At 44.1% G+C, this 71,918-nt stretch overlaps 3 protein-coding genes across 4 annotated transcripts; 1 reads left to right on the forward strand and 2 right to left on the reverse strand.

Moving 5' to 3' along the window:
• Positions 1-31,748: 31,748 nt before the first annotated feature.
• LOC103643652 (uncharacterized protein PFB0765w) lies at positions 31,749-36,089 on the forward strand. 2 transcript variants are annotated; one of them, XM_008666818.4, is made up of 3 exons: positions 31,749-33,524; positions 34,564-34,733; positions 35,013-36,089. In XM_008666818.4, exons 1-3 carry the CDS (start codon positions 31,976-31,978, stop codon positions 35,724-35,726), a joined length of 2,433 nt encoding a protein of 810 aa, XP_008665040.1. In that variant the 5' UTR covers positions 31,749-31,975; the 3' UTR covers positions 35,727-36,089. The 2 variants fall into 2 exon arrangements, with proteins under 2 accessions (XP_008665040.1, XP_020402391.1); XM_020546802.3 differs by lacking the exon at positions 34,564-34,733 and having other exon boundaries at positions 35,013-36,000.
• A 537-nt stretch (positions 36,090-36,626) lies between these two features.
• On the reverse strand, positions 36,627-40,311 carry LOC110008575 (uncharacterized). Its single transcript, NM_001350091.1, has 3 exons — positions 38,750-40,311; positions 37,767-37,942; positions 36,627-37,522 (listed from the first exon to the last, which is right to left on the reverse strand). The coding sequence occupies exons 1-3, from the start codon at positions 39,981-39,983 to the stop codon at positions 36,956-36,958; spliced, it is 1,977 nt and encodes a 658-aa protein (NP_001337020.1). The 5' UTR covers positions 39,984-40,311; the 3' UTR covers positions 36,627-36,955.
• Positions 40,312-40,390: 79 nt separating this feature from the next.
• Positions 40,391-46,058, reverse strand: LOC100275579 (uncharacterized). The gene is made up of 8 exons (NM_001349681.1): positions 45,656-46,058; positions 43,803-43,941; positions 43,545-43,718; positions 43,235-43,449; positions 42,386-42,650; positions 41,843-42,022; positions 41,560-41,771; positions 40,391-40,834 (listed from the first exon to the last, which is right to left on the reverse strand). Exons 1-8 carry the CDS (start codon positions 45,920-45,922, stop codon positions 40,508-40,510), a joined length of 1,779 nt encoding a protein of 592 aa, NP_001336610.1. The 5' UTR covers positions 45,923-46,058; the 3' UTR covers positions 40,391-40,507.
• Between the last annotated feature and the right edge of the window lie 25,860 nt (positions 46,059-71,918).

Raw genomic sequence — 71,918 nt, forward strand, 5'->3', positions numbered from 1 at the left:
TGTGCATGAACGGGTTATGTGGAAGCATTTCTTAAATAGGATTAATAGATAAATAAATAGACAAATAAAATATTTATGCATCTCATGCTGGAATTTTTGCCTCTGCATTTCATTTTAAAGTTTAAACTTGGAATTGAACTTGATTTTGTAAATGCAAAGGAAAATAAAAAGGGAAACAAAACCGCTCTGGGCCGTTTCCTTCCCTCGCCGGCCCATTCACTTTCCCCCACTTCACACGCACGGCCCATTGCTCCTGGTGGCCACACACCCTACAGCCTCGCTGACGCGTGGACCCGACGGTCAGTGTCTCTTCTGCGCGCAGGGCAGCCGCTCCGTCGCTACCCTGTGGGGCCTGGCGGTCAGCTCCTTCTTCTCCCCTTTTCTCGTAACCAAAGCGCGGACTCCGACATCGCAGGCTCGTATCTCTCCCCCTTTTTCTCAGGCCGTTTCTGTTGGACCCGGAGCCTATATAATTTGGTCTCCATCCCCGGGATCCCTTGGAACTGGTGCTGCCCGCCGTGTGCAAGAAGATGTCGTTTCAAAGCACCATGGGGAGATGTATGTCCGCTCGCATGGGCATCTCGTCAGGAGCTTTACTCTGGGCTTGGTTGATGTTCGAGGAGAGTCTCCAGAGCACACCGAACACGTTCGCGACCTCACATGGCGGTATTGAGGGCTTGTGGAGCATGGGGATTGCTCGCCGACGTCGTGTAGTCCGGGGCATTCCGCCGTGCGCCGTGGTTAGGGCACCAGTGCGCATAATCCAAGGTAAGACTACCTCGATACTAACCGCTACCATGCTCTCTCCGTTTTGCGCATAACTTCGCTAGGTTTAGTGCTCGCCGGCGCTCGCTCGGGTCCTCCGTTCATGGCGCCGCCGCGAGGAGTGAACAGGTCGTCTCGCGGGCTCGTTCCGCGCCGCCGTGGGGAAGATGCGCTTCGGCCGTAGATTGTTCTCTGGACGATTGAGATTAGACAGTGGGATACCCCTTCGCGACTTCTGATCCGGGTCGTTGGATGGGATCGGGCGGTCCAGAACCCTCCTTACCTCTTTAAAACCTCTGCCGTCGATCTGTGATCCCACGGACACTGTCCTGTACCCCTTCGGATCTAATCTGGGCCGTCAGCACTTGATCGGACGTCCGTCCGCGCACCGTACCCCTTCACCTGAGCAAACATTCAAAAGAGTCCCCGTGAAACGGAGAAATCAACCCGCCGTCCATTTGTACTATGCACTGAGTCTAGGATAACTTGCACCGGGCCCCCTGTGCTTTCATGGAAATGAGGTGCAGTCCAGAGATAGAAAATCCAGGGAAAATGAAATAGAAATCCATTTTTAATATAAAAATAATTTCTAGAATTTGTTAAACCCATAGAAAATTCATAGGAAGTCCAATTTAACCCATTCCAGATCCTATAATTTTATAATATTATTGTTTATCATCTAGTACCACTGTGTCGACATGTCTGTCACATTAAAATTTATATCACATTTAATCTTGTACAAAACACATAGAATATTCAGAAAATCATAACTCCTCCGTTTTAACTCCGATTTAATCCGTTCAAGTTCTGCTAGTCTCGTAGCAACGCGTAGATCATTATTACGCAAGTTGTTCTTATGTTTGATGTGATGTTAATTTTGCCTATACCATGTATGTTTGTATTGCTACGACTAGCAGTGAGGTCACGTGTCACCTGAAGATCATCCTGGCACCTGGAATCTCAAGACCCAGGCAAGTTGTGCCCTTGATCACTTCTTTTACCCACTCATGTTCTAATTAATCATAATGATCTGCATAGGTTAATTTGATGGGACCTAATAGGTTACCCTAGTTTGTCTATCTTTATGCCTTGTTTACCACTAAACTTTCTGGGTAGTACTTGCTAGTGCTATATGTGGATTTGGGCATTGAGATACATATTATTCATACTTTTGTTATCAGTTGCTATTTACTGTTCATGATGAGATCATTATGTTAATTGGAACATGGAGAACCACCCGGGAAAACAGTGCTACCACAAGGGTTTAATGGGACGCCCTTGGCCGATTAATTAGGAAAGCTAGTGGAAGACTACCTTACCCGAAAGGGGCAAGGGCAGTAGGGGAGTGGTCAGTGTAGGGAGGCCCTCGGGAGGATTTTGCTGTGATGGCGGTCCTGCAAGGGATTCCTGGGAAGGCCCTCGGGAGGATTTTGCTGTGATGGCGGTCCTGCAAGGGATTCCTGGGGAGGCCCTCGGGAGGATTTTGCTGTGATGGCGGTCCTGCAAGGGATTCCTGCATTGGAGCTTCCTATAAACTGTAGCGGGTTTTCTGAAGCTAGTGGAACTTTGTAAAGGCCTCGTAGTGTTACCCTGCCTCGCCTCCTCGGTAGAGGTGTATGGGAAGTCGCGATCCCTTGGCAGATGGGTAACATGACTTGTGGGTAAAGATGCGCAACCTCTGCAGAGTGTAAAACTGGTATACTAGCCGTGCTCACGGTCATGAGCAGCTCGGACACTCACATGATTAAATTATGGAACTTAAATTCAATTTGTCATATGCATTGCATCGCAGGTGATGTTGTTACTTCTATTCTACTATTTAATTGGGTTGGTATTTACTTATACTTAGTAATTGCTAATAAAATTTTGACCAACTTTAAAAGCAATGCTCAGCTTCAGCCATCCTCTTTGGTAAGCCTTACACTTCACATGAGCTCCCACCTTTGGCGAGTTCATACACATTATTCCCCACAACTTGCTGAGCGATGAACGTATGTGAGCTCACTCTTGCTGTCTCACATACACCACAGGTCAAGGACAGGTACCGCAGGATGAGGCGCATGGAGGATGCTGTGATGAGTTCGTGAGTGGTCTAGGCCGTCGTCTCCCAGTCAACTTTGGGTTGCTGGACCGTTGTCTCCTTATAATGTAATTATTTATTTTGTATAGAACTCCTGTTATATATAAAGATGTGACATTCGATCCTGTGCCACTTTACATCATATGTGTGAGACTTGGTCCCAGCATACCTGGTGTTTATGTTAGCGCCCGGGTTTTGGACCCCTAAAATCCGGGTGTTACAATCTACGACTTAGCATAGGAATACACTTGAAAACACATTAGTCATAGACATAAAAGAGACATAATCAAAGGTATATAAATGAGCTATGTGTGCAAAGTGTCAATCAAAGTTTTGAGAGTCAAGTATATTTAGCTCATTCCTAAGTTTGGTAAAGGTTTTCTCATCTAATGGTTTGGTAAAGATATCGGCTAATTGATCTTTGGTGCTAACATAAGCAATCTCGATATCCCCCTTTGTTGGTGATCCCTTAAAAAGTGATACCGAATGGCTATGTGCTTAGTGCGGCTGTGTTCAACGGGATTATCCGCCATGCGGATTGCACTCTCATTATCACATAGGAGAGGGACTTTGCTAAATTTGTAGCCATAGTCCCTGAGGGTTTGCCTCATCCAAAGCAATTGCGCACAACAATGACCTACGACAATATACTCGGCTTCGACGGTAGAAAGAGCTACTGAGTTTTGTTTCTTTGAAGCCCAAGACACCAGGGATCTTCCCAAAAACTGACAAGTCCCTGATGTGCTCTTCCTATCAATTTTACACCCTGCCTAATCAGCATCAGAATAACCTATTAAATCAAAAGTGGATCCCTTGGGGTACCAAAGACCAAACTTAGGTGTATAAACTAAATATCTCAAGATTCTTTTCACGGCCCTAAGGTGAACTTCCTTAGGATCGACTTGGAACCTTGCACACATGCATACAGAAAGCATAATATCCGGTCGAGATGCACATAAATAGAGTAAAGATCCTATCAACGACCGGTATACCTTTTGATCTACGGATTTACCTCCCGTATCGAGGTCGAGATGCCCATTAGTTCCCATGGGTGTCTTGATAGGATTGGCATCCTTCATCCCAAACTTGGTAAGTATATCTTGAATGTACTTGGTTTGGCTGAAGAAGGTGCCCTCTTGGAGTTGCTTGACTTGAAATCCTAGGAAATACTTCAACTCCCCCATCATCGACATCTCGAATTTTTGAATCATGATCCTACTAAACTCTTCACATGTAGATTTGTTAGTAGACCCAAATATGATATCATCAACATAAATTTGGCATACAAACAAATCTTAGTTTTAGTAAAGATAGTAGGATCGGCTTTTCCGACTTTGAAGCCATTAGTGATAAGGAAATCTCGCAGGCATTCATACCATGCTCTTGGGGCTTGCTTGAGCCCATAAAGCGCCTTTGAGAGTTTATACACATGGTTAGGGTACTCACTATCTTCAAAGCCGGGAGGTTGCTCAACATAGACCTCTTCCTTGATTGGTCCATTGAGTAAGGCACTTTTCACGTCCATTTGATAAAGCTTAAAGCCATGGTAAATAGCATAGGCAAGTAATATACGAATTGATTCAAGCCTAGCTACGGGTACATAGGTTTCACCGAAATCCAAACCTTCGACTTGTGAATATCCCTTGGCCACAAGTCGGGCTTTGTTCCTTGTCACCACACCATGCTCGTCTTGCTTGTTGCGGAATACCCATTTGGTTCCTACAACATTTTGGTTAGGACATGGAACTAAATGCCATACCTCATTCCTCGTGAAGTTGTTGAGTTCCTCTTGCATTGCCAACACCCAATCCGAGTCTCTTAGTGCATCCTCTACCCTATATAGCTCAATAGAGGAAACAAAAGAGTAATGTTCACAAAAATGAGCAACTCGAGATCGAGTTGTTACCCCTTATGAATATCGCCGAGGATGGAGTTCATGGGGTGATCTCTTTGAATCGCCTGGTGGACTCTTGGGTGTGGCGGTCTTTGACCCTGTTCATCTTCCTTGTCTTGATCATTGTCACCTCCCCTTTGATCAATGTCCTCCTCTTGAGGTGGCTCATTTTCTTGATCCTCAATTTCATTATCTCGAGCTTGATCCTCATCTTGGTTTAGTGGAGATGTTTGTATGGAAGATGGTGGTTGATCTTGTGCTTGTGGAGGCTCTTCGGATTCCTTAGGACACACATCCCCAATGGACATGTTCCTTAGAGCGACACACAGAGCCTCTTCATCATCTAATTCATCAAGATCAACTTGCTCTACTTGAGAGCCATTAGTCTCATCAAACACAATGTCACAAGAAACCTCAACTAATCCAGTGGATTGGTTGAAGACTCTATATGCTCTTGTGTTTGAATCATAACCAAGTAAAAAGCCTTCTACAGCCTTAGGAGCAAATTTAGATTTTCTACCTCTTTTAACAAGAATAAAACATTTGCTACCAAAGACTCTAAAATATGAAACATTGGGCTTTTTACCAGTGAGGAGTTCGTATGATGTCTTCTTGAGGATTCGGTGTAGGTAGAGCCGGTTGATGGAGTAGCAGGCGGTGTTAATCGCCTCGGCCCAAAACCGGTCTGATTTCTTGTACTCATCAAGCATGGTCCTCGCCATGTCAAGTAGAGTCATATTCTTCCTCTTCACTACACCATTTTGTTGTGGTGTGTAGGGAGAAGAGAACTCATGCTTGATGCCCTCCTCCTCAAGGAAGCTTTCGATTTGTGAGTTCTTGAACTCCGCCCCGTTGTCGCTTCTTATTTTCTTGATCCTCAATCCGAACTCATTTTGAGCCTGTCTCAAGAATCCCTTTAAGGTCTCTTGGGTTTGAGATTTATCCTACAAAAGAACACCCAAGTGAAGCGAGAATAGTCATCCACAATAACTAGACAATACTTACTCCCGCCGATGCTTATATAAGCTATCGGGCCGAATAGATCCATGTGGAGTAGCTCGAGCGGCCTGTCGGTCGTCATGATGTTCTTGTGTGGATGATGGGCATCAACTTGCTTTCCTGCTTGGCATGCGCTACAAACCCTTTCTTTCTCAAAATGAACATTTGTTAGTCCTAAATGTGCTCTCCCTTTAGAAGCTTGTGAAGATTCTTCATCCCAACATGGGCTAGTCGGCGATGCCAGAGCCATCCCATATTAGTCTTAGCAATTAAGCAGGTGTCGAGTTCAGCTCTATTGAAATCAACTAAGTATAGCTGACCCTCTAACACTCCCTTAAATGATGTTGAATCATCACTTCTTCTAAAGACAGTAACACCTATATCCGTAAAAAGACAGTTGTAGCCCATTTTGCATAATTGAGATATAGAAAGCAAATTGTAACCTAAAGAATCTACAAGAAAAACATTGGAAATATAATGGTCAGGAGATATAGAAATTTTACCAAGTCCTTTGACCAAACCTTGATTTCCATCCCCAAATGTGATAGCTCTTTGGGGATCTTGGTTTTTCTCATAGGAGGAGAACATACTTTTCTCCCCTGTTATGTGGTTTGTGCACCCGCTATCAATAATGCAACTTGAGCCACCGGATGCATAAACCTACAAAACAAATTTAGGCCTTGTTCTTAGGTACCCAAACGGTCTTGGGTCCTTTCATATTAGAAACAAGCACCTTGGGTACCCAAACACAAGTCTTTGAGCCCTTGTGTTTGGCCCCAACATATTTGGCAACTACTTTGCCTGATTTGTTTGTTAGCACATATGAAGCATCAAAAGTCTTAAATGAAATATTAGGCTCATTTGATGCAGCAGGAGTTTTATTTTTAGGCATTTTAACATGGGTAGAATGCCTACAGCTAGATGTCTCATTCTTGTACATAAAAGCATGATGAGAGCCAGAATGAGACTTCCTAGAATGAATTCTCCTAATCTTATGCTCAGGATAACTAGCAGGATATAAAATATAGCCCTCGTTATCCTGAGTCATGGGAGCCTTACCCTTAACAAAATTAGACAATTTCTTGGGGGCATTAAGCTTGACATTATCTCCCTGTTGGAAGCCAATGCCATCCTTAATGCCAGGGCGTCTCCCATTATAAAGCATGCTACAAGCAAATTTAAATTTTTCATTCTCTAGTTTAGCATCTAGTTTAGCTATATGATCATTTTGTTGTTTAATCATAGCAATGTGATCATGGGTAGCATCAACATTAATATCTCTACATCTCATGCAAATAGAAACATGATCAATAGTGGATGTAGATGGTTTGCAAGATCTTAATTCCTCTATCTTAGCATATAAAGAAGCATTCTCATTTTTAAGACAGGAAATAGAATCATTGCAATCATTTAAATCCTTAGCCTTAGCAATTAATTTATCATTCTCAATATTAAGGCTAGAAATAGATTTATTCAATTTATCAATCTTAGCAATTAAACAGTCATTTTCATTTCTAAGACTGACAATTGAATCATTACAATCATTTAATTTCTCAACCTTAGCATTAAAACTAGCATTCTCAGTTCTAAGGTTGGAGATAGTGTCGTGACAAATGCTAAGCTCCCTAGTCAAATTTTCATTTTTCTCTACCTCCTGAGCATAAGCATTTTTTACTTTAACATGCTTTTTGTTTTCCTTCATAAGGAATTCCTCTTGGATATCCAAGAGTTCATCCTTCTCATGAATGGCACCTATTAATTCATTTAATTTGTCTTTTTGTTGCATGTTAAGGTTAGCAAAGAGACTAAGCAAGTTGTCCTCATCATCACTAGAACTACCCTCATCACTAGATGTAGTATACTTGGGGGTGGTTCTAGTCTGTACCTTCTTTTTCTTGCCGTCCTTTGCCATGAGGCACTTGTGGCCGACGTTTGGGAAGAGGAGGCCCTTGTTGACGGCTGAAAGGGAAATAGGGTCAAACCTTTTCCTAAATGATTTTGGTGGTTGAATTGCCCAATACAAATAATTGGACTAACTAGTTTGCTCTAGATTACATGTTCTACAGGTGCCAAGGGTTCAACACAAACCAATAAAAAGTTAAAGTTAGGGTTCAAAAAGAAAGGAGCAAAACCAACTGAAGGCTGCCCTGGTCTGGCGCACCGGACTGTCCGGTGTGCCACCGACAGTGTCCGGTGCACCAAGGAGATCAACTCTGAACTCCTCAGCTTCGGGTTTTTGGAGAGCCACTCCGCTATAATTCACCGGACTGTCCGGTGTAGCACCGGACTGTCCGGTGTAGCACCGGACTGTCCGGTGTGCCATGCGGAGCAACGGCTATTGCGCCAACGGTCGACTGCAAAAGTGAACAGTTGAGAGCACCTAGAGGGGGGGTGAATAGGTGATCCTGTAAAAACTTAACTTATAGCCACAAAAACTTGTTAGAGGTTAGCACAATAATTGCCAAGTGGCTAAAGAGAAGATCTTGCACAATACGACAATCACAGAGAATTCAACACAGAGGAGACACGGTGATTTATCCCGTGGTTCGGCCAAGTACAAAACTTGCCTACTCCACGTTGTGGCGTCCCAACGGACGAGGGTTGCAATCAACCCCTCTCAAGCGGTCCAAAGACCCACTTGAATACCACAGTATTTTGCCTCGCTTATCTTTATCCCACTTGCGAGGAATCTCCACAAATTGGAGTCTCTCGCCCTTACAATTAAGATTCACAAAGAAGCACGGAGTAAGGGAGGGAAGCAACACACACAAATCCACAGCGAAACGCGCACACACACGGCCAAGATTCGAGCTCAAAGACTATCTCACAGTTTCTCACAAGAACAGAGCTCGAATCACTCAGAATCACAAACGGATGCGCAAAGACTTAGTGTGGATGATCAGGGATGCTCAAGAGTTGCTTGGTGTCCTCCTCCATGCGCCTAGGGGTCCCTTTTATAGCCCCAAGGCAGCTAGGAGCCGTTGAGAACAAATCTGGAAGGCCATCTTTGCCTTCTGTCGTCGGGCGCACCAGACAGTCCGGTGCACACCGGACAGTGTCCGGTGCCCGATTCCTTTCCTTAAATGGCGAAGCCGACCGTTGCAGATGCGGGAGCCGTTGGCGCACCGGACATGTCCGGTGCACACCGGACAGTCCGGTGCCCCCTTCCGATCGTTGGCTCGGCCACGTGTCCTGCGCTGATCACGCGGCCGACCGTTGGCCCTGGCCGACCGTTGGCTCACCGGACAGTCCGGTGCACACCGGACAGTCCGGTGAATTTTAGTCGTACGCCGTCAGCAAATTCCCGAGAGCGGGGTCTTCAGGTCGAGGCAGCCTGGCGCACCGGACACTGTCCGGTGCACCACCGGACAGTCCGGTGCCCCAGACCGAAACAGCCTGTTGGCTGTACACAGTCAACATTCTCCTTTTCTTCTTCTATCTGTTTCTAACACTTAGACAAATATATTAGTACTCAAAACCAATGTACTAAGACTTAGAATCATACCTTTGCTCTAGATTTGCACTTTGTTCATCCATGGGCGTTGATTTACATTTAAGCACTTGTGTTGACACTCAATCACCAAAATACTTAGAAATGGCCCAAGGGCACATTTCCCTTTCAATCTCCCCCTTTTTGGTGATTTATGCCAACACAACATAAAGCAACTAGAACAAGTGCAAAATCACTTCAAATAAAAACTCAAGTTGGTTTTGATTCAATTTTGGCATATATGGATCATCCTTTGCCACCACTTGGTTTGTTTTTGCAAATCAAACTCAAATCTCTATTTCTATGTCAAACACACATGTTGAGGCATAAAGAGAGTCATTCCAAAAGAGATTGATCAAAGATTTCAAAAACTCCCCCTATTTCCCATAATCAACACTTCTCCCCACAAGAAGCCAACTTTTGACAATAGAGACAATAAAAGACAATAAAAGCTTTTGACAAAACAAAAACTCTATTCTACTATTTTCAAAATCTCTCAAGTGGTAGCTGATCCATTTATCACTTTGGCCTTTATTTTCTCCCCCTTTGGCATCAAGCACCAAAACGGGATCAATCTTGGCCTCTTAACCCCATTGCCTCACCAAAGTCTTCAATTAAGAGCAAATGGCAATAAGATGTCATGAGATGAACTTGGAATAAGTTACCCTCTCATCGGAGTGCAGTGGAAGTCTTTCATGGTCCAAGTCCACCATTTCCCTTTCAATCCTCCTTCGAGACTAAAACATCAAACTCAAGCACATGGTTAGTCTCAAAGGGTCAAGTTGTAACACATCTCCCCCTAAACATGTGCATCACTGTGCAACGGACTTGTGAGGTCCAGGGAGTGTTTTTACAACTTGAGCACCATAATAAAGCAACAAAATGCAAAAAGGAACATGATCAAAAGCATAACTACATGTATGCTACAATTCAATCCAAGTTCCGCGAATCTAAGACATTTAGCTCACTACGCAGCCTGCAAAAGGTCTTCTCATCTAGAGGCTTGGTAAAGATATCGGCTAGCTGGTTCTCGGTGCTAACATGAAACACTTCGATATCTCCCTTTTGCTGGTGGTCTCTCAAAAAGTGATGCCGGATGTCTATGTGCTTTGTGCGGCTGTGCTCAACAGGATTCTCCGCCATGCGGATAGCACTCTCATTATCACATAGGAGTGGGACTTTGCTCAGATTGTAGCCAAAGTCCCGGAGGGTTTGCCTCATCCAAAGTAGTTGCGCGCAACACTGACCCGCGGCAACGTACTCGGCCTCAGCGGTGGATAGGGCAACGGAGGTTTGTTTCTTAGAGTTCCATGACACCAGGGACCTTCCTAAGAATTGGCACGTCCCCGATGTGCTCTTCCTATCGACCTTACATCCAGCATAGTCGGAATCTGAGTATCCAACTAAGTCAAAGGTAGACCCCTTTGGATACCAGAGCCCGAAGCAAGGCGTAGCAACCAAATATCTAAGAATTCGCTTCACCGCCACTAAGTGACACTCCTTAGGATCGGATTGAAATCTAGCACACATGCATACGCTAAGCATAATGTCCGGTCTACTAGCACATAAATAAAGCAAAGAACCTATCATTGACCGGTATGCTTTTTGATCAACGGACTTACCTCCTTTGTTGAGGTCGGTGTGTCCGTCGGTTCCCATCGGCGTCTTTGCGGGCTTGGCGTCCTTCATCCCAAACCGCTTTAGTAGATCTTGCGTGTACTTCATTTGGGAGATGAAGGTGCCGTCCTTGAGTTGCTTCACTTGGAACCCAAGGAAGTAGTTCAACTCGCCCATCATCGACATCTCGAATTTTTGCGTCATCACCCTGCTAAACTCTTCACAAGACTTTTGGTTAGTTGAACCAAATATTATGTCATCGACATAAATTTGGCACACAAACAAATCACCATTACAAGTCTTAGTAAAAAGAGTTGGATCGGCTTTCCCAACCTTGAAAGCATTAGCAATTAAGAAATCTCTAAGGCATTCATACCATGCTCTTGGGGCTTGCTTAAGTCCATAGAGCGCCTTAGAGAGCTTACACACGTGGTCGGGGTACCGTTCATCCTCAAAGCCAGGGGGTTGCTCCACGTACACCTCCTCCTTGATTGGTCCGTTGAGGAACGCGCTCTTCACATCCATTTGGAACAACCTGAAAGAATGGTGAGCGGCATATGCTAGCAAGATACGAATTGATTCTAGCCTAGCCACAGGAGCAAAAGTCTCCTCGAAATCCAAACCTGCGACTTGGGCATAACCTTTTGCCACAAGTCGAGCCTTGTTTCTCGTCACCACCCCGTGCTCGTCCTGTTTGTTGCGGAACACCCACTTGGTTCCCACAACATTTTGCTTGGGACGAGGCACCAGTGTCCAAACTTCATTGCGCTTGAAGTTGTTTAGCTCCTCTTGCATGGCCAACACCCAGTCCGGATCTAGCAAGGCCTCTTCTACCCTGAAAGGCTCAATAGAAGAGACAAAAGAGTAATGTTCACAAAAATTAACTAATCGAGACCGAGTAGTTACTCCCTTGCTAATGTCACCCAGAATTTGGTCGACGGGATGATCCCTTTGGATCGTCGCTCGAACTTGGGTTGGAGGTGCCGGTTGCGCTTCTTCCTCCATCACGTGATCATCTTGTGTTCCCCCTTGATCACACGCCTCCTTTTGATGAACCTGTTCATCGTCTTGAGTCGGGGGATGCACCATAATTGAGGAAGAGGGTTGATCTTGCTCATCTTGTTCCTGTGGCCGCACTTCTCCAATCGCCATGGTGCGTATGGCGGCCGTTGGAACGTCTTCTTCATCTGCATCATCACAATCAACAACTTGCTCTCTTGGAGAGCCATTAGTCTCATCAAATACAACGTCGCTAGAGACTTCAACCAAACCCGATGATTTGTTGAAGACTCTATACGCCTTTGTATTTGAGTCATAACCTAATAAAAACCCTTCTACAGCTTTGGGAGCAAACTTAGAATTACTACCCTTCTTCACTAGAATGTAGCATTTACTCCCAAATACACGAAAGTACGATACATTGGGTTTGTTACCGGTTAGAAGCTCATATGACATCTTCTTGAGGAGGCGGTGAAGGTAGACCCTGTTGATGGCGTGGCACGCCGTGTTCACGGCTTCCGACCAAAAACGCTCGGGGGTCTTGAACTCTCCAAGCATAGTCCTCGCCATGTCGATTAGCGTCCTGTTCTTCCTCTCTACCACACCATTTTGCTGTGGTGTGTAGGGAGCGGAGAACTCGTGCTTGATCCCTTCTTCTTCAAGGAATTCCTCCACTTGAAGATTCTTGAATTCGGACCCGTTGTCGCTCCTTATCTTCTTCACTTTGAGCTCAAACTCATTTTGAGCTCTCCTGAGGAAGCGCTTGAGGGTCCCTTGGGTTTCAGACTTATCCTGCAAAAAGAACACCCAAGTGAAGCGGGAAAAGTCATCAACAATAACCAGACCATACTTACTTCCTCCTATGCTCAGATAGGCGATGGGTCCAAAAAGGTCCATATGCAGCATCTCCAAGGGTCTTGATGTCGTCATCACATTTTTGGTGTGATGAGAGCCTCCCACCTGTTTCCCTGCTTGACAAGCTGCACAAGGTCTATCTTTTTCGAATTGAACATTAGTTAGACCTATCACGTGTTCTCCCTTTAGAAGCTTGTGAAGGTTCTTCATCCCCACATGTGCTAAGCGGCGATGCCACAGCCAGCCCATGCTAGTCTTAGCTATTAAGCATGCATCTAGACTGGCCTCTTCTTTTGCAAAATCAACTAAATAAAGTTTGCCGTCTAATACACCCTTAAAAGCTAGTGAACCATCACTTCTTCTAAAGACAGACACATCTACATTTGTAAATAGACAGTTATATCCCATATTGCATAATTGACTCACAGATAGCAGATTATATCCAAGAGACTCAACTAAAAACACATTAGATATGGAGTGCTCATTGGAAATTGCAATTTTACCTAAACCTTTTACCTTGCCTTGATTCCCATCACCGAATATAATTGAATCTTGGGAATCTTTATTCTTGACGTAGGAGGTGAACATCTTCTTCTCCCCCGTCATATGGTTTGTGCATCCGCTGTCGATAATCCAGCTTGAACCCCCGGATGCATAAACCTGCAAGGCAAATTTAGGCTTGGGACTTAGGTACCCAACTCTTGTTGGGTCCTACAAGGTTAGTCACAATTTCCTTAGGGACCCAAATGCAAGTTTTATCACCTTTGCATTTTGCCCCTAACTTCCTAGCAATTACCTTCTTACCCTTTCTACAAATAGCAAAGGAAGCATTGCAAGCATAATAAATGGTAGAAGGTTTGTTCACAACTTTTCTAGGAACATGAGCAAAATTTTTCTTAGACATATGCACAACATGAGAACTAGAAGCAGTCATAGCATAAGAATCATAAGCATGTGAATCAAAATCATTATAAGTATTTCTAGCATGTCTCCTATCATAGTACAAGAAAGCATGATTCTTCTTAACACTATTAGCCATAGGAGCCTTCCCTTTCTCCTTGGTGGAGATGGGAGTCTTATGGCTTGTTAAGTTCTTGGCTTCCCTCTTGAAGCCAAGCCCATCCTTAATTGAGGGGTGTCTACCAATAGTGTAGGCATCCCTTGCAAATTTTAGTTTTTCAAATTCACTCTTGCTAGTCTTAAGTTGGGTATTAAGACTAGCTAATTCATCATTCAATTTTGAAATTGAAACTAAGTGTTCGCTACAAGCATTAACATCAAAATCCTTACACCTAGTGCAAATTTCAACATGTTCAACACAAGAGTTGGATTTATGTGCTTCTACTAGTTTAGCATTTAAGTCATCATTAATGCTTTTTAATTTAGAAATTGAATCATGGCATGTTGACACTTCACAAGCAAGCATTTCATTCCTCTTAATTTCTAATGCAAGGGATTTTTGAGCCTCTACAAACTTATCATGTTCTTCATACAACAAATCCTCTTGCTTTTCTAAAAGTATATTCTTTTCATTCAAGGCATCAATTAATTCATTAATTTTGTCTATCTTAGATCTATCTAAGCCCTTGAACAAACATGAATAATCTACTTCATCCTCATCACTAGATTCGTTCTCACTTGAAGAAGCATAGGTAGAGTTGCGAGTACATACCTTCTTCTCTCTTGCCATAAGGCATGTGTGACGCTCGTTGGGGAAGAGGGCTGATTTGTTGAAGGCGGTGGCGGCAAGTCCTTCATTGTCGGAATCGGAAGAAGAGCAATCCGAGTCCCACTCCTTGCCTAGATGCGCCTCGCCCTTTGCCTTCTTGTAATGCTTCTTCTTTTCCCTCTTGTTTCCCTTTTCCTGGTCACTATCATTATCGGGGCAGTTAGCGATAAAATGACCAATCTTACCGCACTTGAAGCATGAGCGCTTCCCCTTCGTCTTGGTCTTGCTTGGCTGCCCCTTGTGACCCTTTAGCACCGTCTTGAAGCGTTTGATGATGAGAGCCATCTCCTCATCATTAAGTCCGACCGCCTCAATTTGTGCCACCTTGCTAGGTAGCGCCTCCTTGCTTCTTGTTGCCTTTAGAGCAATGGGTTGAGGCTCATGGAGTGGACCGTTCAACGCGTCGTCGACGTATCTTGCCTCCTTGATCATCATCCGCCCGCTCACGAATTTTCCAAGTACCTCCTCGGGCGTCATCTTCGTGTACCTGGGATTCTCACGAATATTGTTCACGAGATGAGGATCAAGAACGGTAAATGACCTGAGCAGTAGGCAGACGACGTCGTGATCCGTCCAACGCGTGCTTCCGTAGCTCCTTATTTTGTTGATAAGGGTCTTGAGCCGGTTGTAAGTTTGAGTTGGCTCCTCTCCCCTTATCATGGCGAATCGTCCAAGCTCGCCTTCCACCAACTCCATTTTGGTGAGCAAGGTAGCGTCATTTCCCTCATGAGAGATCTTGAGGGTATCCCAGATTTGCTTGGCGTTATCCAAGCCACTCACTTTGTTATATTCATCCCTGCACAATGAAGCTAGAAGAACAGTAGTAGCTTGTGCATTCTTATGGATTTGCTCATTAATGAATATAGGACTATCTGAACTATTAAAGTGCATTCCACTATCTACAATCTCCCATATACTAGGATGGAGAGAAAATAGGTGACTACGCATTTTGTGGCTCCAAAATCCGTAGTCCTCCCCATCAAAGTGTGGGGGCTTGCCGAGTGGAATGGAAAGCAAATGTGAATTTGAGCTTTGCGGAATACGAGAGTAGTCAAAGGAAAAGTTAGAATTAACCGGTTTCCTTTGCTCATAGTCGTTGTGGTCGTCGTCCTTTTGGGAAGAAGTAGACTCATCACTGTCGTCGTAGTAGACGATCTCCTTGATGCGCCTCGTCTTCTTCTTCTTTCCTTCCTTTCGTCTATGACCCGAGCCGGAGTCGGTAGGCTTGTCATCTTTGAGCTCATTGACGAAGGACTCCTTCTCCTTATCGTTGATCACGATTCCCTTCCCCTTAGGATCCATCTCTTCGGGCGGCTAGTCCCTTTCTTGAAGAGAACGGCTCTGATACCAATTGAGAGCACCTAGAGGGGGGGGTGAATAGGTGATCCTGTAAAAACTTAACTTATAGCCACAAAAACTTGTTAGAGGTTAGCACAATAATTGCCAAGTGGCTAAAGAGAAGATCTTGCACAATACGACAATCACAGAGAATTCAACACAGAGGAGACACGGTGATTTATCCCGTGGTTCGGCCAAGTACAAAACTTGCCTACTCCACGTTGTGGCGTCCCAACGGACGAGGGTTGCAATCAACCCCTCTCAAGCGGTCCAAAGACCCACTTGAATACCACAGTATTTTGCCTTGCTTATCTTTATCCCACTTGCGAGGAATCTCCACAAATTGGAGTCTCTCGCCCTTACAATTAAGATTCACAAAGAAGCACGGAGTAAGGGAGGGAAGCAACACACACAAATCCACAGCGAAACGCGCACACACACGGCCAAGATTCGAGCTCAAAGACTATCTCACAGTTTCTCACAAGAACAGAGCTCGAATCACTCAGAATCACAAACGGATGCGCAAAGACTTAGTGTGGATGATCAGGGATGCTCAAGAGTTGCTTGGTGTCCTCCTCCATGCGCCTAGGGGTCCCTTTTATAGCCCCAAGGCAGCTAGGAGCCGTTGAGAACAAATCTGGAAGGCCATCTTTGCCTTCTGTCGTCGGGCGCACCGGACAGTCCGGTGCACACCGGACAGTGTCCGGTGCCCGATTCCTTTCCTTAAATGGCGAAGCCGACCGTTGCAGATGCGGGAGCCGTTGGCGCACCGGACATGTTCGGTGCACACCGGACAATCCGGTGCCCCCTTCCGACTGTTGGCTCGGCCACGTGTCCTGCGCTGATCACGCGGCCGACTGTTGGCCCTGGCCGACCGTTGGCTCACCGGACAGTCCGGTGCACACCGGACAGTCCGGTGAATTTTAGTCGTACGCCGTCAGCAAATTCCCGAGAGCGGGGTCTTCAGGTCGAGGCAGCCTGGCGCACCGGACACTGTCCGGTGCACCACCGGACAGTCCGGTGCCCCAGACCGAAACAGCCTGTTGGCTGTACACAGTCAACATTCTCCTTTTCTTCTTCTATCTGTTTCTAACACTTAGACAAATATATTAGTACTCAAAACCAATGTACTAAGACTTAGAATCATACCTTTGCTCTAGATTTGCACTTTGTTCATCCATGGGCGTTGATTTACATTTAAGCACTTGTGTTGACACTCAATCACCAAAATACTTAGAAATGGCCCAAGGGCACATTTCCCTTTCAACAGTGACGTCAACAGTGCGCGGACAGCGCACGCAGAGTTAGAGCAGCGCCAGGAGGCGCACCGGACAGTGAACAGTGACTGTCCGGTGCGACACCGGACCGTCCGGTGCCCCAATCTATCAGAGCTCCAACAGTCGAAACCGTCAAAACCCTAACGGTTGGGTGACGTGGCTGGCGCACCGGACAGTGTCTGGTGCGCCCATCGACAACAGCCCTCCCCAACGGCCATTTTGGTGGTTGGGGCTATAAATACCCCCCAACCACCACACTTCAAGGCATCCAAGTTTTTCAGACTACACATTCAATACAAAAGCTAGTGCAATCAATACAAGACACAAATTCAATAGAATCAAAGCCTCTCCAAGTCCCAAGTCCACTCCAAACAAATAGTGACTAGAGAGAGTTTTGCTCGTGTTCTTTGAGCTCGTGTTCTTGGATCGCTTTTCTTCTTCCCCATTTTTGTTCTCCGGACATTTGTAATCAAGACAAGAGACACCAATTGTGTGGTGGTCCTTGCGGGGTCTAAGTGACCCATTTGATTGAGGAGAAAAGCTCACTCGGTCTAGGTGACCGTTTGAGAGAGGGAAAGGGTTGAAAGAGACCCGGTCTTTGTGACCACCTCAACGGGGAGTATGTTTGCAAGAACCGAACCTCGGTAAAACAAATCACCGTGTCACACTCTTCATTTGTTTGTGATTTGTTTTCGCCCTCTCTTTTTGGACTCGATTTTATTTCTAACGCTAACCCCGACTTGTAGTTGTGCTTAAAGTTTATAAATTTCAGATTTGCCTATTCACCCCCCTCTAGGCGACTTTCAATTGGTATCAAAGCCCGGTACTTCATTAGAGCCTAACCGCTCGAAGTGATGTCGGGAGATCACACCAAGAAGGAGATCGTGACCGGCGAGAAGCCCGCTACAAGCCACGGGAAGGCTCCATCGGGAGAGTCTGGCAACAAGATGAAGGGATCCCCTTCACACAACAAGTCGCATCGGAGCGACGAGAAGAAAAAGAAGATGAAGAAAGTGGTCTACTACGAGACCGACTCTTCATCGCCATCCACCTCCGGCTCCGACGCGTCGTCCGTCACTTCAAAGCGCCAAGAGCGCAAGAAGTTTAGTAAGATCCCCTTACGCTACCCTCGTATTTCCAAACGTACTCCATTACTTTCTGTCCCATTAGGCAAACCACCAGTTTTTGACGGTGAAGATTATTCTATGTGGAATGATAAAATGAGGAATCACCTAACCTCACTCCACTCTAGTATTTGGGACATTATTGAGTTTGGAGCGCAGGTACCATCCGTGGGGGATGAAGCTTATGATTCAGACGAATTTGCCCAAATCCGGCACTTCAACTCCCAAGCCACTACTATACTCCTCGTCTCTCTAAGTCGAGAGGAGTATATAAGGTGCAAGGGTTGAAGAGTGCCAAAGAGATTTGGGACGTACTCAAGACCGCGCACGAAGGAGATGAGGTGATTAATTTCACCAAGAGAGAGACGATCGAGGGGGAGCTCGGTCGATTCATGCTCAACCAAGGGGAGGAGTCACAAGCCATGTACAACCGGCTCAAGACCTTGGTGAACAAAGTGTGCAACCTCGGGAGTACTAAATGGGATGACCATAAAATGGTCAAGGTTATTCAAAGATCACTCGTTTTTTCTTAACCCTACACAAGTTCAATTAATTCGTGATGATCCTAGATACAAGCTAATGTCTCCCGAGGAGGTTATAGGAAAGTTTGTGAGCTTTGAATTAATGATCAAAGGCTCCAAACAAATCATCGAGCGAGGCGCCACCTCCACACCTGAGGTGCAACCCGTTGCCTTCAAAGCAACGGAGGAGAAGAAAGAAGAGTCTACATCAAGTAGGCTCCCCATCGACGCCTCCAAGCTCGACAACGAGGAGATGACACTCATCATCAAGAGCTTTCGCCAAATCCTCAAGCAAAGGAAGGGGAGAGATTACAAACCACGTTCCAAGAAGGCTTGCTACAAGTGTGGTAAGCCCAGTCACTTTATAGCAAAATGTCCTATTTCTAGTGATAATGACAGGGGCGACGATAAGAAGGGAAAGAGGAAGGAGAAAAAGAGATACTACAAGAAGAAGGGCGGCAATGCCCACGTGTGTCGGGAATGGGACTCCGATGGGAGCTCCACCGACTCCTCCGACGAGGACGCCGCCAACATCGCCGTCACCAAAGGCCTCCTCTTCCCCAACGTCGGCCACAAGTGCCTCATGGCAAAGGACGGCAAAAAGAAGAAGGTAAAATCTAGAGCTTCCACTAAATATGCAACATCTAGTGATGAGGCTAGCTCTAGTGATGATCAGGATGACTTGCTCACTCTTTTTGCCAATCTAAACATGCAACAAAAGGAAAAAATGAATGAATTGATTAGTGCCATTCATGAGAAGGATGAACTCTTGGATAGCCAAGAGGACTTCCTTATTAAGGAAAATAAGAAGCATGTTAAGGTTAAAAAATGCTTATGCTCAGGAGATAGAAAAATGTGAAAAATTGACTAGTAAGCTGAGCACTTTCCATGACACCATTTAACCTTAGAAATGAAAAATGCCAAATTAATTGCTAAGGTTGAGAAGTCAAATGTTTGTGATGATTCAATTGTTAGTCTTAGAAATAATAATGCTAGTTTAATTGCTAAGATTGACAAGTTGAATGAATCAATTGCTAGCCTTAAGATTGAGAATGATAAATTAATTTCTAAGGCTAGAGATTTAAATGTTTGCAATGTTTCTATTTCCAATATTAGAAATGAGAATGCCATGTTACATGCTAAGATTGATGAATTAAATGCATGCAAACCGTCTACATCTAGTGTTGATCATGTTACTATTTGTACTAGATGTAGAGACATTCATGTTGATGCTATCCATGATCACCTAGCTTTAATTAAACAACAAAATGATCACATAGCTCAACTTAGTGCTAAAATTAATGAGCATGAGATAGAAAATGAAAATTTTAAATTTGCTAGAAGCATGCTCTATAATGGGAGACGCCCTGGCATTAAGGATGGCATTAGCTTCCAACAGGGAGACAATGTCAAGCTTAAAGCCCCTAAAAGATTGTCTAATTTTGTTAAGGGCAAGGCTCCCATGCATCAGGATAACAAGGGCCATATTTTATATCTTGCTGGTTATTCTGAGAATAAGATTAGGAGAATTCATGCTAGGAAACCTCATAATGTTTCACATCATGTTTTTATTTATAAAAATGAGGCTTCTAGCTCTAGGCAATCAACCCATGTTAAATTGCCTAAAAGGAAATCTCCTATTGCATCAAAGGAGCCTAATGTTTCATTTAAGACTTTTGATGCTTCATATGTTTTAACTAACAAATCAGGCAAAGTAGTTGCCAAATATGTCGGGGGCAAACACAAGGGATCAAAGACTTGTGTTTGGGTACCCAAGGTGCTTATTTCTAATGTGAAAGGACCCAAGACCGTTTGGGTACCTAAGAACAAGGCCTAAACTTGTTTTGTAGGTTTATGCATCTGGGGGCTCAAGTTGGATCATTGATAGCGGGTACACAAACCACATGACTGGGAAGAAAAGGATGTTCTCCTCCTACGAGAAAAATGATGATCCCCAAAGAGCTATCACATTCGGGGATGGAAATCAAGGTTTGGTCAAAGGACTTGGTAACATTGCTATATCACATGACCATTCCATTTCCAATGTTTTTCTTGTAGACTCTCTAGATTACAATTTGCTTTCTGTTTCTCAATTATGCAAAATGGGCTACAACTGTCTTTTTCAGATTTAGGTGTTACTGTCTTTAGAAGAAGTTATGATTCAGTAGCATTCAAGGGAGTATTAGAGGGTCAGTTATTCTTAGTTGATTTTAATAGAGCTGAACTCGATACTTGCTTAATTGCTAAGACTAATATGGATTGGCTCTGGCATCGCCGACTAGCCCATGTTGGAATGAAGAATCTTCACAAGCTTCTAAAGGGAGAGCACATTTTGGGACTAGCAAATGTTCATTTTGAGAAAGACAGGGTTTGTAGCGCATGTCAAGCAGGAAAGAAAGTTGGTACACATCATCCACATAAGAACATCATGACGACCGACAGGCCGCTTGAGCTACTCCACATGGATTTATTTGGCCTGATAGCTTACATGAGCATCGGCAGGAGTAAGTATTGTCTTGTAATTATGGATGATTATTCTCGCTTCACTTGGGTGTTCTTTTTGCAGGATAAATCTCAAACCCAAGAGACCTTTAAGGGATTCTTGAGACAGGCTCAAAATGTGTTTGGCTTAAGGATCAAAAAGATTAGAAGCGACAATGGGACGGAGTTCAAGAACTCACAAATTGAAGGCTTCCTTGAGGAGGAGGGCATCAAGCATGAGTTCTCTTCTCCCTACACACCACAACAAAATGGTGTAGTGGAGAGAAAGAATAGAACTCTACTTGACATGGCGAGGACCATGCTTGATGAGTACAAGACATCAGACCGGTTTTGGGCCGAGGCGATTAACACCGTCTGCTACTCCATCAACCGGCTCTACCTTCACCGAATCCTCAAGAAGACATCATATGAACTCCTTACCGGTAAAAAGCCCAATCTTTCATATTTTAGAGTCTTTGGTAGCAAATGTTTTATTCTTGTTAAAAGAGGTAGAAAATCTAAATTTGCACCTAAGGTTGTAGAAGGCTTTTTACTAGGATATGATTCAAACACAAGGGCATATAAAGTCTTTAACAAGTCCACTGGACTAGTTGAAGTTTCTTGTGACATTGTGTTTGATGAGACTAATGAATCCCAAGTGAAGCAAGTTGATCTTGATGAGCTAGATGATGAAGAGGCTTCATGCGTCGCGCTAAGGAACATGTCCATTGGGGATGTGTGTCCTAAGGAATCCGAAGAGCCTCCACAAGCACAAGATCAACCTTCATTTTCCAATCAATCATCTCCACCAACCCAAGATGAGGATTAGGCTCAAGACGATGAGGTTGAAGATCAAGAGGATGAGCCACCTCAAGAAGAGGACAATGATCAAGGGGGAGATGACAATGATCAAGACAAAGAAGATGAACAGGATCAAAGACCGCCACACCCAAGAGTCCACCAAGCGATACAAAGAGATCACCCCATGAACTCCATCCTCAGCGATATTCATAAGGGGGTAACCAATCGATCTCGTGTCGCACATTTTTTTGAACATTACTCTTTTGTGTCTTCTATTGAGCCATACAGGGTGGAAGACGCATTAAGAGATTCAGATTGGGTGTTGGCAATGCAAGAGAAACTCAACAACTTCACGAGGAATGAGGTATGGCATTTAGTTCCACGTCCTAATCAAAATGTTGTAGGAACCAAGTGGGTATTCCACAACAAGCAAGACAAGCATGGTGTGGTGACAAGGAACAAAGCCCGACTTGTGGCCAAGGGATATTCACAAGTCGAAGGTTTGGATTTCGGTGAAACCTATGCACCCGTAGCTAGGCTTGAGTCAATTCGCATATTACTTGCCTATGCTACTTACCATAGCTTTAAGCTCTATCAAATGGACATAAAAAGTGCCTTCCTCAATGGACCAATCAAGGAAGAGGTCTATGTTGAGCAACCTCCCGGCTTTGAAGATAGTGAGTACCCTAACCATGTTTACAAACTCTCAAAGGCGCTTTATGGGCTCAAGCAAGCCCCAAGAGCATGGTATGAATGCTTAAGAGATTTTCTTATCACTAGTGGATTCAAAGTCGGAAAAGTCGATCCTACTCTCTTTACTAAAACTATTGCAAATGATTTGTTTGTATGCCAAATTTATGTTGATGATATCATATTTGGGTCTACTAACAAATCTACTTGTGAAGAGTTTAGTAGGATAATGATTCAAAAATTCGAGATGTCTATGATGGGGGAGTTGAAGTATTTCCTAGGATTTCAAGTGAAGCAACTCCAAGAGGGCACCTTCATCAGCCAAACCAAGTATATTCAAGACATACTCACCAAGTTTGGAATGAAGGATGCCAAGCCCATCAAGACACCCATAGGAACCAATGGGCATCTCGACCTCGACACGGGAGGTAAATCCGTAGATCAAAAGGTATACCGGTCGATGATAGGATCTTTACTCTACTTATATGCATCTCGACCAGATATTATGCTTTCCGTATGCATGTGTGCAAGATTCCAAGCCGATCCTAAGGAAGTTCACCTTAGGGCCGTGAAAAGAATCTTGAGATATTTAGTTCATACACCTAAGTTTGGTCTTTAGTACCCCCAAGGGATACACTTTTGATTTAATAGGTTATTCAGATGCTGATTGGGCAGGGTGTAAAATTGATAGAAAGAGCACATCAGGGACTAGTCAGTTTTTGGGAAGATCACTGGTGTCTTGGGCTTCAAAGAAACAAAATTCAGTAGCTCTTTCTACCGCCGAAGCCGAGTATATTGCCGCAGGCCACTGTTGCACGCAATTGCTTTGGATGAGGCAAACACTTAGGGACTATGGCTACAAATTTAGCAAAGTTCCTCTCCTATGTGATAATGAGAGTGCAATCTGCATGGCGGATAATCCCGTTGAACACAACACACTAAGCACATAGCCATTCGGTATCACTTTTTGAGGGATCACCAACAAAGGGGGATATCGAGATAGCTTATGTTAGCACCAAAGAACAATTAGCCGATATCTTTACCAAACCACTAGATGAGAAAACCTTTACCAAACTTAGGAATGAGCTAAACATCCTTGATTCTCGGAATTTTGATTGATACTTTGCACACATAGCTCATTTATATACCTTTGATCATATCTCTTTTATGTCTATGACTAATGTGTTTTCAAGTGTATTCTTATGTTTAGTCATAGAATTGAAAGGGAAATGGAGTATTCGGCAAAGACGACACTTCCACTCAACTCCATCGGTATTAATTCCTCATTGCCGGTATTCCGCTATCTCTCCACATTGGTATAATCATTCACTCATATATTGTTTGCCAAAGGGGGAAATAATGTCTGAGGGCTTATATTTCACTCACAAGTATCCGTTTTGGCGATTCATGCCAAAGGGGGAGAAAGTATTAGCCCAAAGCAAACGGACCGCACCACCACCAATTTCAAAAAGTTTTAAAAGAAGTTTTTCAATTGATAATGAATTTTGATATATTTCAAATTGGAATAACCACTTTCAAAAATTGGTATCTAAACCCCTCTTGAACACTAAGAGGAGAATTTCATTGAGGGGGAGTTTTGTTTAAGTCAAAGGAAAAGCATTTGAAACAAGGGGAGAAAATTTCAAATCTTGAAAATGCTTCTTTCAAATTTATTCATATACCTTTGACTATTAGCAAAAGGTTTTTGAAAAGAATTTGCAAAAACAAAACTAGTGGTGCAAGCGTGGTCCAAAATGTTAAATAAGAAGAAAGCATCCATACATATCTAGTAGAAATAATATATTGGTTTAATTCCAAGCAACCTTTGCACTTACCTCATGCAAACTAGTTCAATTCTGCACTTATGTATTTGCTTTGGTTTGTGTTGGCATCAATCACCAAATAGGGGAAGATTAAAAGGGAAATAGGGTCAAACCTTTTCCTAAATGATTTTGGTGGTTGAATTGCCCAATACAAATATTTGGACTAACTAGTTTGCTCTAGATTACATGTTCTACAGGTGCCAAGGGTTCAACACAAACCAATAAAAAGTTAAAGTTAGGGTTCAAAAAGAAAGGAGCAAAACCAACCGAAGGCTGCCCTGGTCTGGCGCACCGGACTGTCCGATGTGCCACCGGACAGTGTCTGGTGCACCAAGAAGATCAACTCTGAACTCCTCAGCTTCGGGTTTTTGGAGAGCCACTCCGCTATAATTCACCGGACTGTCCGGTGTAGCACCGGACTGTCCGATGTGCCATGCGGAGCAACGGCTAATGCGCCAACGGTCGACTACAAAAGTGAACAGTGGCGTGAACAGTGCGTGGACAGCGCACGTAGAGTTAGCGCAGCGCCAGGAGGCACACCGGACAGTGAACAGTGACTGTCCGGTGCGGCACTGGACAGTCCGGTGCCCCAATCTATCAGAGCTCCAACAGTCGAAACCGTCAGAACCCTAACGGTTGGGTGACGTGGCTGGCGCACCGGACAGTGTCCGGTGCGCCCATCGACAGCAGCCCTCCCCAACGGCCATTTTGGTGGTTGGGGCTATAAATACCCCCCAACCACCACACTTCAAGGCATCCAAGTTTTTCAGACTACACATTCAATACAAGAGCTAGTGAAATCAATACAAGACACAAATTCAATAGAATCAAAGCCTCTCCAAGTCCCAAGTCCACTCCAAACAAATAGTGACTAGAGAGAGTTTTGCCCGTGTTCTTTGAGCTTGTGTTCTTGAATCGCTTTTCTTCTTCCCCATTTTTGTTCTCCGGACATTTGTAATCAAGGCAAGAGACACCAGTTGTGTGGTGGTCCTTGCGGGGTCTAAGTGACCCATTTGATTGAGGAGAAAAGCTCACTCGGTCTAGGTGACCGTTTGAGAGAGGGAAAGGGTTGAAAGAGACCCGGTCTTTGTGCCCACCTCAACGGGGAGTAGGTTTGCAAGAACCGAACCTCAGTAAAACAAATCACCGTGTCACACTCTTCATTTATTTGTGGTTTATTTTTGCCCTCTCTTTTCAGACTCGATTTTATTTGTAACGCTAACCCCGGCTTGTAGTTGTGCTTAAAGTTTATAAATTTCATATTTGCCTATTCACCCCCCCCCTCTAGGCGACTTTTAACGGCGATGTTGGTGGCGTCCTCGTCGGAGGAGGAGTCGGTGGTGCTCTCGTCGGAGTCCCACTCCCGACACACGTGGGCATCGCCGCCCTTCTTCTTGTAGTATCTCTTCTTCTCCTTCTTATTCCCTCTCTTGTCGTCGCCCCTGTCACTGTCACTAGATATAGGACATTTTGCAATAAAATGACCGGGCTTACCACATTTGTAGCACACTTTCTTGGAGAAGGGTTTGTAATCCTTCCCCCTCCTTTGCTTGAGGATTTGGCGGAAGCTCTTGATGATGAGCGTCATTTCCTCGTTGTCGAGCTTGGAGGCGTCGATGGGAAGCCTACTTGATGTAGACTCTTCTTTCTTTTCTTCCATCGCTTTGAATGCGACGGGTTGCACCTCGGGTGTGGAGGTGCTTCCTTGCTCGATGATTTGTTTGGAGCCTTTCCTATAACCTCCTCGGGAGACATTAGCTTATATCTAGGATCACCATGAATTAATTGAACTTGTGTAGGATTACGAAAAACAAGTGATCTTAGAATAACTTTGACCATTTCATGGTCATCCCATTTTGTGCTCCCGAGGTTGCGCACTTGATTGACCAAGGTCTTGAGCCGGTTGTACATTGCTTGTGGCTCCTCTCCTTGGTTGAGGATGAATCGACTGAGCTCCCACTCGATCGTCTCCCGCTTGGTGATTTTGGTCACCTCATCCCCTTCATGCGCGGTCTTGAGTACGTCCCAAATCTCCTTGGCACTCTTCAACCCTTGCACCTTGTTATACTCCTCTCGACATAGAGACGCGAGGAGTATAATGGTGGCTTGGGAATCAAAGTGCCGGATTTGGGTGACCTCGTCTGAATCATAACCTTCATCCCCTACGGATGGTACCTGCGCTCCAAACTCAACGATATCCCAAATGCTAGCGTGGAGTGAGGTTAGATGGTGTCTCATTTTATCACTCCACATACAATAATCTTCACCGTCAAAAACCGGTGGTTTGCCTAGTGGGACGGAAAGTAAAGGAGTGCGTATAGAAATGCGAGGATAGCGTAAGGGGATCTTACTAAACTTCTTGCGCTCATGACGCTTAGAAGTGACGGACGGCGCGTCGGAGCCGAAAGTGGATAGCGACGAAGAGTCGGTCTCGTAGTAGACCACCTTCTTCATCTTCTTTTTTCTTGTCGCCACTCCGATGCGACTTGTGAGGAGGTAATCCCTCCTTTAGATTGTTGCTGGACTCCTTTGATGGAGCCTTCCCGTGGCTTGTGGCGGGCTTCTCGTCGGTCACGATCTCCCTCTTGGCGTGATCTCACGACATCACTTCGAGTGGTTAGACTCTAATGAAGTATCGGGCTTTGATACCAATTGAAAGTTGCCTAGAGGGGGGTGAATAGGAGGAATCTGAAATTTACAACTTAATACACAAGCTACAAGTCGGGGTTAGCGTTAGAAATAAAAACGAGTCCAAAAGAGAGGGCAAAAATAAATCAACCAAGAAATAAAGCGGATGACACGGTGATTTGTTTTACCGAGGTTCGGTTATTGAAAACCTACTCCTCGTTGAGGTGGTCACAAATACCGGGTCTCTTTCAACCCTTTCCCTCTCTCAAACGGTGACCTAGACCGAGTGAGCTTTCTCCTTAATCAAACGGGTCACTTAGACCCCACAAGGACCACCACACAATTGGTGTCTCTTGCCTTGATTACAAGTTGCTTGAAGAACAAGAATGAGGAAGAAGAAAGCACGATTGCAAAAGCCAAGCAACAAGAGCAACAAATAATACACGAATCACTCTCTCTCTCTCTCAAGTCACTAATCACTAATGATCACTTGTCTTACTTGTGGAACTTGGAGAGATTGGAAGCTTTGATTGTGTCTTTGAATGGTTTGCTAGCTCTTGTATTGAATGTAGAGGATTGGAATGCTTGGTTTGAGTGAATGGAGGTGGTTGGGGTTGTATTTATAGCCCCAACCACTTCCTAGCCGTTGCTCCATTTCTGCCAACCGCGGACGGTCCGCGCCCCTGGTCTGGACGGTCCGCCCCTGCACATCAACGGCTGAAATCCCAACGGTCAGCAGTAACGACTATAATGCATTAAATGCGTCATCAGATGTCAGGTACCGCAGTCGCGGACGGTCCGGTCGTGCACCCTGGACGATCCGCGAGGACACTATAATTCATTTTATCGAACCCGTCACCTTCGGGTTTTTCGGTTCTTCACCGACCAGACGGTCCGCGCCTGAGGCCGGACGGTCCGCGCTTGGTCTCGGACGGTGCTTGCTTTTCAATCGGATGGTCCGTAGTGTATACTTGTGTTTTTGCATTGGTTCTGTCCGAGGCTCACCCTAGTGTCGCGGACGGTCCGCCGCAAGGGCCCGGACGGTCCGCGCTTAGGTGATTTTCAAAAAATCTTCTCCTGTCCGGAATAATCTATGGTATTCCGAACAGTCGACTTTAGAATAGTTGTAGATGAACTTATGCACCTGTGGAATGATCAACTAGACAAACTGGTTAGTCCACAAGGTTTGTGATGGTCGTCAAACACCAAAATCGATTATAGGAAAGTTGTGACTATTTCCCTTTTAGTCCCTTAGACCATAGAGCATTCATGACCTACGAACTCCTCGGACTGCGACACATTTATGGCCCACGCACCCCCTGACCTGCGACACACTCATGACCTATCAGCACTAGGCCTGAGTACACAGACCACTAGTAGGGCACAACATGATGAGCCGCGCCAAGACCCAGGTTATAGAGATCGAGGGTCGACATAGCCCAAGTGATGGCGCTTGGGCCCCACACTACTCGTGTCGTCTGCCATAAAGAATACGAGACAAGTAAGCAACCCCAGGGCCCACAAGCACGCGTGGCTTCACCCCATGGTAGAACACTCGGTTTTATCGTCGGTCGGTGGCTCCTTCTTAAGGAAGCCACCACTGGCTGACCCCCTCCTTGGCCTATAAAAGGAGGAGTTCGACCCGAGAAAGAGGCCTCCGGACCCCTAAATCCCTAGACGCACAAGCAATGGATGGACCTAGACGAGAAGACACCTAGACGGACCGACCAACATGGGGAGGAGGCACCGACGAGGAACCAGAGGCTGAAACCCTATCGCCAAGCCAAGACTTAGCTAGGAATCCACTCTGTAACCCTTAGCACCACCTCCACCACAATAAGAGACTTGGGAGCCTCTCTTCCCTCTCGCCCACTTGTAACCTCTACTACGAGCTTTGATCATCAATGGTATTGGTTGCGCAAACCATCGATGACTGGAAGTAGGGACGTTCTGCCTGAACCGGTATAAAATTTGTGCCCACCACACACACCGTTCGGAGCCCAGAATGCACACAATAAATTTATTTGTCGAAGCGAGGTTTGAAACACCGACACATCTCCACCCAGACCTAGGTTTTCTTAAGCCCACATCAAATACAACTCAAAGTAGAGTAGGGTATTACGCTACTGCGGCCCAAAGCACTCTAAGTCCTTGTGTGTTCTTGTGTTCATCCATCTCATCAGGCAAACCCTAGGCAGCCCTCTGTTCTTAGGATTAGACGAGTGCATTCCGCCACCTAGCTGAAGTTTACTCTCCGACAACCTTTTCAATGAGTAAAGATATACATAGTCATTTCCTTTATCACAACAACATCAAAAATCTAGTTGGAATCACTATCCCTCAAGCGCCTCAATAACACATTTGTACTGCTCACGTTGTGCATAACTCTCTCAAACACATTGCCAATGTGATCGTCTTCTAGATTTACAATTAATTGGCTCAATCTACCAACCGTAAAGGAGATATCAGGTCAAATATCATCAGCTAAATACATGAGTGAACCAATTATATGAGAATACCTCAGTTGGTCTCTTTCTAACCCCTTATTCTTTCGAAGAATTAAACTATGATCTATGGTGTTAGAAAAGGATTGTAGTCTTTATAGCGAAAGCGGCTCAAGACCTTCTCGATATAATAAGATTGCATAAGAGTAATCCCATTCTCATTTTTATAATATTAATGTTTAGGATAACACCAACGTCACCCAAGTATTTCATAACAAAGTTTTGGCACAGAAATAACTTCACCTTATTTATAACACGGGTTGTTCACAATAATCTAGTGTAATTATTAATCACCAAAACCTAACTAGGTACCTAGATGTTTTCACCATCAATAACCACCCACTGAGTGAGGGCCTAGCCTTCTAGGGTACATGCATGGTCTTGGCTCTGCTGGTGCTGGTGGTCGCGGCGATGAGGGAGCTGATGGTCCAAACCACGCGTAGCTTGAGCATGTCGTTGGTGTAGAAGGACTCTAGGATGCTACCACTGTTGTTGCCCGAGCCATCAACGGAGGAGCGAGGAGGCATGTGGTTGCACGCCTACAGCGGCGGTAGCGGGCTACCTTGGTGCCGATGAGGATGACACAACTCTACAACGTGTTGCCGAACATGGCCTTCCACTTGAGGACGACGTCATCATCGGTGTCAGCATCGGAGACTAGGAGCTCCATCCTAAGGTTGCGGATGATGCTGAAGTTCTTGAACACATGTGTTGACAAGTGCTACTATTGCTATTGTGTGTGCTTGTGCGTTGCTGCAGACTTGGCATGGTAGTGTGCGAAGGGCTTAAGCACGACGAGCAGTCGAGCACCATGGCCTTGAGGAGTTGTGAGAGCATGGCGCGCGGGTGTCGCGCCACTACCAGGCTGAGTGCATCGATGGCTGTGGCGTTGGCGGGGATGACATGGTTGATGCGTAGGTAGCGTCGGTGACAGTCGATCGATGGTGCCCAGGCTTTGGTTTTGGCCTGACTCCACCACTATCAATAACCACCCCAAGCTCCTTGCAAAACAGATAATGGGGCCCCTTAGATTTAGGAAAAATTTAATACAGAACCTTGTAAAAAAATTCAAAGAAAGGTTTTGTGTGAGAAACCTCTTCGCCGCCATCTATAATTCAACCATTTCTCTAGAGTCCCAAATCTGTCTAAAATCTAAAGCATCGCATGCATAGGAAAGGGCTAGTTTGAGTTTTCCTGTAAGATTGGCTGCACATTTACTTTATATGGAAAGTAAGATATCTATGACTCAATCATTCCTGGGTGAGAATTAATCCCTTGCAATTGCAACCAAGTGTGCCCTCAATCCTTATTCGATCTAAATAGATTGAGATTAAAATAAGTCATTAGAAATTTCAATCTCATCGGACCTTTGCCCTTTAGCCGGGCCTAGCCTGTCCAGACGCACCGCTGGGTACGTTCGCAACTTTGTCCGGAACCCAAGGGAAACCGCGTTAGAGATGGCAATGGATAAATACCTATTGGGTATTACTATCCCATACACATACACACGATGAAAAATAGTCCAACTCATATCCACTGGTTGATATGGATTTATCCTCGGGTCATCCGTAGCTACAAAGATTTAACATTTACATTATACAAATGTCAATTATATTCATCTAATTACCATTACAAAATTTATAGCATCAATCAATCTATTCAAGAACATCATAGATAATTGGATACAATAGCAACACTAGGATATTACCACATAACATATTACACGTTTCCATTACATGGTCATCAAATAGTTGTTAAGACTTTTATGACATTATCATCCTAAAGGTTGTTAAATAGTAAAAAAAGATGGATGACTAAAGTCTAAATTCACATTTTTTGGCTAAGTTTATATCGGGTATTATACATATGGTTAACGGGTATAAATAAGTGTGGAACGTTCTAATACTCATTTATTCATGGCAACGACTGTTGTGCAAGCAGTCTTTCCGTGCAAGCGTGCAAGCAAACCATCTGATCCGTTAGATCGTGATCCAACCGTAGGTTATATTTAACACTTAAACCCTTCCACCACCAGCTTAATAATCTGTATAAAAAACTCTATAACAAACCATGGTTGTATCTGTAGTTGGATCGTAATCTAACGGATCAGATGGTTTGCTTGCACGCTTGCACAGAAGGACTGCTTGCACAGCAGTCGTTGTCTTTATTCATTGAGCCAAGGTTTTTGTCCAATTAAAAATCTATAAACATTTTATTCATATACATATCTATTAAATACCTAGCAAGGCTCTAAACGCCGCCGACTCGCCGTCCAACTAGCGATGGGAACCACCACCATGCAAATATGCAATTCGCCGCCGCTCTAACAAAAACCCCAACCCGCTACACCCTCCCGGCCGATGGCTCAGTCCACCCCTGATCCCCCGGCTTTAGTGGCGATGACGTTGGCGGAGCTAGAGGCAGCCATCGCCGCCCTGCCCGGCAAGTGGGGTGCCCTGCGGGAGGCGTTCGATCGCCTCGCCGCCTGCTCACCCTCGCCGCTCCCCTTCGCCTGGGAGGACCTCGACGGCTACATCTCCTCGCTCCAGTCGTCAGTCGCGCTGCGGTTTCGCCAGGTCCGCGCACTCGAGGCCGCCGGCGCTGTACCTGCTGCTGCCGCGTCGTTGGTAACTCGCGGAGATGGAAAGGGAGAAAACCAGGAGTTGGAGGAGGATGATGAATTAGATGAGGATGTCGCGGTGGAAGTGGAGGAGAAGGTCGCGGTGGAAGTGGAGGAGGAGGCCGATGAGGAGATACAGGAAGCCGACAGCGATAAGATTTGCAATGATGAAAAGGATGGGAAGGAGGCGAGAGAGGTGGAAGTGGAGAAGGAGGTGGCGGAGTTGGAGAAGGCCGATGAGGATATGCAGGAAGCCAACAGCGACAAGTTTTGCAATGATGAAAAGGACGGGAACGAGACAAGAGAGGTGGAAGTGGAGGACGAGGTGGCAGAACTGGAGAAGAAGGCCGATTTGGAGATGCAAGAAGTTGACTACGATAAAATTTGCAATGATGAAAAGGACGAGAAGGGGGGCAAAGAAGAGGTGGTGGAGGAAGAGGGAGTTGAGGAGGCATCCAACATCAAGATTGGCAATGAGATTAAGTATGAGAAGGAGTCAAGGGAGGAGGAGCAGGCCAGTAAGGTGAATGAGCAAGATCCTGACAAGGAGATGCAGGTGGTTGATAAGGACAAGCTGAATACCAAAGGTGCTTTTAAGGCTTCTCAGGACAAGGAGAAGGATCAGGATACCAACATGGATGAGACAGTGACCAAGATGGCGTCTTCAGTGCAGCACAAGGAGGGGGAGGAGGCTTGCGACAGGAAGCAGAAGGAAGCACAGAAACAGGACCTTCATGAGAAGGTGGAAGGTACCAAAAATGCTAAGGACCAGGGTAATCGAGCTCTTCCACGCAGATCTGATGATTGCACTGTAGCATGTGCATACATGGATGCCAAGAGGTTGGTCAAGCTCGTATGCACCAACACTGACCTCAAATCAGAGCTTCATGCTGCATTTCGCTGTGCTCCAGATGCTGCAGCAGTCGCTCTCCACGTAGTTGAGTTATTCCTACACAACAAGACATTTGTTAGGACCAACAAGGTCTGGGCAAACTGTGTTGAGCTAGTTCAAATGGTACCTGTATTTGTTACCAAGCCTTCTGCAGACACGACTGAGCAGGCCAAGCGGATGGCTAAGGATTGGAAGGAGATGATTGACAGTCCAGAGAGTTGCTATGTTCTTGGCAGCCTAGCCTCGTGGGGCCTCCTTTACTTTCTTATCTCCTATAACATTGTAACTGAGTTTGACATGAAGGAGATCTTCCGTCTCTTTGGTAACATCCCTTTCAAACAGAAGAAGAAATCTGCCATGCTCTTAAAAGGTCTTGGGCTCAGCAATAGAATCCCAGGTACAACCACATCTTTTGGCATTATTAACTATAATATGTTCTGCACTTTGCTCAACCCGTGCTGGGAAAACATAATATGTTGGATCTTTAATATATCTAATTACTTAAATTCAGAGTCGTCTTATGGTTTAAGCATTTTATTCTTTACACTTACAGCCTTGTACTACACAGCCAGTGTTACAAATTTCGGACGAGATTCACTGAAACTCAGTGATTTTTCTCGTTTTCGGTGGTATCCGAGATTGAAATTTCGGTCCGAAAAATCATGTATTCCAGTTCTAAATTCAAAAAAAAAATGCAAGAGTCAAACTTTGGTCAAAAAACGAAATTTCGGTCCGTACAAACGAAATTGTAAACCTTGTACACAGCTCACAGATGATTATGGCAAAAGCACTAATCCTGTTATCTATGGTATTTAAAAATTTGCACACTTGTTCCTCACTTCATGTGAGCAGTAGCAATCAATGCAAGTGGGTAGCTTAAAATGCACAGATGACTAATTAAATAGTCCTAGTTTTCATTATGAAACTATGAATAATCTGACGCATGAGAGTCAACATTATATCACTTTCCCGTTTTCATGTGCTATTCCCATGTGAACTTATCTTTGATGCCTGACTGCTGCCTTTATGGACCTATTCATTGATACATACATGCTGCCAATTGTGCCAGCCTGCCATGGTGCCGCCTCGTGATCTAAATCACATGCAAGAATTTTTCCGAAATCTGGGTAAAATGACATTTTTGTACATTTCATGGACTGAGACTTCACGTGACATAAATCCAAGCAGTATAGTTTGTAATATGATATTGTTGGATATATTTGATTGGTTTGGGTATACTATAGCCTCCTCACTCCTCAGTGAATATATCGCTATGCAGTTGACCTGTTGATGGTTTAGTTCACTGCTGTTTTGCATATTTGCATGCTGTGTCATCATAATGACTGTTCTGAACCATCATTTCCTCTCTGACTCCACCTCATCTGCAGTGTAAGGTCTGCTTGTTACTGTTTTTCCTTCTTTCATCTTTTTTGTAGAGTTAATGGACTATTTGATCGGAAACGGACAACAAATGGATGTTTTATGTTTGGCACGTGTTCTTAACATGGTGGACAAGTATCCTCCACTTTCTCTTCTGAAGGGATATGTCGAAAAGGCAAAACAAACTGCTATGGAAATATCTCAAAAGAATATGACACGCCAATTGGTATGTGCTAGAAATTGATTTTAGTGGCAGAATATATTTTTAAAATTTATTTACACACGACTGTGTGGTTGTTTCACCCAGTTTCATAAGAAAATTTGAGGAAATTTCATGTCTGGTGCTTGAGCTATTTGGAGTGATATATTTCCTTTATGAAGTTTCATTTTGAAACATGTAATATTCTTATGGGGACAAATATGTATATATATATATATATATATATATATTTTTATAATTCATCTCAATCTGCTTCATCTATGCTCTGCATCTTCCTGTGTGCAGAGGGTAGTTATAATAAAGGAGCTTGATGATCTAAGAAGGGCTCATTTTTTGGTTAAGAAGGAAATCACGAACACCAACCTCTGCACCAGTATCAGGGAAGAAATCAACATTTTGTTAGGTGAGCTTGAAAAAAAGAAGCGGGGTTTAGCAAATCCCTTGACAGCCTCAACTTCAAATTCACAGCAGCGACAAACAAAGATTAACAAGAAGCGCAAGGTAATGCAGAAGCAGGAGCATCACAAAGGACAAGAAGACCGGATGCAAGGGCAACTGAGTGGGCTGGCAGAGAAGCCCGAGAAGAAACAAAGGAAGCCCCAACAGGAGCAGCAACAGGAACAAGAAAATAAGCCGGAAGAGAAGAAACAGAAACAAGAAGATGGGCCAGAAGAGAAGAAACCGAAACACGAATATAAGCCAGAAGAGAAGAAACGGAAACAAGAAGATAAGTCAGAAGAGAAGCAGCAACAGAAAAAGCAGAAACATCATAAATGGCTGAGGCAACGCACTCCCATGCTACCTGCACAGGGTTACCCTGCAATGTGGAACGCAGCAATGAGGAGCGACTTGGAGCCTCCACCATATGCCGCGACGCATGGAGTCCATCATGGTTACCACCACCCTGTCCAGCCAGGCTGGCCTGGGGTTCATTGCGCATCGCCGTTCATAGGACCCTCTACACCCTGGTACCCTCCTCCTCAGTTCTATCCCAGGTAGCAGTACCTGCTGTGTTGAGGGGTGTTGCTCCATCGCCCAGTATAACATGGATTACGCGCAGGAGTTCAGTTAGGACTTTGGAGAAATAGAGTGGTATGTTTTCTTCAGTGATCTGAGAGACTGGAGTTGTTTTTCTTCTAGCCTGACAGACTGGCATGTATATATATATTTTTCTGCGAGACAATCTTCTTAGATAAGTTCAGGGATCTGAGAGGTCCTGTTATATGCAGTAATCACTCCGTTCAGATTTTAATCTATTCTGTCTTTTTTTCTATTCTTCTGTGAGTCGGTCATCTTAGAGAACCTTAGCGATCTGAGAGACAGCTCCTGTTATATGCAGTAATCACTCCGTTCAGATTTTAATTATTCTGTCTTTTTTTCCTGTTCTTCTGTGGGTCGGTCATCTTAGAGAACTTCGTGATCTGAGAGAGACAGCTCCTGTTATATACAGTACTCCGTTCAAATTTCAATTTATTCTGTCTTTTTCCCCCTAGATACATAATTTTTACTACGGGCAGTTCTTTCGCAACATGGTGTATGGCCAGTTTTTTCTTTTTCTGGATACACAATTTATTCTGACATATAGTTTTGTGTTCATTTGTTTTATGTGTTGACAGTTCTTTTGCAACATGGTGTATGTACAGTTGCCAGTCACTTGCATCGATTCGTTGAAGAACTTTATACGGGTAGCCTTATAGTCTGGTCTCTGGTCACGTTCACGTATGACGTATTCAGCCAAGTGCCGCGATGCTTACGATCTGAAACATATGCACTGTATGTAACAGGAATCGGTGTATTTTCAATCACATGATGAACATGCATGAATCCTTTTGTTTGGTACCGGAGGGAAAAAGCGTCACAAGATGGACATGCATGAATCCTTTTGTTTCACAACGAATGCAGGAAGCGTGTGCTTTACTATTCAATTCTATGCCACAAAGATCAGTCATGCTTCTTCAGGTATTGTGGCGGTCACTGCAAGAATCTCACATGAGTAACTACTAGGCATATCCAGCATATAAAGTCGATTGTTAACAGAGCCACCGAGGGTAGCTAAACTGTGCATATCATATACACAAGTGACTGCAGGGACTTAAAAACTTCTTTACGGAAAGCTAAGCGAAACCAATCAGCACCGAACAGCTTTCTCTTCTATTCTGGACCATCAATTTACTAATAGAACACCGAGCACTTACTCTGGCAACACTGGCATGTGATGCCGAGAGCGATCATCCCATGGACCAATAATATGGAGGTATGGTAGTGGCACAGGCTGCGAATCGACCTCCTGAAAATGGCTGCCCGTGCTGGTTGCCAACTCCTGGCCTGACATATGGAGGTAGCCTTGGACGTTTACTCTGCTGCTGCAGATTCTGCCTGCGCTGTTTCCTCTTGCGATTCTTGTTTTGCCTTCTCCTTTTCCGGTTCTGCCACATTTCCCGCTTCTGCGTCTCTTGTTGATCTTGGATGTGCTGATGCTGCGTCTCTTGTGCCTTCCGCTGCTGGTGGTGCTGTTTCTCTTCTGTTTCTTGCTGCAGCTCATGTGCCTTTCGCTGCTGCGTCTCCTGTTCCACCGGTGGCCGCTGCCGATACTCCTCCTGAAACTTCTGCTGCTGGTGCGAACTTGAAATGGAGGCAGGAACACCTGCCAGACTTTGCTGCTTGTTTGCGTACTTGTGTAACAGCTGGGTAATTTCTGCCTTGATGCTACTACGCTGAACAGAATCCATATCGTACCCATCGATTGCACTCCATAAAAATATTAGAGCATCAACCTTCTTTGCCATCGCTTGCTTCTGCTCAACAGATGATTCAAAGGCGTTAAAACAGTTGAAAGCATCACATGTACGCAAACATTATAAGAAAAAAAGGCCAATATCTGACCCAGACACGGCCCAAATCTAGATTAGTTCCTCAACTGCACTGCTTTAAGATTTGTGGGGAAAAAAAACTTGCTTAAGAAAAGCACGCTGTATTTTGGTTTTCCAAATCCAGGACGTCTCAAAGCTAAAAAAAACTTATACAAGAAACAGAACATACCCGAGACTCTGGTGTATAGCTCTCCTTGCTTAGTATGTCTTCAGCATCCTTCTTGGCATTCTCAATATAATCATTCATGATGGCAAGTGGAGTATACTTGCCAGTCAAACCGAAAGTACGTGCCAGTCTTATAGCATCGATTGGCTGCCCATTTTCGATGAAATGGTCGACTGAATCTGCAGAAGGATGAGCCAAAACATTAGCAACACAGCTGGTAAACCAATGGGGACAGTGATGTCCTTCCAGTTCCACAAGCTACGAGCGTAATCAGAAAATCTGATAGTGAGGTCTGACAGTGTAAAGCTACAAATAGTTCAGAAGATGATTCCATAACACGAAATAACTGCAAACATAACAATGGAGGAAAAATCAGCAGCTCATCGTATTTTTGTCAGACAGATATGAAATCGTACAGCATTCATGTAGAAGGCAGATTCAGCTTCCAACCACCAAAGTAGTAGACTGGCATAAATGGTCTAGGTGATGCCATGTCTGAACAATATGACACGTATCTAGCAATAAATAATCCCAGTTACTTAAGTGATTAAAATGTCGATTCGACGGCTGCGACAATGAATGTGAATTTGTCACTATAAAGGAAAGGAAGTGCATAGTACTAACAAGAAAAGGAATAGATCAAAATATCCTGCAATTTGCTTCTCAGTGCCACTGCAATCCAGTAAAGAGTAGAGAGATTGGCACCACACTAAAGTTTAAGCTGTTGTATATCCTAATATATTGATCCCAAGTAAACTACGTACAACATACAGATGAACGAACGTTCATCTACGCGCACTGTGTCGTAGAATAGATTATGCAATAAGCACAAGATATGAAACAAGTAAATTTATGGGGCATGTTTGGGAGGAGAATGGAGAGGATTGGAGAAGCTAAAATTCCCTTCCTATTCAATTTTAAATAGCAAGAAAATTTAAGCCCCCAATTTCCCTTGCTAAGAGCAAGTCGAGGAACACAGTATGTACCAGTCATCTTTCCGATGAGGCCAAGCCGCTTGCAGAGCTCAACGCAGTTGTCCTTCACCTCAGACGCGATATCACCGAAGAGACGGATGATCTCATCAGCATCGAACTCCGGGGCAATGTCGTAGGAAGCAATGAAGGTGAGAAGGCCCCATCCGGCCATCCCGCCCGTGTCCCCGCCACCCGCAGGGCCCGCAACCACCATCTCCTTCCAGCGCCCCGCCAGGCGCTTTGCATGCGCCAGCGCGTCCGGCGACGGCGCGGGGAGGCGGGGCGCGCATTCGACCAGCGCGACGCAGTTTGCGCACCACCACTTGCTCGCGTCGCGCTCCGCTGAGGCCATGTCCAAAACGCCGCCGACGGCACGGACAAGGAGAGCGTGGGGGTCCGGGGCGCCGAGCAGCGCCGGGAGGAACGCGCGGGGGGAGCTCCTGCCGCTGACGCGCAGCGAGTCCACCAGCGCGGAGGGGTCCATGTTCGCGCACGCCGCGGCGACGGCTTTCGCCAGAGCCGACGACGTCTCTCCCCCGCCTGCGGCGTGCGGATGCTGCTGCCGCCACTCCCCTTCCTCCGCCTCGTCCTCGCGGCCTTCTCTGTCTGCGTTCCCCTTGACGGCCTCCTCCTCCTCCTCCACTACCATCTCGATGCCATCATTGCGTTGGTGGGGAGACGCCACGATTGTCCCCATGTCATCCTCCTTCTCGTCGTCTAGCTGCTCTGGAACCGCCTCCGCCCCGAGAATGTTGCCCGCTTCGTCGGCTTCTCGGTCGGGACGCGCAACTGACGCCTCCCGGACCTCCCCTTCCTCCTCCCCGCGTTCCTGGTGCGACGACGCGCTCCTGCCTTCCTCCGCATTGCTACCTTGTCCCTCCTCCGACGCGCCGCGCCCGACGCGGCGTTCCTGGTCCTGCTCCTCCTTGACCGTGTGCTGGAACTGGAAGTGGTGAGCAGCGGTGGCTGGACCCCCAGCGATGGCTATGACGTCGGCGTGGGTGGAGCCGAGGTGGCGGAAGATGGCGGCGAGGTGCGCGTCGACGTCCTCCCAGCGGAAGGGGACAGGGACCGGGGCGCAGGAGACGAGGCGGTCGAATGCCTCCCGGAGGCGGCGCTTCTTCTCCGTGACCGCGGCGACGGCCGCCTGGAGCTCGTCCTGCGTCGCCATCGCCGCTTGGGTGGGAAGTGCTCGCGGCGGGAGTGAGTCGGGCGTTGGTTGCGGCGCTGGAGGGCTTGGCTGCATTTCAGTTCGCGTGACTTGAAGTTGAAGGACGGCAGCGCCTATATACAAAAATACAAAAGAGCCTTTTCACTGCAACTACATGCGAAGGGCATGGGTATAAAATTTCTGTCGTGTTTGTTTTTCTTTTGATTTTTGTCCCAACGACGACGACTACCAAAGATTTGGCCTTGAACATATCAGGTATTCATCAATCATCATTCATACATGACATCTGATATATTGATTTAAATGATACCACAGCTAGATTTTAAGTAGAGAAATTTTGGTACGCTGACGTTTTGGTAGCAACTCTGGATAACGCGTCATCATGGTAAATGAATGCGACCGATAGCGCATCAAGATCAATGAATGCAACTTATGCAAAAGCAGGTAAAAGTAGGTACTGGAACAGGTAAAACGCAAGCCTTCTCATAGTATAATCTTTTCATTAAACAAGCAAACTGAGCACAAAACCTTGGTGGGTCAATTTTGCAACCCCCGCTGAGCCTAGCCATCACCTCATACACGACGAAGGGGCCAAAATTTCACGAATCGTCGACGCCAGTCATCGGCTCATTATCCTCCTTGGCTTCATCCCCAGCGTCTTCGTCTTCACCATCCGCGGCGTCCTCCATCTGGTAATCCACCTTGAAATCGTAGTCCGCGTCCATGTCGTTCAGCACACTGAACCTGTTCGCCTTGCGCCGTTTCTTCTCTGCTTTCCTCTTGCGAGGGTCGAGTATGCCCTCGGCGGTGTACAACTTGTCGTTCTGCGTGCTGGCGGTGGCTGGCTTGCTTCCTTGTGGGTCGTTCGCGTCAGACATTTGCTCCTCCCGGTTTTCCTGAGCGGGTTCACTTGGTTTGCTGCCATCCTGGTTTCAGTGCAAAACAAGAGTCAAAATGACAAGGCCGAGCACAAGATTCCTAGTGCAGCAAAGCATGTTGGGCAGAAATTCTTGCATATGGATTATGTGCGAGATAATCCGCTAATTGCTCCTGTTGTTTTGCTGCAGCCAGCTGTAGCAAGCAGTGGCTATAGTACAAGTAGGTGTCCTAGCTGTACTTGTAGTTGGTGAACCTCTCACCGATCCTAGCTAGAGTCGTATATACACTACTATGCAATAGAACCAGATGAACTCGGTGTGTGCTCTGTACTAACTTCCCTTCCACCTCTAGCCCAATTCAGTGTGTGTGTGTGTTTAAGTGAGGTGCTGCTCACCTCTGTAGGCTCGCCGGATTCCGACATTGTGTAGTTCAAACATAACCTATGGATGATTTCTACAGGTGTTTTCACCAGAGAGCAAGCACTACCTTTTTATCATGACGCCAGTTTCATTATGCTGTTTATAAGGATCATAGACAGATGATCTTAAAAAAAACTGTTGGTCAATAGATTTGAAATGAAACCTCCTAACATAAGCGTATAGTGCTGAGCCCGGACCAGCGACCATGCAAAACAATATCACAAAGAACGCATCTGGCCATTACAAGGAACCAAACAGGGAACTAACTGGTAGCAAGATGGCACGAAATCTACAGTGGTTGCCACATTAAATAAATTTAATCCACAGAAAGCCACTAGCGTTGAGATTATTACCTCTAGCATCTCTTCGTCAATTGCCGGTGGAGCATTAGGAGGAATCTCAATATGATGGAACTCCTCAATGGACTTCAAACCACCAATATATGAAGACTCAGCTTTGTAAATTTCATCAATATTAAATTCTTTCCCATCTTCTGATATAATCACTACATCTGAGTCCTCCACAGCATCTCTTTTAGGTGGCAGTGTAAAATATGGTATTTTACCTAAAAATGATAGGATCAGGTCACTAGTGACAAGAATTCAAGAAGTTCATTACAAAAATTATCAGACATACCTTCATTCCAGTCATGAAGCACAATTCTCGCAGCAGCTTCAACATCCACCACACCACCCTTTTTCAATTTCCCCCGTACAGTTGATACTTTCTGAAGGAAATCATCAACTGAACTGAAGCTTGGAACCTTATACATAGACAGCAACTTCTCATGTGGGCAAATACCAAGGATCTCCTTAACTAAAAACATCAAAAACAGAGAAAGCATAGAACATGTCAAGTATTGCACTTCTGGTCACATTATACACTAGCTTATCATCAAATGGCTAGTATCTAAAGAATAAAACTATAAGAAGGCTATAACTAGGGCAGACCCAGTGCCAGAGGCTCCCGCATCAGCAGCGTTAGCGTCTAGGAAAAGAATAAAATGAACCAAGCCTTCGCCCTAGAAATGTGGAGAGACCGTTTCGAACCCGTGACCTAGTGACTCAGTGAGAGTGTGAGACAGCTCTCACCACTGCACCAGGTCTGCCCTTCTAAGAAGATGAACTAGAATAAATAACAGAGCTAACAGAAATGACACAAACATGCAAACTAGCTTACCAGGAGTGACTGGATCTTCCATTTTCTCAACTCTTTTGCAGTTTCGAAGAGCTACAGACACACCGCTGTTGGAAGATTTGAGCATAACAACACCAGGACAATCCAACAACTTTACCTTCTTGTCTAATTGAACTTCTTGCATTGATCTAGTAACCCCTGGAGTGGAACCGACATTAACCACTCGGGACCTCTTCAGGCTGTTGATCAGACTGCTCTTGCCAACATTAGGGAGTCCAACAATACCCACCGTAATTGCCAGTTTGAGCTGCAAGCCACAATAACAAAAGTCAACAAAGGAAGAACAAAAAAACTAGAAGAGAAGTAAAAAAGGGAATACTGAGGCATAAGAAGGTATAAACTGAAGACAGAAAACAGGGCTACATGTAAAACTGTCATGATAAGGTACAGCACACAAGTAAAACAACTATTTGAATGAAGTCATTAGGTTCTGATATAAAGTGTGAGAAGCTGCTCTCCATTCAAAATCAAAAGGATTATATTGATCATGAAGTCATTAGGTTCTGAGGTTCTGATATAAAGTGTGAGAAGCTGCTCTCCATTCAAAATCAAAAGGATTCTATTGATCATGTTGAATAAAAGGTAATATGCACATAAGCAAGGGAAAGGACGTGAAGGTTCAAATATTATAATATAGCCAAATAATGAAGCACACAGGATTATGTAGAACCAACTTGAGAGACAGATGAGAGATTACCAAAGCTTCAAATATTATAATATAGTCAAATAATGAAGCACACAGGATTATGTAGAACCAACTTGAGAGACAGATGAGAGATTACCAAAGCTATATATGCATAAATATTATATGAAAACAATAGAATCATTTACCTCGTGGCTTCTGGAATAATTCTTGAGCAATCTAATTAGATTCTCAGCACCAAGGCAATCACTACTTTGTGGGATGATGTTTGTTTTATCTAGTTTTGAAGATTTCCATCCCAGCTTGGTCCGCTGCTCTTGGGTATTACACTTAAACGCAACTGTTGGCATTTCTTCTCTCAGATATGTAAGCCACTTCTCTACCGCCTCCTTAGGAACAAGATCTAGAATTCAAGAATCAGAAGTTGAGATGTAGTCATGTAGGATGGCATAAACACCATAGGGAAAACTTAAAACATAACAAAATACTGCATAATACCTATCTTGTTGAGAAGTAGTACAATCCGTTTACTTGGATCAGCCTTCCTAACCATCTTTTCCATGTCAATGCAACGGGTGCCCAGCGGATCTCTTGCATCAAGAACCTCAAGAATCACATCAGAAGCTTCGATTACTTTAACAAGCTCCTTGTAGAAAGATCTCTCAGAATGATCTGGGACACATTTAGCATCTTAGTCAATAATGTAACTGCATGCAGTAGGGCAACTAAACCACAAGTGAGAGATGAGAAACTTACCATTGCTCTTTGCCACTGTTAAAGGAGCTTTATCCTTTGCTGCATCCTTTGCTGCAAACTCACTGCCCTGCGCGGAAGCTGCAGATGCCAAATTAGCAATTTCCTCATCCTCGAGCAATCCTAGCTTCCTCTTCCGAGCCTGAAAAAGGTCTCATTGTTTAACCATCACAATAAATATGATATAGTTGTATCTATAAAACTAGACAAACATTAAATAGATCTTAAGGAACATGTCCTTCATCTGCCTAACCTAACAAAGGGTGACAATATTCAATCACTGCTTGGTCAAGTCTGTGAAAGTTCATGATCCTGACAGAGTGAGCCTAAAATGTGAAGTGTAAAGACCCAAGTAAAGGACAGGGCTTCCAGCTTGTCTGAGATCAATTACCATAATTTCACAAGACAACACAATTATAGATACAGCAATACCTGTTCTAAGTTCTAACAAGCTTTAGGTTGTAATAAGGGACAATAAAGGTTGGGGCAAAAACTATCATGGCAGATACTAACGGTAGCAGGCCATCAGCCAAACGTAACTACTAACTAGGCTTGCAAATGGTTTGGGCCATGCCACCAAGCCACTGGCCTGGTACACGCCGCTAACCCACTGAAGCCTGCAAGCTAACCCACTTAGATGGAGTAGGTTGTTATGGGTGACCCGCATAGTCCAGCGGCGCCAGCATCTCCCAGTCCGCCGCCACCCTCACGCACCAAATCCACCTCTGAGCAGAGTTTGCAACTCTAGTGTCAGCTTCCCATTTCTGCCGCTGCCGCCTTCTCTCCTCCCACTCCCAGCCCCGGCTCTTCCACCTTTGGCCTCATTCTCTCCGTTGAGTTGTGAGCCTCCCTGAGACAAAGTTGCCGAAGAACTCCTCCGCTGCTTTCCCAATCCACCAGCAAGCTCAATCATGTCCAAGCAAGTGGCGATTAGTCCTCAATTATTAGCAATCAGTAACAGTTTGAGCAAATCAAAAGAAACTTGAAGCTAGAGGTAATCACTAAGAATGCAGATCTTGTCAACTCAATTGATTAGACTGAGTGCACATGTGCCTGCTTATGATTTAGTTATGTGTTACTTTATATTTAATAACTACACCATTAGAGGAGTTAAATAAGCAAGATTAGGCACATGTCTTACTCCATTGGCAGACACTGAAGAAAGAGCCTGTTTTCCGTCTCATCATCCCCATTGCTACATCCAAATCAAATCCATTTAACTATTAGCATTGTAGCATGGACTACTCCATTCGAGAGAACCCGTCACGGACTCTGCTCTACATGGCTGACCAGGCTCAATCCAAATAAATGTATGTTCTGCTTCAATTAGCTTATAATTAGCAACCCCTCTTCTGTTTAACTTTCAGTTAGAGCAAGGCTTTCATGACAAATAAACCACTTCTTCCTTCACTGCATGGCTTTCTCTGACCATGACTAGATTGTGTCAAGGATGATCAACATTGACCAATTTATTAGAGTGAGAGGGTGTTAGTTTGTTCAACAATAGCCTATAGCATAACTTTTTCCCAATACGCACCAAACCTGGAACTTGTGCTGAACGTGGAATGTGTTTATCGACTACTGAAAAACAACAAGTTCATTTACCATAACTTTGAACTCTGAGCATAACACTGCACGCCGCCCCATTTGCATTCCTAATGGTTACTATGTACACTACCAATATAGGGAATCATCTAAGAAAGTTAATCTCACAATGGAACTGACGGGGCATGGAGGTGAATTAGGCTTGCGGAATGAAGATTGATTCGGCTGTAAGACTGAAATACTATTTGCTCCGGACACAAACTAACAGCAGGGATAGCACCAACGATAACAGACGGCCAGACATGACATACCCTCTCCTTGCGCGCCTCCTTCTTGAGCTCGAGCTCCTGGAGCGCCTGCGCGCGTCGGGCCTCGAGCGCCTTGAGCTCCTGCTCCTTGAAGGGCCACTCGTTGGGGATCCCGGGGTCCTTCTCGACCTTCTTCCGCTGGCCGGCCTTGCCCTCCTTCTTGGCCTCCTTGCGCTTCTTGCGGTGGTGCTCCTTCACCTTGCGCAGCACCTTGTGCTTCTGCCGCAGCGTGACGCGCTTGCTCTTGCTCTTCTTGCTTCTCTTCACCATCTCGCCGACGCCTGTCGAGGCGGAGGAAGTAGCTTGCGGTCCTGAGGTGGAGAGTCGGTCGGTACTCCAGAGGGAGGATGGCTTGGCGGCGTCGAGGACACAGAGGGAGTTAGGGTTTTAGAAGGGCGTCGATACTGGATAGGCCTGAAAAGGGCTCCGCTGCTAAATGAGCCCATGTAGCGAAGCGGGCCGACCCCAAACAGAACGCCGCCAGTCAACCAGTCGAAGAGCCGCGATACGGCGGCTCCGCAAGTAGGGGCAACGACTGTTATGCAACCAGTCCTTCTGTGCAAGTGTGCAAATAAAACATTTGATTCATTATATTACGATCCAACCGCAGATATTATCATAGTTTGTTAAATTTTTTTATAAAGATTATTGAGCTGGTAGTGCAAGGGTTTAAGTGTTAAATGTGACCTACGGTTGGATCACGATCTAATGAATCAAATGGTTTGCTTGCACGCTTACACAGAAGGACTGCTTGCATAGCAGTCATTGTCTGGCAGTTAGACCCGTGGGTTTCGTACCCGATGGATATGGATATGGGTAGAAAAAATCACCTGTCGGTCCTGTCGGGTCGGATACCCGAAATACATCGGATAGGATACAGATATAATATTTTACCCGCGGTTATCCGGTGAATACCCGAAATATCAATATATCTTCTTAAATGTGTTATATTTACTAAAATTTAAAGCCCATGAAAAGACGGAGCCAAAAAATCATAACTCACACCCCGCCACACTATCCCTAATTCCATTCATCTCTCATGTCCTCTCGAGTACCAGCTCTGGCCGCCATCGGGCACAAGTAGACAAGCTCAAGTGAGCAACCTCGTCATACCACCGCACCCCGCCCATGATTCGACATTGTGCGAGTGCGCAACCACGTTGGCCAACCCAGCCGAGGATCTATATGCGCCGCCCCACGCCCCAGCCCGCCCAAGCTTCCTCCGACTCCGGCGTCTCGCGCTCAATCTCCGGTTACCCGTGACCCTGACTGCGCCCTCTGATGATCCTTCCAGCTTCCCTTTGTGTCCCTTTTTCTCCAAGTATCCTCCGGTTAGTCAAATATTGTCTAGTTATTTAGATGAAAACTAAATTATTTTAACATTTATTATAACAATAATTAAATGTTATTTAGTCTAAAAACATATCCATCGGATACCCTATACTCGATGGATACCTGGTGGGTACGGATACGGGTACAGTTCCTCGTCCAATTGGCTTGGTGGGTATGGATATTTGTAGAAGACTCGGGTACAACATCGGGTCGGGTATTACTATACCCGAACATAATTCGATCCACTGCCATCCCTATCCGCAAGCGTGGAAGTGGATGTGGACGGCGACGAGGGGAGGGGCGCCACGGCCACAGCCCACAGTCGCAGGCCACAGCTAGGCGGACTCGGAAGGCGGTCTCGGTCCAGCGGCACTAAGGCTTATGCGTTCATACTGTATCTATATTATATTCATGTTCTTTATATAGCTATAAAAGATTCTCTCCTCTATCGTTCGGTAGGCTGGCAGTTCGAACTGCTACATCTACAATTCATAGAGATAAAATAATGTAGAAACCACAGTCGTGACTAGATTAAAGCCACAACAAGCCGCAGCGAATAAGTCATATATCTCTTTTTCTTCGGTAGTGGCTTCTACATCTCGTCATCTATATATAAATACTCATATTAGACATGTTTTAGTTTTAGTTTTTATATATATGTATTGATCATATTATCAGACATATTATACATATTTTAGTTTTACTAAATCTGTTGTTTAAAATACTAAAATGGATAGAAATAATCTAAAAGTCTCCTCTAAATTTAGAGAATCATGTAGAGGATATTGCTGGGTGCGTAGAGAATTAGGTTAGAGGATGTTTTAGAGCGTCGGTTGGAGAGAGTCTCACAAACGCTCCCAGCGGAAGCTCGTGAGAAGCCCAACGTTTGGAATATGGCTTCTGCATTTTTTCATCTACAAATATACAGTTAGAGCAACTATAATAACACTTTACCAGAAGGCTAAATACTAAATTGTAGAAGAGAGATGGGGAGAGAGGAGAAACAGGAAAACCATGGGCAATAGAAAATCAAGGAGTGAAATACAAAATAGACCCTTAAACTTTTTTTCACATTCTTATTTAGTCTGCCCTCAAAATGATTGCCTAGTTTCTTCGGTTTCTAAGTAATTCGATTGAAGTCTGAATTCATGTCTGTGTTTTGACCTAAAGTAAACTTAAAATGAACCTGTTGAAGAACTAATTTGATCGATTGCTTCTAGAATTCATGAACCCGAATAAAATGTGGTGGAAATAGAAATATACATTGCATTTTACTTAAGATCGAACAGATCATCTAGGTGGGTCCCTTGATGCTTTTAAGCATACCAATAAGTCATACTCATTCAAAGTTAGGACCGGAACTACCCTAAGTAGAGGTGGAGAGTGGCTATGGGCAGGAGATACAAAGCAACCTCCCATCCCTTGGATGCACAAGGGAGTGAGGCTTTATTCGTTTATCGAGGAATGCATCTGGAATCATTCTAGCTAATCAAAACTTATATAAATTACTAGGTATATGTATGTGCGTTGCTACAAAATCAATATGATAACATACATTGATATACAAAAACATTAATTGTTATTCTATACTTTTTTAGCGTCACTAAAAGTGGATGTTTACATATTTTGAAAGATATAGTAAGGTGATCGTGCATTGGTAGCATTTGAATTTCTTTGTGACCACGACACGAGCAATGTCTACGGGTTTCTACGATTTTTTCTTGCCTAAGAGTATGTTGGTAGCTTTCGCTTAGTACTATGTATAGAAGGGAGAAGTTGTATGAGATGAAAACCTCATGTACAATTTTGGAAGGAGATTTTCGAATAGAATAACCCCTAGTAAAAGAGTGAAAGCAAAGACCATGTCATGTGCGGTTCTTGGCAGACAGACAAGAAGCGAACGCCAATGCGTCACTGGGATATGAAATTCCGAATCTAGTGCATTCCTCGAACCTATACTTGTAGCATGTACAAGTGCACGGTGACAAGTTTTTTGTCAGACGCCACTATGGTGGTCGGACTCGTCGTGAGGCTTCAGCTAGCTGCCAACCTCGGACCCTAGGTGCATCTCCTTGACAGTGATCAACATCGGCGTAAAAATGTCTGGTGCAGGAGAGAGTCGCCCTGCCAGCCACGGAACTGTCGATCTATCATTGCTGGACATGAAGAATGTTGAATGTCACGAAAATTCCCTTTAGTTGCTTTGGATGCAAGGAAGGGCAAAGATGATGTTTATGCGTTTATCCGTTTCTTCTGCCTTACCTGCTGATTTGACAATAATCACATGCGGTAAGATTGCTACCAATCCAAGCATATGTGCACTATATGACCCCTGCTACTATGACTCACATTTCAAACATGCTATTTGAGTAGTCTTCAGTTGGCAATGGCATCAGAATCTTTGAAATTCCTAGGCCCAACTTTGGATTATGTCACAAACACTTCTAATTATCATCAGAAGAATCTTAAGAGCTCCAGTCAGATGAAATTCATCATGTGTTAACTTAGGAAGTATGATGCCAAATAAATCTGGATACTAAGATTCTTACTTTAGGCTAAGCGCAAGTGGGCCATCTGATTCCAATAGTGTTAGCAAATACATTCCCTACCATGTAACATGTTGAAAACTTAGCTGCTTCTAAACCATAAGTTCTCATACATGACAGCAACGACAAATCGATCAGTTTCATGGAAGTCTCAATCAGATCCTTGTTGAACAAAACTTGACTGAAAGTTGAACTTTGTAACCACATATCCATGTTTCATAGGTTCTACGCCTGCACTGCTAGCTACAACATAGAGAAGTCAGTGAAATCATAGTTTTTATTTATAGGATAGTCTTACATAAAATCACAAGATCACATGAATTCAATATAGTTTTTTTATAAGGTAGCCTATGAATTCATCAACTCAACCTTTTCTTTTGTACAACAACACTAATAAATGGCATCAAAGTGACACATTTTCTAGACCTCGTACATCCAGTGCAATAACTTAGCTCCTTCCTTTCGTTCCTTCATCTAGAGATTGATTGACATCCACATCTGGTCTCTTCACTTCATCTGGAAAGTGGCATGTATATTTGTCCATACCACATCTAAGACAGAAGTCTCAATAAGCTGGTGCTATAGAAAAAAGTAGAACGATGAAATGTCTTGAAAATGTTCTGGTTTCTAAAAGTTATTATGCATCTGTTCTAGTTCAGAATTGAGCATATCTAAATAGTGAAATGGAGATCCCAATGCAAATAGTCAAAGTTTTACCTTCGATGGAGTAGGTCGAGCATGGGTACCCGCGGGAGGCCCTGACAACGGTGTGGGCAGATACCATGCCTCGACGCTACCAAGGAGCCCAAGAACCCGCCACCGTGACCAATAAGAGCAAGAATCCCCAGGGAGACCAATAACACAAAAGGAGACATATTCACGTTCGGTTTCTTTTCTTACTATGTTCAGTGTTAGTTGCCTTGATAACTCATTCCATTGCATTACATGCTACAGCCAGCAGCTACTGCACGGTGTGGAGATGAGAGAGGGGCATGCTTTCCGTGGCCGACATTGGCAGCCCGTCGATGAACACCTCGGTGCCATTTGTCGTTCGACGATCTGCGCATAGCCACACATCACACAAAACCCGGGGTCACTGGCATAAAATTCTCTCCACAATCCATAAAAAACAAAACAGCGTCTCTCGATAAACACTAACCTTGATCATCGTACCCATCCCCAGCGATGGCGCATTCTTTTTTTCTTGAAACATAATAGACTAACATTTAAACAACAAACCATACTTGCTATTTGCAATAGCCAAAAGGGAAATAGACAATATGCTTATGACACAAAGCTGGACTTTTAATTCAATGAGGATATATATAGTGATTTGTGCAAACAAAAATCATGGCCGTGTGAACGGAACATAAAACAAACAATTAAATAGAATGCAATGTGAATTAGAATTCCTATAGAGTATGAGCTGAAGTTGCTTGTCAGTGATACATGATTCATTCAAGTAATGGTAAAGCATAAAAAATTTATAGACCTCATACAATCCACGTTTCACAGGAACCCCAACTGCTCTTTCTTAACCTTATAAAGATATGGAGAAACATCACTTTCAACCAAGGATCCTCTCTCCACCAATACGCAAGATGCTCTTTGAGAGCACCTAGAGGGGGTGAATAGGTGATCCTGCGAAATTCAACACTAAACTAGTTGGGTGCCCGTGCGTTGCAACAGTATATAATATATTCAACAAAATGTTAGTGCACAATGATTACGTAAAAACGAATACCACATATATTATCGATATAATCTAACGATTTTTTTAGAAACAACCAATACAAAACTAAACTAATACAAATCAAATTATACTACAATACGAATATAAAAAAACAACTCTAAGAAGTGAGTATAATACCTGTGTGTTGTGACAACATAAATCATATAGTAAGGTGTCTCCGAGATGTAAGTTTGTGGTACTGGTGGCACTTATCTGGTATGTCGTTCAATGCATGCAGGTAATCATGCATCTTTTGTTCAGGGCAGTGTTATGGGTGCAAGCAAGATGGACATTTTTTGTGCTATCCAGACAGAACAAATCTTAAGACTGGTTTGGTGGACAGGAAAATAGATGGGATCCATAGAGAGAAAATCACTTGCTATTTAAATTTTCATGTCCACCAAACCAGCCCAGAGTCCTAGAATTCCCTAGGCCCACCAAGTGCAGCAGCGGCACACGCTGACCCCAGCAATCAACAAGAGCGATAGATGTGTCATATATAGTGCTTCCACCTCCTGCCGCTTCCATATACAGGACATCTGCCTCTGAAGGAGGTGGTGCGTAGCTCACACCACCAGGTGCATACTCCAGTAGCCCCTTGCTGGTAAAAAAATTCAGCTTTCATTTCCAATCATTATTGATATATGTTCTTAGAATGCAACTTAGCAAGCTCAAAAGCTTTTGCATGAACCTATAAATCCATGGTTATCAAAAGCAAAGTGGACGCTTTGAATAGTTTCTCCAAGTAATAATGCCAAGGAAAAACTAACAATCATACAAATTTAAAGTTGTAACGATTGGAAATGAAAGCTGATTTTTTTTAAGAACTGTCAGATCTCAGCTAGGCCACACGCCACCAGTACCACAAACTATTGAATCTAATGACCAAATCTCGGCTGGGCCACATGCGCACCACGTGCAGCGTGAGCACCTCCGCGAAGTAGGTGGCCACGCGGTGCATCGGCGTGGGCCCCGCGGGGGAGGCCATCTCGCCCAGCCGCGTGAGGTAGTAGTTGGCGGTGTCATGGTTGCAGGTTGCGACGGAGTCGGCGCAGGTGGTGAGTGCGACGACGAGTTCCATGGCCTGCACCGGCGCCGGGGTGTTGTTCTGCGCGTGGAGCTGATTCGGCCACGGGACAGCCGACGAGCCACCGTTCGTGCCGCCTGACGAGGCTGGCGAGTTGGACGGTGACTTGCTGAACTCCTCTTTCTTAGCCACAGCCACCGACTGGCCCGCGGCGGCGACGGACATGCCGTGGGGGAAGGCTGCGGCGCTCGGCACCAAGAAGGCATTCTATTCCTCGGCTTCGGCTCCGTCGCCGGACCCGACCGCTTGCACTATCCCTGCAATGGATCGATGGAACCATACCTTATCCCCGTCCCCGCCCATCCTCGTCCGCTTGGCGCGAATGATGGGGCCGCTGTACTCCTCGCATGCGTCCTCCTCATGGCCCGCTTAACCGCCCTGCTCCTCTCCCACGCAGCGCCATAGTCGGTGGGCTCTGGCTTGGTGCCCCAGGAAAAGGCCTGCCTGATCTAGATCTGATGCGCCATGAGAGAGCAGGGAAGCGGACACGATTCGCGGGCGGAGAGGATTGCGCCAGGAGAGAGCAGGGAAGCGGACGCGGTTCACGGATGAAAAGAATTGCACCAGGAGGAAGCGGACGCGATTCGCGGATGGAGAGAGCAGGGAATGGGCGTAGAAGCGGACGTAGTTTCTCGTGGCTGGGATTGCGGAGACTCCGTATACGCGCTTTGTGGGGGAGGGCGAGAGCGAAGCCGTGGTGAAGTCGGTGGACGCCCTCGGTATCAACATATAGAGTAGTAGAGATTATTATTATTATTATTATTATTTTTATATAATTATAATTATGATATAATAATATAATTATAATTAGGGATTATCACGTGTTAAGGATGAGAGAGGAAATACTTGCGTACAGTGTCTTCCTAGGCCCAAGGAGGTGAAATGGCGGTTATGACGCTCTACCTTCCGTATCCGTACACAGCATGCGTGAGCTGTCCCCTATCCTATACGTAGGCTCTAGTCCTTGAATACTGAGAATTCCATAATGCCCGGTGCCTATGCGCGGGCGTGGGAGGGAGGCAGAGGCGGGGACATGGCGGGGGCGTTGGGTGTGGACGCTGACGGTAAAGGCTTAATAGAGTAGTATAGATAGCCAACACTTGGTTATGAAATGTTAGTGCAATTAAAACCAAGTTGCTAAGGTGTGAACTTTAGAAGAAAACCAATCAAAAGGAAGATGGACACAAGACATAGTGATTTATCCCGTGGTTCGGCCAATGCCTACTCCACGTTGTGGTGACCTCCTTCGGTCAAGGATTGCACTCAATCCCTCTCAAGTGATCCAATGGTCAACTTTGAGTACCACGGTTATCTTCTTCAGTAGTCTTTTCCCGTTTGCGAGGAATCTCCACAAGTTGGAGCCTCTCGCCCTTACAATAATGATCACACAAGAAGAACAGAAGCAAGGGAGGGAAAGCAACACACGCAAGACTCAATCTGCAGCACACACACGCACACAAGCCAAGACTTGAGCTCAAAACACGGCGCAGGGAGTTTGCAACTCAAACGGAGCTCAAATCACTAGCACAACAATCCAAATGTGTGGAGGCGGATCTAGGAGTCTTAAGATGCTTAGAGGATGCCTGGTATTGTGCTCCATGCGCCTAGGGGTCCCTTTTATAGCCCCAAGGCAGCTAGGAGCCGTTGGAGATCAACTTGGAAGGCAAATCTTGCCTTCTGTCGGGTGGTGCACCGGACAGTCTGGTGCACCACCGGACTTGAACAGTACATGTTCGGTGCTCGATTTCCTTCCTAATCGGACGCAGACGACCGTTGGGCCTTGGGTCCAGACAGTCCGGTGTGCCCAACCGACCGTTGGCGCGGGCCACGCGTCGCCCGCTGATTGCGTAGCAGACCGTTGGTCGCGAGCGATGTTGGCTCACCGGACAGTCCGTTGATTTTTAGCCGCAGCACCTTTTTCCTTTCCTGAGAGTGGCTAGTTCGCCGCTGGTCCAACCTGGGCACCGGACACTGTCCGGTGCACCACCGGAAAGTCCGGTGCGCCACAGGCTGGTGTTGGTTTGGCTGAACCGAGCCATTCTTTCTCCATGTCTTTTCCTCTTTCCTTGGCTATGTCTCTAGCACTTAGATGAACATGTTAGCACCTTAAAACAATTTACTAAGTCTAGAAACATACCTTGTTCCATGATTTGCATCTTGGCACTTATAAACTTAAAACAATGTGTTGGGCATCTAATCACCAAAACAATTATAGAAATGGCCCAAGAGCACATTTCCCTTTCAATCTCCCCCTTTTTGGTGATTTATGCCAACACATTACAAAGCAACTAACAATTGCAAATTGAAGTCCAAATTCTCTTTACTTAGGATTTGGCATATTTGGATCACTTTTGCCACCACTTGGTTTTGTTTTTGCAAATCAAATTCTTTTTCCTATCTCTAAGTGAAACACACTTTTTTGGGCACATAGAGAGATATTCCAAGAGTAAAATTGATCAAGAGCCAAAAACTCCCCCTTTTTCCCATAAACAAAACTCTCCCCCATAGGAGACCAAATTTTACAATTAGAGGATTTTGGACGAAATACAAATTCTACCTCTACTATTTTCAAAATTCACAAGTGGTTGGTTGATCCATTTGCTTTGGCCTTAATTTCTCCCCCTTTGGCATTAAGCACCAAAACAGGATAACTTTTGGCCCCTTTAACCCCATTGCCTCACCAAAAATGTCAAATAAGAGCAAAAAGGCAATGAGAGCATTAGTGTAAACTTGGAATTAAATACACTTGTACCAGAGTGCAGTGGTAGTCTTTTCGTCGTCCAAGTTCATTTTCCCTTTCAATGGTCCTTCGAGACTACTTCAAGTGTACTCAAACAAACAAGTTAGTCGCAAAAAAGTCAAGTTGTAGCTCATCTCCCCCTAAATATGTGCATCATTTGCATACGAACTTGTGAGGTCCAGGGATGACTTGTACAACTTGAGCACCACAAATAAACAATAAATGATGTAAATACTCAAAGTAACATGATCAAAGGCATGAAACACGTGTATGCTATAGATCAATCCAAGTTACGCGAATCTAAGACATTTAGCTCACTACGCAACCTGCAAAAACTTTTCTCATCTAAAGGCTTGGTGAAGATATCGGCTAGCTGGTTCTCGGTGCTAATATGGTAAATATCGATATCTCCCTTTTGCTGGTGGTCTCTCAGGAAGTGATGCCAGATGTCTATGTGCTTAGTGCGGCTGTGTTCAACAGGATTATCCGCCAAGCGGATTGCACTCTCATTGTCACATAGGAGTGGGACTTTGCTCAGATTGTAGCCAAAGTCCCGGATGGTTTGCCTCATCCAAAGCAGTTGCGCGCAACACTGACCTGCGGCAACGTACTCGGCCTCAGCGGTGGATAGGGCAACGAATGTTTGTTTCTTGGAGCTCCAGGACACCAGGGACCTTCCTAGAAAATGGCACGTCCCTGATGTGCTCTTCCTATCAACCTTGCACCCGGCATAGTTGGAGTCTGAGTATCCAATTAAGTCAAAGGTAGACCCCTTTTGATACCAGATCCCGAAGCAAGGCGTAGAAACTAAATACTTAAGAATTCACTTAACGGCCACAAGGTGACATTCCTTAGGGTCAGATTGAAATCTAGCGCACATGCATACACTAAGCATAATGTTCGGTCTACTAGCACAAATATAAAGTAATGAACCTATCATTGACCGTGAAAGTCGCCTAGAGGGGGGGCTGGATAGGCGAAACCTGAAAAATATAGCTCTAGATCCAAACTAGATCCCTTGATTAGTGGTTAGAACAAGATTCACTATTGTCGGAGTATAAAACTAAATCCTTTGCTTGCAACGAGTATTGTTTTCAAAGAGTGCAGAATTTAATTAATAGCAATACTACTAGAAGTGGAGAATAATGCAAGAGTGCTTTAGATAAGAAGAGAAGAAACACAAGTTCTTTCTTGCAAGGAGTTGCTTCTCTAAATGTGAATTTAACTTGAAGCAACACAAAAAAATATTAGCAAAGAGTAGCGCAAGAGAACTTAGAAAGGGAGAGAACAAACAAATCACGAGCAATGAGCACAAAAGACACGGGTGATTTGTTTTACCGAGGTTCGGTTCTCGAGAACCTAATCCCCGTTGAGGAGTCCACTAAGGACGTGTCTTTTTCAACCCTTTCCCTCTCTCCACCGATCACCAAGACCGGCGAGCTCTTCTTCTTCTTTGTCAACAAGAGACCAAAGTCTCTGCAAGGCCAACCACAAAGATAAGGGGCTCTTGCTAGCTTTACAATGAATGGGAGTAAAAACTCAACGCTCAAATGATCAAAAGAGGTAGCACACACTTTCTCTCAATAATTCTCACAAGGCACTATCACTAAACGCACACGAGTAGCTCTTTCTTGCTTGATCTCTCTTTTGTGGCACTTATGAGGCTTTGATGTGTATAGAAGTGTTGCTCTAGTAGATAGGAGTGAATACCCCACTCTTGTGTATAAAATGGATCAATGAATGCTTGTGGATGGGCTGGTTGGGGTGGCTTTTATAGCCCTCAACCACCCATATAGCCGTTGGGGCGTATGTGCCAGAAATTGCACTGGCGGACGGTCCGCGGCTAGGGTCCGGACGGTCCGCGGCTAGGGTCCGGACGGTCCGCGACCCTCCAACGGTCGATTCTGACATCTTCAACAGATACTTCTGACAGATCAATGGCTAGATCAACGACTATCTTCCTCGGTGACACCATGCGGACGGTCCGCCCTTGGTCCCGGACGGTCCGCGCTAGCTCTATAATTCCTTTTGCTCAACTTGTCACCTTCGGCCTTTTCGGTTCTGCGCCGTCCGCGCCTGAGGGCGAACGGTCCGTGCTTGGTTTCGGACGGTGCTTGCTTTTCCATCGGACGGTCTATAATGTAGACTTGCTTTTATGCAGTGTTCCTGTCCGAGGGTCACCTTGGTGTCGCGGACGGTCCGCCACAAGGGCCTGGACGGTCCGCGCTTAGTCTGTTTTTCCAAAAAGCTTCTCCTGTCCGGAATAATCTACAGTATTCCAGACAGTCGATTTAAATAGTTGTAGATGAACTTATGCACCTGTGAAATGATCAACTAGAGCAAACTAGTTAGTCCAATTATTTGTGTTGGGCATTTCAACCACCAAAATCATTTAGGAAAAGGTTTGACCCTATTTCCCTTTCAATCTCCCCCTTTTTGGTGATTGATGCCAACACAAACCAAAGCAAAATATATCAGTGCATAACTGAACTAGTTTGCATAAGGTAAGTGCAAAGATTGCTTGGAATTAAACCAATTTACATTTTCGTAAGATATGCATGGATTGCTTTCATTTTGGACCACACTTGCACCACTTGTTTTGTTTTTGCAAATTCTTTTGGAAAATCTTTTCAAAGTCCATTTGCAAATAGTCAATGTTATATGAATAAGATTTCGAGAAGCATTTTGAAGATTTGAAATTTTCTCCCCCTGTTTCAAATGCTTTTCCTTTGACTAAACAAAACTCCCCCTAAAAGAAATTCTCCTCTTAGTGTTTAAGAGGGTTTTTACCATTTGAAAGAAGATCAAATATTTTAGATATTAAGTTTTGAAAAAGCTCCTCTTTAGAATGTAGATACCAAATGAGATAGAATTTCTTGGAGGAATACTAATTTCAAAAGATACCAATTGAAGAACATTTAAAAACTTAAACTTGTTTCGAATTTTTTTGAAATTGGCATGGTGGTGCGGTCCTTTTGCTTTGGGCTAATACTCTCTCCCCCTTTGGCATTAATCGCCAAAAACGGAGTATTTAGAGCCCTTTTTACTTTCTCCTGCATTGGTACAAGTAAATATGAGTGGGAGATTATACCAATTTTGAGAGATGGTGGAATACCGACAAGAGGATAGATAATACCGATGGTGTAGAGCGGAAGCGATGTCTTTGCCTAATACTCCATTTCCCTTTCAATCTAAGACTTAATACACAAGATACTCATGGAAACATATTAGTCTTAGCCTTGGCACAAGAGAGATAAAAAATATGCAAATGTACCAAAGGAAAGAGACATGGTTAAAAAGATATGTCAATTAAGCTTAAACAGTTCTATATAATATAGATTGCTCCCCCTAAATATGTGCCTTGAGAGGAATACAGATTTTGGCCTTTAAATGCCAAGTGCACATAATTAGGTTAATGAGAACATATCTATATCATAGAAACTGTGAAGTGCAATGTGTCATAATAAAGGTGTGATGCTCACGACAGGCTATGCACTTAAGAAAGCATGTTAGAAACATTTTAAGTAATTACCCTTAAGGATTTCAAAGAGACTTAGGGACCTTCCACCTTTGAAACAAAGGTAGCTTATCCTCATTACAAGGTTAAGCTTTAAGCTCTTTGACAATAAAATCACTTCACCTAGTTTTAAAAAATGCATAAAATGCATGAATGAAATTTTTTGAGAGGTTAAACTAGGTATGAAGCAGGGATATGCATAGACATGTGAAAGTCGCCTAGAGGGGGGTGGATAGGCGAAACCTGAAAATTAAAACTTTATCCCCCAACTAGATCCCTTGATTAGTGGTTAGAACAAGATGAACAAATATCAGAGTATAAAAAGCTAAGTCTTTTGCTTGTAAAGAATGTTGCTTTGAAATAATGCGGAAGTAATAATCAATACAACTACTAGATATATGGATAGTCAAGCAAGAGGGTTTAGATGAAAAGAGCAATAACTCAAGTTCTTTCTTGCGAAGTGTTGCTTCACTAGATGAGAATTTAACTTGAAGCAACACCAAATGATATGAGCAAAGAATAGTGCAAGAGAACTTAGAGTAAGGGAAAGAACAAACAAATCACAAGCAATAAGCATACGAGACACGGGTGATTTGTTTTACCGAGGTTCGGCCCTCGAAGGCCTAGTCCCCGTTGAGGAGTCCACTTAAGGACGGGTCTTTTTCAACCCTTTCCCTCTCTCCACCGATCACACAAGGATCGGCGAGCTCTTCTTCTTTTCAAGGATCACTCTCGATCCCACAAGGACCACCACGCTCTTTGGTGTCTCTTGCTAGCTTTTACAAGCCTCCAAAACTTTGGAGGAAATTCAATGGGAGTCAAAAACTCCACGCGCAAATGATCACAAAGATGTAGCACACACTATCTCTCAATGAATCTCACAAGGCACTAGTGCTAAACTCAAATGAGTAGCTCTCAATTGCTTGCTCTCTCTTTTGTGGCACTTGTGTTGGTTGTAGTGGTCTAGATCTTGTGTATAGGATGTATCAATGAATATATGTGGTTGGGAGGGCTTGAGTATGTCAACTAGATGACTTGGAATGTTGCTTGGGCTCCCACACCTTGAAGTGGCCGGTTGGGGTGGTATTTATAGCCACCAACCAAAATGTAGCCGTTGGAGAAGGCTGCTGGCGATGGGCGCACCGGACAGTCCGGTGCACACCGGACATGTCCGGTGCGCCAGCCACGTCACCAGGCCGTTGGGATTCGGCCGTTGGAGCTTCTGACTTCTGGGCCCGCCTGGATGTCTGGTGGCGCACCGGACATGTACTGTGGAGTGTCCGGTGCGCCAGCATGGGCGTGCCTGACTTCTGCGCGCTTCTGGCGCGCATTGAATGCGCCTGCAGGTGACCGTTGGCGCGAAGTAGCCGTTGCTCCGCAGTTGCACCGGACGGTCCGGTGTACACCAGACATGTCCGGTGAATTATAGCGGAGCAGCTGCTGCGATTTCCCGAGGCTGGCGAGTTCCTGAGGCCGCTCTTCCTTGGAGCACCGGACACTGTCCGGTGTGCACCGGACAGTCCGGTGAATTATAGCGGAGTGCCTCTGGAAATTCCCGAAGGTGGCGAGTTTGAGTTGGAGTCCTCTGGTGCACCGGACATTGTCCGGTGGTGCACCGGACACTGTCCGGTGTACACCGGACAGTCCGGTGCCCCAGACCAGAGGTGCCTTCGGTTGTCCCTTTGCTCCTTTGTTGAACCCAGTACTTGGTCATTTTATTGGCTGAGAGTGAATCTTTTACACCTGTATAACTTATACACTAGAGCAAACTAGTTAGTCCAATTATTTGTGTTGGGCAATTCAACCACCAAAATCATTTAGGAACTAGGTGTAAGCCTAATTCCCTTTCAATCTCCCCCTTTTTGGTGATTGATGCCAACACAAACCAAAGCAAATATGGAAGTGCATAACTGAACTAGTTTGCATAATGTAAGTGCAAAGGTTGCTTGGAATTGAGCCAATATTGATTTCATAAGATATGCATGAATGGTTTCTTTATATTTTTGACATTTTGGACCATGCTTGCACCACATGTTTTGTTTTTGCAAACGTTTTGGAAATTCTTTTCAAAGTCTTTTGCAAATAGTCAAAGGTAGATGAATAAGAATTTTGAGAAGCATTTACAAGATTTGAGATTTTCTCCCCCTGTTTCAAATGCTTTTCCTTTGACTTAAACAAAACTCCCCCTTAATGAAATCCTCCTCTTAGTGTTCAAGAGGGTTTTGATATTAATTTTGAAGAGAGTATATCAATTTGAAATTATATCACAAGTAAGATACCAAATTGAAAATACTTCTTTAAAACCAAATTGAAAGACTATACCAATTGAAAATTCATCATTTCAAGACCTTTTAAATTTTGAAAATTGGTGGTGGTGCGGTCCTTTTGCTTTGGGCTAATACTTTCTCCCCCTTTGGCATGAATCGCCAAAAACGGATACTTTGAGTGAAATATAAGCCCTTGTAAGTTGTCTCCCCCTTTGGCAAATAATATATGAGTGAAAGATTATACCAATGTGGAGAGCTAGTGTGGAGTGATGGCGAAGGATAAATGGTACCGATAGAGTTGAGTGGAAGCCTTGTCTTCGCCGAAGACTCCATTTCCCTTTCAATCTATGACTTAGTATAGAAATATACTTGGAAACATATTATTCGTAGTCATGGTACGAGAATAATAAGATATATGCATTTGTACCAAAATGAAAGAGATATGATCAAAAGATATGTCAATTAAACATGATCATAGTTCTATATAATATAGATTGCTCCCCCTAAATATGTGCCTTGATAGGAATACGTATTTTGGCCTTGAAATGCCAATTGCACATAATGAGGTTAATGAGAACATATCTATACCATACAGAATGTGAAGTGCATTGTGTCCTAGTATAAGTGTGATGCTCATGACAGTTTATGCACTTATGAAAGCATGTTATGAAAATCTTGAGCATTTTCCCTTAAGGATTTCAAAGAGGCTTAAGGACCATCCACCTTTGGAACAAAGGCAGCTTATCCTCGTTACAAGGTTAAGCTTTAAGCTCTTTGACAATAAGATTACTTCATCCAGTTTTAACAAAGATGCATAAATGCAGGAATGAAATGTTTGAGAGGTTAAATTAGGTATGAAGCAGGGAAAAATGCATGGACATGCTTTCTCTTCCTTTTATACAAGATATGTAAAGAAAGTACAGAAAAGGAAGATTTAGGTACAAGTTTGAATGAAAGGAAGTAGTTTTACCCTTTTGTACCTTCACATAGAGACGCTCTCTTCATTGTGCTTGTCCTTAGTCTTAGTTGCTTAAGACCTATACTCAAGACAATATATGGAAATATTTTGCACAAGAGAGAGTTCTACAACTAGTGATCCTTTTCCAAGATAAGATTAAATTAAATGGATCACAAATTGTATAAAGGCAACATGAATTCTCCTTTTAACTTAGTGCATATCAAGAGATATTGATGATATTATATGAGGCACTAAGAAGTATAAGTGTTAATAGAAGTTATTCAATGATCAAACAAATAATAGATGTGATCAAAAGAACAACATATTGGAATATGAATTAAGCTTAAAATAGGAGAATCCAATAAGCAAGCTACTTTATCAATGAAAGCAACAGTCCTTGATAAAAGCGACATTATTTTAACAAGTTGGATTGATGTGAAGTAGCATACTTTATGAGAAACATTATTCTCATGCAAGAGACTATATGAAATTATTAAGATAAAGCAATAGTCTCAACATAATCAAAATATAGGAATGGACTCCCCCTAAAGATATGCATCAAGTATTTGAAAGAATTGATTTCGATGCATTCACTTTTAAAGACATAAAGGGAGACCCATTATATATCTTGATCAAGGCTTATAAAATTTGCAATAAACAACTTAAGCCTTGTATTCTCACAATGAAAAAGATTTAGAATGCTTACAACCACACCATTGATTGTTGTGAATACCTTATTGTCCAAGTAGGTGTTGTTGTTCTTGATGTTCTTCCTTTTTCATTTGAGTGTCCTCCCTTTATAGTTGTCTCTTTTTCCTTCCAAACTTATTGAAAATACTCAAGAGAGATGTCAATAGAGCAAGAGAGTATATGATGAATGATGATTTCTTTTAGAAAATAAATATGAACAATTCATCATCCATAAGTCACACAGATATGAAGTAAAATCCCTAGCATTAGTGCACATCATAGGAAAAGGGGAATATGCACTATTTAATCATTTGATCAATCATAGGAATTTACTTCTTCATATTGAGTTTATTAATCATTACCTTAAAAATAAGTCAATATGAGAACATTTATAGCAAAGGTATGAAATAGATTCTAATGGACAAGTGCATTAATGAGATTGAGGTTGAATGCACATCTTAGCCAATTTAAATTCAATAAAGAATCTATTTCTTCACAAAGATATAATTATAGTAAACATTCATTGATGGGAACTATATTTGGTTAAGAGGATGAGTTCCCATACCTTTGCTTTTACCTTTCTTCCTTTGGGTGAAGATCAAACCCTTTGAGGCTTGTGGCATTAAACTTGCACTTACTCTCTTGTCGATTTTCATAAGTAAGCTCAAGTGAAAAGTTAATGAAAACACAAGCACTAGTTTCCCTTTTTGTAATCATTTTGATAAGGAATGAAAAACTAGATTACTAAAAGCATGGAAACTTCATAGCATGAGCTAGATTATCCATAGAAGATGTTATGCTCAATTTTAACTCATAAAACAAGCATAACCAATCCTTTAAGATTATGGGAATAAATCTAATTCATGATATGGAAGGCGATAAATGTAGAAGAATCATATCCAATTTAAGCAATAAGACATACAACATAAATCATTGGATTGATTTTTCTTGTCATGATGGATTACGCATTTCCATAGAGAAACTCATTCTCTACATGTGAGACTACTTAGGTTACTTAGATAAAAACATTAGTCTCACAATTCTAGACATAAAGAAAGATTTCCTTTTATACGTGTCCTTAGGATTTGAATTCCTTACATGACACCTTATTCTTTTAAGAACATGGAATCTTTTTCTATATCTAGATCATGGCAATAATAGGATAATTAAAGTAAAATATGCCATGGGAACTTGCAACAGTTTAAAGCATGTAGATTGTCATAATATAGAAATGAAGAATATGCAATCTACCATATGAGAGGAATTTCTTCAAAGAATGGTGACATAAATTTAAAAACATCTTAAGTGCTTCCTTTTCCTATGTGACTACACAAGACACATAAGAAATGATAATTTAAGGTACTTGCACTTAAAAGCATAAGTGTTACCATCCTTTGACAGTCCTCCATGTTGTAGACCTTGATTTTCCGCACATGATGATTCTTCAATTCCTACAACATCAATATCTTCCCCAAGATGATATGGGTTTTGAATACAATAAATTGAAGTAACCTTGGGTCAATCTTGAATATGTAGATCATTTGAAGATTGATAGCTTGAGTTGATAAGAATTGAATTAACTCTCTCAAGCACCCCAAAGTTTCATACCATCTCCTTTTCCTATAAAGCTTGTCAAGCACATTTTGGTACCCATCGCTTGATGGGTCCGTTAAGGTTAGTAAACAAAGATCTAGGAACCCAAAAGTCCTTTATGTTAGCGCTTGGTAAACTTGTTACCTTTCTAGCACAAGTTGCAATTTTGGGTTGCCTAGTTACATGCGAAATGATTGACAAGCTAGAGGTGGGGTTGTTACCAATGGGACAATCCTTGCATTGATGTCCCTTTTTTCGGCATGTGTAGCATAGGCGTTTTTGAAGTCTTGAAGATTTCTTCTTTCCTTGTTTGTTGCTTGCTACATGGTTAGTAAAAACTTTCTTTTCTAACCCTATGCCTCTTTGTTTCAAATGGGGACAAGATTTGATTAAGTGTCCCTTCTTTGAGCATTTAAAACAAAGTCTATCATCCTTGTTAATAATCAAGCCATTTTTAATGTAGGGACATGACCTAATCAAGTGTCCCTCTTCCAAGCATTCACTACACTTCTTATTTTTCTTAGTGTGAAGTGTGGCTTGATTATTACCTTGGGTGTTACTTTGTATGGAGGCATGGTTGAGGCTTTTGGAAGAGGCGTTGAATTTCATCTTTTGTTTCTTCCTCTTGGCAATCCTCAAGTCCTTGACATTTTCTTCAAGGGATGTAGTGCATGCCACGGTTGTTCCCGTCTCAAGCTTCTTCACCATGTGATCACGATTATCTTGAGAAGGTTGAGCGATGCATTTTCCTTTAAGTTGTGTCAAGCCCATCTTTAGCCTCTCATTTTCTTCTTTGAGCTTTTGATATGTATCATCATTTGTTCCTGCAAATTCTAGCTCAAAAGAAGATTTGCTTGTCGACGGACAACAAGCATTAGCACATGGTAATATAGTATCAATATGAACACATGTGCACGCGTGAGATTGTTGGAATTTTAAGTTTTCTATCACAACCTCATGAGCAATGTTTAATATGATATGATCATCTCTAAGATTTTCATGAGAACATAGAAGTATATCATATTTTTGTTGAAAAGCTAGATTTTCAATTTTTAGCTTTTCTACTTGGTCTTTAAGCAAGGTATTCCTATTTACTATTTGAGCGATACAATGTAAAGCATTATCTTGCTCAATTGAAATAGTTTCATACCTTTGAACCAAATCAACATGAGAGCACTTTAGCTCCTCATGTTCTTTAGTCAACTCGTCAAAGTGTAGCATTTTCATGGAGAGAATATCTTCTAGCCTTTGACGAGCTTCGCTTTGCTCTCTCGCTCTTTCTAGAAGTTTGAGCATGACCGCCTTATCTTCTTGGCTTAGGCGAGCGTAGAGTTGCACAAAGCTCCTTTCTTCCTCCTCATCCTCATTTGTGCTTCCGCTATCATTTTCATTAGCCACACAACACATGTGGGAATCAAAATGGAAAGACAAACCTTTTGGAGAGGTGGATTCATCGTTTGGTCTCCATCGTTCATTTTCTTCTTCCTCCTTGCAAGGGTTAGTATCACAAGTACCAAAGGAAGTAGAAGCATAAAATGGACTATCATAATAGGACTCATCAAATTTGCTTCTAATTCTAGTCCAAATATCATGCGCATCATGGATTGATTCGTCATAATTTGATATGAAGGCACGATAATCTTCTTTACTAAGAGAATTAGTTAAGATGTCAAAAGCTAGATAGTTTAATTGATAACATCTTTGATCCTCCTCAGAATTAATTTTTCCATTGAAATTAGAGGAAAAAATACTCTTGTCTATAATTTGTTCTAATCGTGGATCTATGGTTCTAAAAGCATTTATCACACTAGAGGACCATGAGTCATAATTAGAACAATCATCAAATAATACTTCAAGAGTTACCTCCTTTTGAGTTGCGTTCGATAGAGGAGTCTTCTTGTTCTTTTGGGATCTTCTACGAGCCATCACTTCGAGTTGTTAGACTCAAGATGAAGTGCCTAGCTCTGATACCAATTGAAAGTCGCCTAGAGGGGGGGTGGATAGGCGAAACCTGAAAATTAAAACTTTATCCCCCAACTAGATCCCTTGATTAGTGGTTAGAACAAGATGAACAAATATCGGAGTATAAAAAGCTAAGTCTTTTGCTTGTAAAGAATGTTGCTTTGAAATAATGCGGAAGTAATAATCAATACAACTACTAGATATATGGATAGTCAAGCAAGAGGGCTTAGATGAAAAGAGCAATAACTCAAGTTCTTTCTTGCGGAGTGTTGCTTCACTAGATGAGAATTTAACTTGAAGCAACACCAAATGATATGAGCAAAGAATAGTGCAAGAGATCTTAGAGTAAGGGAAAGAACAAACAAATCACAAGCAATAAGCATACGAGACACGAGTGATTTGTTTTACCGAGGTTCGGCCTTCGAAGGCCTAGTCACCGTTGAGGAGTCCACTTAAGGACGGGTCTTTTTCAACCCTTTCCCTCTCTCCACCGATCACACAAGGATCGGCGAGCTCTTCTTCTTTTCAAGGATCACTCTCGATCCCACAAGGACCACCACACTCTTTGGTGTCTCTTGCTAGCTTTTACAAGCCTCCAAAACTTTGGAGGAAGTTCAATGGGAGTCAAAAACTCCACGCGCAAATGATCACAAAGATGTAGCACACACTATCTCTCAATGAATCTCACAAGGCACTAGTGCTAAACTCAAATGAGTAGCTCTCAATTGCTTGCTCTCTCTTTTGTGGCACTTGTGTTGGTTGTAGTGGTCTAGATCTTGTGTATAGGATGTATCAATGAATATATGTGGTTGGGAGGGCTTGAGTATGTCAACTAGATGACTTGGAATGTTGCTTGGGCTCCTGAAAGGGAAATGTGCCTTTGGGCCATTTCTAAGTATTTTGGTGATTAAGTGCCAACACAAGTACCTAAATGTGAATCTATGCCCATGGATGAACAAAGTGCAAATCACGACTAAAGGTATGTTTCTAAGCCTTAGCACATTGGTTTTGTGTACTAATATATTTGTCTAAGTGTTAGAAACAGAGAGAAGAAGAAAAGGAGAATGTTGGCTGTGTACAGCCAACAGGCTGTTTCGGTCTGGGGCACCGGACTGTCCGGTGGCGCACCGGACAGTGTCCGGTGCGCCAGGCTGCCTCGACCCGAAGACGCCGCTCTCGGAAATTTGCCGACGGCGTACGGCTAAAATTCACCGGACTGTCCGGTGTGCACCGGACTGTCCGGTGAGCCAACGGTCGGCCGAGCCAACGGTCGGCCGCGGAATCTGCGCGCGACACGTGGTCTGGCCAACGGTCGGAAGAAGGCACTGGACTGTCCGGTGTGCACCGGACTGTCCGGTGCGCCAGATCTGCAACGGTCGGCAACGGTCGGCTGCGTCTGTTAAGGAAAGAAATCGGGCACCGGACAGTGTCCGGTGTGCACCGGACTGTCCGGTGCGCCCGACGACAGAAGGCAAGGATGGCCTTCCAGATTTGTTCTCAACGGCTCCTAGCTGCCTTGGGGCTATAAAAGGGACCCCTAGGCGCATGGAGGAGAACACCAAGCATTCCTACAACTCTTCTAAGCACCAAGACATCGATCTCACGCATTCGTTTCATTGTGATAGCATATAGAGCTCTTGTGGAGTTGTGAACTCTTTGTGTTGCGTTGCGAGCTCTTGTTGCGACTTGTGTGCGTGTTGTTGCTCTGATTTTCGAGTCTTGTGTGCGTTGCTCATTCCCACCTTACTCCGTGCTTCTTTGTGAAACTCAATTGTAAGGGCGAGAGACTCCAAGTTGTGGAGATTCCTCGCAAACGGGAAAAGATCAAAGGAAAGGAAAACACCGTGGTATTCAAGTTGATCATTGGATCACTTGAGAGGAGTTGAGTGCAACTCTCGTCCGTTGGGACGCCACAACGTGGAGTAGGCAAGTTTTGTACTTGGCCGAACCACGGGATAACCACCGTGTCATCTCTGTGATTGCTTTCTTGTGGTTATCGTGTTTTGGCTCCTCTCTAGCCACTTGGAAATTATTGTGCTAACAAGTAACCAAGTTTCTGTGGCTATAAGTTTAAGTTTTTACAGGATCACCTATTCACCCCCCCTCTAGGTGCTCTCAATTGGTATCAGAGCCGTTCTCTTCAAGAAAGGGACTAACCGCCCGAAGAGATGGATCCTAAGGGGAAGGGAATCGTGATCAACGACAAGGAGAAGGAGTCCTTCGTCAACGAGCCAAAGGATGACAAGTCCAACGACTCGGGCTCAGGCCATAGATGAAAAGATGGGAAGAAGAAGAAGACAAGGCGCATCAAGGAGATTGTCTACTACGACAGCGACGAATCTTCCTCTTCCCAAAAGGACGACGACAACGACTACAGGAAGACGGTCAATTCGAACTTTTCATTTGACTATTCTCGTATTCCACATAATTCGAATTCGCATTTGCTTTCCATTCCTCTTGGCAAACCTCCACACTTCGATGGGGAGGACTACGGATTTTGGAGTCACAAAATGCGTAGTCACTTATTCTCTCTCCATCCAAGCATATGGGAGATTGTAGAGAATGGAATGGAATTTGATAGCTCGGATAGTCCTATGCTTATAAATGAACAAATCCATAGAAATGCACAAGCTACTACTGTTCTCTTAGCATCCTTGTGCAGGGAAGAATACAATAAAGTGAGCGGCTTGGACAATGCCAAGCAGATATGGGACACCCTCAAGATCTCTCACGAGGGCAACGACGTCACCATGCTCACCAAGATGGAGTTGGTGGAGGGCGAACTTGGGAGATTCGCTATGATAAGGGGGGAGGAGCCAACCCAAACATACAACCGGCTCAAAACCCTTGTCAACAAGATAAGAAGCTACGGAAGCACGCGATGGACGGACCACGACGTCGTCCGACTAATGCTAAGGTCCTTTACCGTTCTTGATCCTCATTTGGTGAATAATATTCGTGAGAATCCCAGGTACACCAAAATGTCGCCCGAAGAAGTCTTAGGAAAATTCGTCAGCGGGCGAATGATGATCAAGGAGGCAAGGTACGTGGACGACGCCTTGAATGGACCGATCAACGAACCACAACCTTTTGCTCTCAAAGCAACAAGAAGCAAGGAGGCGCTACCTAGCAAGGTGGCACAAATTGAGGTGGTCGGACTTAATGATGAAGAGATGGCTCTCATCATCAAACGCTTCAAGACGGTGCTAAAGGGTCACAAGGGGCAGCCAAGCAAGACCAAGACGAAGGGGAAGCGCTCATGCTTCAAGTGCGGTAAGATTGGTCATTTTATCGCTAACTGCCCCGATAATGATAGTGACCAGGAAAAGGGAAATAAGAGAGAAAAGAAGAAGCATTACAAGAAGGCAAAGGGGGAGGCGCATCTAGGCAAGGAGTGGGACTCGGATTGCTCCTGTTAAGGAAAGAAATCGGGCACCGGACAGTGTCCGATGTGCACCGGACTGTCCGGTGCGCCCGACGACAGAAGGCAAGGATGGCCTTCCAGATTTGTTCTCAACGGCTCCTAGCTGCCTTGGGGCTATAAAAGGGACCCCTAGGCGCATGGAGGAGAACACCAATCATTCCTACAACTCTTCTAAGCACCAAGACATCGATCTCACGCATTCGTTTCATTGTGATAGCATATAGAGCTCTTGTGGAGTTGTGAACTCTTTGTGTTGCGTTGCGAGCTCTTGTTGCGACTTGTGTGCGTGTTGTTGCTCTGATTTTCGAGTCTTGTGTGCGTTGCTCATTCCCACCTTACTCCGTGCTTCTTTGTGAAACTCAATTGTAAGGGCGAGAGACTCCAAGTTGTGGAGATTCCTCGCAAACGGGAAAAGATCAAAGGAAAGGAAAACACCATGGTATTCAAGTTGATCATTGGATCACTTGAGAGGAGTTGAGTGCAACTCTCGTCCGTTGGGACGCCACAACGTGGAGTAGGCAAGTTTTGTACTTGGCCGAACCACGGGATAACCACCGTGTCATCTCTGTGATTGCTTTCTTGTGGTTATCGTGTTTTGGCTCCTCTCTAGCCACTTGGAAATTATTGTGCTAACAAGTAACCAAGTTTCTGTGGCTATAAGTTTAAGTTTTTATAGGATCACCTATTCACCCCCCCCCCTCTAGGTGCTCTCAATTGGTATTAGAGCCGTTCTCTTCAAGAAAGGGACTAACCGCCCGAAGAGATGGATCCTAAGGGGAAGGGAATCGTGATCAACGACAAGGAGAAGGAGTCCTTCGTCAACGAGCCAAAGGATGACAAGTCCAACGACTCGGGCTCAGGCCATAGACGAAAAGATGGGAAGAAGAAGAAGACAAGGCGCATCAAGGAGATTGTCTACTACGACAGCGACGAATCTTCCTCTTCCCAAAAGGACGACGACAACGACTACAGGAAGACGGTCAATTCGAACTTTTCATTTGACTATTCTCGTATTCCACATAATTCGAATTCGCATTTGCTTTCCATTCCTCTTGGCAAACCTCCACACTTCGATGGGGAGGACTACGGATTTTGGAGTCACAAAATGCGTAGTCACTTATTCTCTCTCCATCCAAGCATATGGGAGATTGTAGAGAATGGAATGAAATTTGATAGCTCGGATAGTCCTATGCTTATAAATGAACAAATCCATAGAAATGCACAAGCTACTACTGTTCTCTTAGCATCCTTGTGCAGGGAAGAATACAATAAAGTGAGCGACTTGGACAATGCCAAGCAGATATGGGACACCCTCAAGATCTCTCACGAGGGCAACGACGTCACCATGCTCACCAAGATGGAGTTGGTGGAGGGCGAACTTGGGAGATTCGCTATGATAAGGGGGGAGGAGCCAACCCAAACATACAACCGGCTCAAAACCCTTGTCAACAAGATAAGAAGCTACGGAAGCACGCGATGGACGGACCACGACGTCGTTCGACTAATGCTAAGGTCCTTTACCGTTCTTGATCCTCATTTGGTGAATAATATTCGTGAGAATCCCAGGTACACCAAAATGTCGCCCGAAGAAGTCTTAGGAAAATTCGTCAGCGGGCGAATGATGATCAAGGAGGCAAGGTACGTGGACGACGCCTTGAATGGACCGATCAACGAACCACAACCTTTTGCTCTCAAAGCAACAAGAAGCAAGGAGGCGCTACCTAGCAAGGTGGCACAAATTGAGGCGGTCGGACTTAATGATGAAGAGATGGCTCTCATCATCAAACGCTTCAAGACGGTGCTAAAGGGTCACAAGGGGCAGCCAAGCAAGACCAAGACGAAGGGGAAGCGCTCATGCTTCAAGTGCGGTAAGATTGGTCATTTTATCGCTAACTGCCCCGATAATGATAGTGACCAGGAAAAGGGAAATAAGAGAGAAAAGAAGAAGCATTACAAGAAGGCAAAGGGGGAGGCGCATCTAGGCAAGGAGTGGGACTCGGATTGCTCCTCTTCCGACTCCGACAATGAAGGACTCGCCGCCACCGCCTTCAACAAATCAACCCTCTTCCCAAACGAGCGTCACACATGCCTTATGGCAAGGGAGAAGAAGGTATGTACTCGCAACTCTACCTATGGTTCTTCAAGTGAGGACGAATCTAGTGATGAGGATGAAGTAGATTATTCATGTTTGTTCAAGGGCTTAGATAGATCTAAGATAGACAAAATTAATGAATTAATTGATGCCTTGAATGAAAAGAATATACTTTTAGAAAAGCAAGAGGATTTGTTGTATGAAGAACATGATAAGTTTGTAGAGGCTCAAAAATCCCTTGCATTAGAAATTAAGAGGAATGAAATGCTTGCTTGTGAAGTATCAACATGTCATGATTCTATTTCTAACTTAAAGAGCATTAATGA

The sequence above is a fragment of the Zea mays genome, chromosome 1, assembly GCF_902167145.1.
Source record: "Zea mays cultivar B73 chromosome 1, Zm-B73-REFERENCE-NAM-5.0, whole genome shotgun sequence".
Classification (NCBI taxonomy): Eukaryota; Viridiplantae; Streptophyta; class Magnoliopsida; order Poales; family Poaceae; genus Zea; species Zea mays.

Bases quoted from the DNA above. Each gene is read 5' to 3' on its own strand.
- LOC103643652 (XM_008666818.4), top strand. From the start codon at position 31,976: ATGGCTCAGTCCACCCCTGATCCCCCGGCTTTAGTGGCGATGACGTTG. The intron at 33,525-34,563 runs GTACAACCACAT...TCTTTTTTGTAG, and splicing joins GCTCAGCAATAGAATCCCAG to AGTTAATGGACTATTTGATC. The intron at 34,734-35,012 runs GTATGTGCTAGA...TCCTGTGTGCAG, and splicing joins AGAATATGACACGCCAATTG to AGGGTAGTTATAATAAAGGA.
- LOC110008575 (NM_001350091.1), bottom strand. From the start codon at position 39,983: ATGCAGCCAAGCCCTCCAGCGCCGCAACCAACGCCCGACTCACTCCCG. The intron at 37,943-38,749 runs GTACATACTGTG...ATCCTTCTGCAG, and splicing joins CCTCATCGGAAAGATGACTG to ATTCAGTCGACCATTTCATC. The intron at 37,523-37,766 runs GTATGTTCTGTT...TCTGTTGAGCAG, and splicing joins GCTATACACCAGAGTCTCGG to AAGCAAGCGATGGCAAAGAA.
- LOC100275579 (NM_001349681.1), bottom strand. From the start codon at position 45,922: ATGGTGAAGAGAAGCAAGAAGAGCAAGAGCAAGCGCGTCACGCTGCGG. The intron at 43,942-45,655 runs GTATGTCATGTC...GACCTTTTTCAG, and splicing joins AGGAGGCGCGCAAGGAGAGG to GCTCGGAAGAGGAAGCTAGG. The intron at 40,835-41,559 runs GTAATAATCTCA...CACTGAAACCAG, and splicing joins TTGACGAAGAGATGCTAGAG to GATGGCAGCAAACCAAGTGA.